Genomic DNA, 64,226 nt, shown 5'->3' on the forward strand with positions numbered 1-64,226 from the left:
TCAAATGGAAAAAGGTAATGAAAAAATTAAGGAGAAAAGGAGATAAATAAAATATTCTATTGGTTAATAAAAAGGATAAAATATGTAAAAGTGGTTAATAGATAGTATGATAGATAAAGAATTCTGTTAAATTATTTTGTTTTTAATTTTAAATATGTATCAATAAATAGAATAAAAGTAATATAAATTCAATTATATACATATATATATATATATATATATATATATTATAGTAAAATATTTTGGATATCATGAAAAATTCATAGGTATAGTTCTTGAACTTATTTTTGTAAAGTAAATTTGTAGTAGTTATTTGTTACTAAAGTCATCAAATATTTATTTTTAATTTTAATTAAACTAATAAATATTAATATTATTAAATTTAACATTTTATTTTAGATTTAAACTCCGAACTCCACTCTTATAAAACTTAATAATAGTAATATTTATTATATTTTTAAAATAAAAAAAAAAAGTCATTTAATATTTGTCTTAGGTGTTCTCTAAATAAAAATAAATTATCCATTTTATTATGATTTCTTGTTCTGAAAAATGGGAAAATCTACTTTAAACCTAGATACACATTGATCAGGCCCTAGGACGGCTTTAAGTATCAAAAGTAGACGTTAGGCATTGTTCCATCAACGTTTTGTGTACAAGTTCATCAATCACTATCAAGTTGAAGGATTTCCATTTGGTGCGGTAATTGTGAGATGCAATTATTGCATCTTAACTGGTTAATCAAAATTGAATGGTGGAGATTTTAGTTAATTTTATTATTATAAAATTTAAATTATTTGATTTTAAATTAATAGATAAATCATATATTGAATAACTTTTTTATTTGAAAGGTGTCGAACACTAAATATAATTATCTCTTATAATAAAAATTCAAATTTTATTTCCTATGAGAGTTTATCTTCTTCGAAACTTAACCGGACTCAATTACGTTTGTCTATTATTTACCTAGTATTTTATTAAGTCATTTTGTTAATTACAAAGTGAGTTAGTGTCATTGATTGCTTTTCAATGTTTACTAGACCAAATTTGATCCCTCATTACATCAAAATATATGATCTGGAAAGATAATTTTCTTTAAAGACCTGTTCCGAATCGCTCCAACCACACAAGAGAATAAATATCACATGGTTGAAGAAGCATAAACCTAAAATAATTTGCAATCAAATTACCAAACGACTTTTTAATAATTTGAATGCAAGGCAAAACCAAGGGACAAAGTTTGCTATATCTTGGACGCTTTATTGCCCTAAAGTACCTTTACAAAAACAGTAGTATGACATAATTAATTTAACTTTCCTCATAGTACTGCTAGAGAGAGAAAACAACCTGTTTGTTGCAGCCTGCCACTTGTTCAAAACAAGTACTTTCTTCAATAAAATTAAACATATTGACAACTAAATAAAAGAATAAATAGTCTTAGCAAATAAGTTTTTTTTTTTGGTTAGTTCATATAAGTTTTTTTTTGTATAATTTTTGGATTTGTACATATTGTTGTTAATTTTTTTGTCCTTGCTTTTCTGTTTTAATTTCTGCAAAATTGATTTTTATTGAAATTAGTCTTTATAATTCTTTATACTTCTAATAATCTAATAATTGAAGTACTAAAATCAAATCAAATCAAATATTAATATATATATTTCTATGACTCATTCTAATAAAAATCAATTTTATAAATTTATGGAAACTAAAAAATCACATATCCGCTTAAACCAGTCATATATAGTAAATAAATAAATAACTTGAAAGTAGACTAAAATAGAGTAAACATTTCCATGCAAAGAACTTATGTTCACTTCTATTTCCTTCAACCAAAAGCCAAACCAACAAAATAAATATTACTTACACTAGCAAATTACAAATTTACATTAAATTAGAAAGGACCAATATTTGTACCTCAACTAATCAAAAAGTGATGTTGGCCTTAAATTGAAACCATATACACAGCATATTACTACTAGTATTTGTTAGTTATAACTATGATATATGTCAGAACTACAGCAGTTGACAAAGTCTTCGAGCCACTAAACAGATCATAATCATATTGCTTGTTTGTACTGTTTGTATATCTTGGAGCAATAGGCAGCTGAAAGCAACTATTCAAGCAAACATAACTGCCACACAAATCTTCACCACATTTCCATGTTTTAACCCTTTTTGTACAAATGGCCAATAATAAAAGCATGACCACTCTTAGCATTTTGATTGATCTGAGTGAGAACTTGAGCCACCAACTCTTGAATATTCACCATTCATCTTAGCAAACAAGAGGATTTTTGCAAAGGTCCCCCATGGTCCCACAACATATCAAAATAATATCTCCTAGGACCCTTTTTAAGTTTTTCAACACATGACTTTGCACCTCTTTTAGGGGCCAGCAGATTCTTTCTTGTGTAACAAAAGCCAATTCATATTTGGCATCAAGACAAGCTAAAATTTGGCCATTAGCCAATTTTCCTGCAGGGTTATTACAGTCAGCCACATCTGGACTGACTAATAAAGATTAGATGGTTTAAATTACAATGCCAATCTTGGATTTTTAAAAACCTAAATACCGAACTTCAAATATGAGCTGTCTAATCTTGATCGTATGGTTTAGATGTGGATGACTATGCGATGTCATGGGGTTATAGCCACACACAGCCCAAATCCAGGTTTTTGCATTACATTACAACCACAACGGTATCACCATCTGTCATGAACCTCAATAATCTGAAAGGGAAGCCCAATTTCTTCAGTGTTCTACTGCTCATGGTTTTGACCTCAAACTGCTTTGTTAACATCACTCTCAAAGCTTCCAAAAACATTGCAGCATGTATTTTTCTAAAGAACAATGTCCAACAGAGCAATGAACTTCGATGCTATTTTCCCACCTAGGAAAAGTCGCTTCATTTCAAACGGGTACAGGTAGCCCATAATTGTGGAATGATTTTATCCTACCATCCCAGCCCGCAGTCACAATGACCATACCCCACGCATGAGCGCGTGCAGTACTCTTGCACGAAGATTTCAACATCTTGTATTCGGACCTATGCAGCAATGATGTTTTTTTCGTCTTGGAGCTCGAAACAGGAAGCTTTTCCTCGGGCCAGGTTGCAGATCCCTTGGGAAAAGACTCCAAGAAAAACTCTTGGCCCAAAGAGAAAGAAGCAGGTGGATTAGGGTGTAATTGTATAACTGGAGGTGATTTTTTATCCAAGACATTCAATTGTTCGTTTACAGTAATTTGAGATTTCAAACCATGCCAAGGTACTGCAACGGATGCATTTGAGAAAAACCGCTCACAAGACCTAATCTTCTTAGATTTCACTGGATAAGGCTCTTCCTGATTAATGTTCCATAGATATACATTAGAGTCCTCGCCAGCCGATAAAATATGTTTCCCGTCCGAAGTAAACGATGCACACCTTGGGCTTCCTGTGTAAAGACCTGAAAATAAAATATAAAGAACCTTGGTCACAAAACATAAACCGAAATATTAAATTTGAATTAGAGACTCCTGAACCAATAACAAGAATAATAAATAGAATGAGGCTACTGAAGCGATAACAAGAATAATAGCTAATGATGTAAGAATTTAACACAAAGGGACATACTTTTGTACTTGCAAATTACATTAAGCCCATCAAGGATTCTGACTTGTGAATCAGCACAGGTAACCATGACTTTGTTAGAATCTTGAGGAAGAAACTGAAATAAATAACATTATCAGTTGATCACCAAGAAAATTGCAAAAATATAGATAATCACAAAATGTAACTAAGCACAAGAAGCAAGAGAAAAAGACCTGAAAGCCTGTAATCCCTCTGCCAGGAAGTTTCTTTTTACCAATTAAGCATAGTTGGGAATCTAACTGCAAGTGATTCTCTGGTTCAAGAAAAAATGAAAACCGAAAGAGTTAAGGACCTCGTTCAAGTCTAAAGAGTTTATAGTAAGAGAAATCAATTTCATCGTTAATCCTAAGAAAAGTGCAATTACAATGACCATCAACCATTGTTGGTTGTCAAAACAAACAATCAACCACTGGTTGAATGCATCCCTAAAATGCCACTTTTCACAAAGAAAAATCAGAAAACAAGCATCTTGCAGAATGTGTCCACCAAACCCATATTGTTATACCCCTCACAAACCATAACAAAATAACGATTTGAAATCAATACCCCATGAAATTACTGGGAAATCCAATGAATGTCCTCTAACTTGTTTAGCTAGAGGAAAATAAAACATGCAGATATATATGAATAAAGATTATACCTGATATTTTATAAAACCGACAATCTCCTGACAAAGAGCCAACAATCCCTCCCTGTTATGCAACAGATTAATCAGCATATGAAATCATTTCCACTAAAGTATTTGTTTAAATAGAATTGAAATTGCTTAGAGAAAAAATAATACCTGTGCATCAGGCCGATAACATACTGCAGTTACTATATCTCTAACATCAGTCCAATCAACAACTTGGCAATCAGGAATTGACCATATGCGCACTTTTCCGTCTATGGATCCACTAATGAAATAATCATCATCGACGGGATTGAATTGTATGCTCGTCACTGTACAACACCATCAAATACAAATAAATTGTGAGACAAAATGTGGTGATCAAGCAAATTAGGATAACAGCTGACGAAGCCTAAAAAGCCGATTAGAAATGCAACAAGGCTCACCATAATTACTGTGTGAAAACACTTTCAAGCAATGTTCATGATTCACTTGCCAGAGTCGGACGGTTTTGTCAACTGATGATGAAAGAAGACACTGCACTCAACAAGAAGATGAAAAAATCAGTTAACTTTCCAAAAACCTTCATCGATCTATATCATTAACTAACTTAGTCGATAACATTTACTCACATTCTTCTTTGACCAAGAGAGATCCAAAACTTCACTCCTATGCCCACGGAACTCGTGCAATGGTTTTTCCAACAACCGGAAGATCTTAGGCGGGAAAACAACACAAGCTGAATCTAATGTTTTTCTCATGCTCTTCAGTTTGCTAAGTTTTTCCTTATCCATAAACAATGGTGTCAATTGAGATTTATCACTCACCGTAAAGTAAACACAAGAGGGATCAATTTCTGGAATGTGAATTTCATTACATCTATCCTCCTCAACCACTTGCCACACACAAACAACCCCATCTTCACCACCAGTGGCAAGATACTGTCCATCAGGACTGAATTTCATAGTCAAAATCGAACCTTTGTGCGCTTGGATATCTTGCCTCAAGTAAAGAGACGAAAGTTCTTTCATTTTCTTCCTACATTGACGAACCTTAACTTCCTGAAGCCTACACCCTGAGATTCCAAATCTCCCTTCTTCTCTCCCATCCTCACCACCTTCCACTTGGCTATCAACCATACACGTCATCGATCGCAACCTACTAAACCAACCCTTTCTCAACCTATTCATCGTTCGAGTAATCACATCACCATCTGTATCCTCACTCTCCCTACCTAGCAATCCTTCATAAGGAGGCACCATAGAGACATTCACAGAATCCTCATATTCCTTAGCAACCACCAACTGTTTTGGACTGTCTTCATCCCCATCATCCTCCACTCTTTTCTCCAAATTATCATCTTGACATGTCAAGTTATTATTATCCACAAAACCAAACTCATCTGAAGAGTTCAAACTGTTGCAACGAGACATTGAAAACCTACTTGAACTGAATTCCTCTTCAGAGCCACAACAATCTTTTACACTATCCATAATCTCTTCCTTCTCAACATCTAATAAAATTTCATGAGCAATTTCATCTACACTCAATCCCATGCTATTCATAAACTTCCTCCTACGCTCTCCCACACTCCTTGGACTCCGAATCCACAGTTCGTAATCAAAACCAACACAAACCCCTTTATCACCATCATCAACGGAATTTGCATCAGCAATGGACAAAATATCTTCTTGAGCATCAAAAAACGGAGAATCCTCGTCTGCACTGAAACTACCCATGATTCTTTGAGTTCAACCCATGAAACCCCGTTTTAAAGGAAGACAACAGTTTAATCTCTAGGAATGCGTCAAAATCCAATTTTTCTCTTCAAACGAAGGCACCGAGATCATGAACTATACATAAAACAAAAATAGCACGAAAACCAATATCAGCAAATATAAACATTTTAGTATTTTATTTATTTACTAAACTATAAACTAAAAAAAGCACACAACAAAGAAAATAATAATAATTTAATAAAAAGAAAACAGAAACCGAGAGATTGAATCCATCCAACATAGATCCCAATCCATAAGCATATACATGAAAGGAAGAAGCATTCGACAATTTATTTATTTATTTAGAAGGAAAATACGAAAACGGTAGAAAGAAAAAGAAGAAGCGTGAAGAGAAAAGAGGGAAAATGAAGTATTGGAAGAAGAGAAGTTTGATAGGGAAAAAGAAAAAGATGTGATGAAGTGTGATAAGTAACTTACACGGAGTGTGTGGATGATGAGAAGATGGTGTGTGCACAGAGCATATGATGGTGTTGTTAGTTGGGAGAAGGAGAAGAAGAAGAATACAGAGTGAAGTTTAGAAGAAGTGTATATATATGGGTGCGTGTGAATTTACTGTAGAGAGAAAAGGAAGAGAAACCGGTTGGTTTTGAATGGAATGGAATGGAATAATAATAAATAAATAAATAAAAAAGGAAAAAAGGAGGTAGACTCACTGTGGTAAAATGTAAAAGTAGAGGAAAGGGAAAAGAAGAGCAGTTTGTCTCTGTGTGTGCAGTGCAGGCTTGTGTCGTGTGCGCGCCCCTTCTCTTCTAACACTTCGCTTTTTTTATTCTTCCTTTGCATTTTTATAACAATCATTAATAGCATTAGCACCAACGATCATAATTAAATTTAATTTTATATATTCATAAATTTAATCTCTTCAATTTCTAAACTAACAACTTAGCTTGAAAATTGAATAAGTTCCAAAGTAATTTCATTTGGTTTTACTCATTTTTTTAAATATATTACAGTTTTAAATATATCAAGAGACTAGACCATTAAATATATAATTCGTCTAATGGATTTTGATGAAAGTTTATTATGAAATTTTTCTTTTTTAATTTAAGAGATTACTTGTTGATTTGATTATTTGAGAGATTTATTATTCAACTCTTACGATTTACAATAACTTAAAAGATGATTTATTAAAAAACAATAGAATAAAGGGCAACAGCGAATTATTAATTTTTTTAGTTTATTACACATATATCCATATATCATAAAAATAATATACACCGATAATATGTGTATATTAAATTTTGTATTATTTTATTAATAATTAAAGGAAAAGAAAAGAGAAACTCAAGATAAAATTAAAGATGATCTATTCGAATATGATTCTCTTAAAACATACTTATAGTTTGTTTGGAGTGGTTCTATGTTTTTTATTTTTGTTTTCAAAATAACTTTGAGTTCTGATAAAGTATTGTTAAAGATAGTTTTCTACTAATATCCAAAATCACAAATAAATTTATAATTATGATTTTTGTATTAACTCTAGTATGACACTGTTGAATATAATCTATAGTCAACTTTTGTGAACAACCACCTCTTTGACTATCGCTTAATCCATAGCATTCAACTAGTCTAACGATTTGCTACCACATAATCAAATTTACTTTGTCCATACAAATTTCAATATTTTTCCTCTTTTTACTCTAAATCTCTCTCATTGTTTCTTTCTTCATTTTTTTTTTCTTTATTCTTTCTTCCAATTTTTCATCTCCTCGGTCAAAACAAAATAATCACTAACCAAAATAATAATAATCTGGCATCTTCACATCTTATTCTTCTTTTTCTTATAAATCTTATCTTTTTAATCTTCTTTCTATCTTACTCACTCTAAACTATCTTACTCACTCTTATCTTTTTATCTTGATTTAATTGTAATTTTAATTATTTTATTTTCACCAAATCATAAAATTAGTCAATTTATTTTAAAAGTTGACAGTTTTAGTTATTCTTTCATATTTTTTAACTAAAAAAAACGATTTAAAATATTTTAAATGACGTGGCATACAATTTTATTATATAAATCATATAAATGTATTAATTATTAATATATCATTGATTAAATTACAAAATTGAATAATCTCTGAAGTTAAAAGTTAAATTTTTGTAAAGTTTTAGTGCAATTTCACAGATGTTAATATTTTATTTCATCGTATCAATTGTTATATTATTTAAAATATGTCATATCATTATTTTTTATTTAAAATTTTATAATATTAAAACTGTCATATTTTAAAATAAAATATTCGATTTCATGAATATATAAAAATAAAATAAAACTAAATATTTGAGATTCAATGTTTTTCTTTCAAATACTCTTTTGTATAAGGTGATAGGTACCCTACACACTCACACACACAGACATATATATATATATATATAGATAGATAGATAGAGAGAGATAAATAAATGTTATTTAAACACAATTTTAAACACAAATACAAACACATATATTGTACACTATATATACTTAAGTACATATACATACTTAAAAGGACATTTTAATCATTTTAATAATTTTATACTCTCTCTTCCTTAATACACTTCTATTACTCTCTCTTCATTAATTAATAATTAAATTAAAAAAAAAAGCCACACATTCTCTCTCTTTCTTTTCATCTTCATCGATCTTCTTCCTCTCACATTCTCTCTTGTCTTTATACCTTCTAGATCAATCATCTAACTCTTGTGTTGACCTAGATTATGTTTTTCACCTGTATTTCTTACACATTACTCTCTAAATCTACACTTCTTAGATTTTTATTTTATTTTAGTTTTTTTTTTTTGTTATTTTGTTAGTTGTTTACTCTTGCTGTTTTTGGCTCATACACGGTTTTTTGGGTTTTTTTTTATATTTCTTTTTCTGGTTAATAGTGTAAACATTATTGGTTAATAAAGTACCATAGATGATTAATACATTATTTTTGTCTAAAAATTAGGATTGTGAATTGTTAATCCATGTTAATTATTTATGTCTAAACATTAAGTTTCATCACTGTTATTGTTATTGGTAGGTCTAACACATTTCATATTTTGTTATTAATGGTGTGCTAATTATGGGTATTTCTTGAGTTTTTCTAGTTAATAATGTAAATATTATTGGTTAGTGACGTAACATATAAATAGTGGTTAATGAATTATTTATGTCTAGGAAGAAGGAGAAATTATGGAGGAAATAAAAAATGAATTTGTGATGTTTATTTTTGTTATTAATGATGTTCTAATTATGGGTCTTTCTGAGTATAAATATTATTGGTTAATGACGTTGGTTAATGAATTATTTATGTACAAAGGAATAGGAGAAATTATGAAAGAAATGAAGAATGAGAAATTACGAAAGAAAGGAAACATGAACGAGGTTAATTTTTGTAGAGGAAGACAAAAAAAAAAGTAAAAAAAAAGATAAATAAAAGAAGGAAAAATTAAAAAAAAAATTAAACAAAGAGAAATTATTTAGAAACTACATATATATAATTCATGCCCCATTGTTTTTGAATTCTGACCGGTAAAGTCAAAAGTTCGTTCTATGTTGCTGATCAACGTTGTTCCAATGCGGAAATGAATCCTAAATATAAATATTGGAAATTGGTCAACAATCACACAATCACATACGACTCACTTTTGTTGATTTAGTTTCTTTTATAAAGAGGGACAAATGTCATATTATGGGTATATAGTTAACAACTAAACACTTGAAAGTACTTTCAATTTACGTAGTTAACTATTTAAAGTATATTGTTATTCAGTAAAATAAAATTTATTAACTACTTATTTATTTAAGATAGTTATAAAATTATAGAAGTACATAGATATCTCATTAATCATTTAAAATATTTTATTAGTTATTAATAACTTAAAATATTTTAATTTATAACCTTTAAAAATAAAATATTCTAAAGGCCGTTTGATACACAAAATATGATATAGATAAGATAAGATAATTATAATTAGTATTGTAATTATATTCATTAAAAAATTCACGAGATATTTGAAATACACACTATTAATAATATATATATATTTTTTAACTAACTAATTCGTTAAATATAGTCTTCTAACTAATTAATAATTGACTAATATAAATCTTGGGTATGATTTATACATAAATTTATAATTAATATATTATAATGCACTTCAAAAATTTAAGCAAAGGTCATTATTCAGGAGACATACTAAAATGAATACATATTTCTCTTGCAACAGTAGTAAATTAAAAATCATGTTTTAGCTAATAGACTAATTAAAATTATTTGTCATGTGTACGTTATTTATATATTAAACTATAATTATTGTATTATAATTGATTAATGAAATGACATTTTTAACTAACATACAAAAATAATATTTATCACGTGTATAATTTATATTATATTGAAATATATATTATAATGTATTATATATATTTTTAAATATCTAAAAAATATCCAAGAGATACATTATTAATGAAATACTAATATTTTCTTTTAATTAATTTATCAATAATAAATATTTATCACATATATGATTTATACAGCAAATTATTATTGTGATATTATAATTTGTTGATTATAGTGAGAGACAAGTTTAAGCTATCAAATATATGAAATAGAGGGAGTGCTTTGTTCTTCTTTAGTTTCACACTGAATATCTCTTTAATAAAAATAATTATTTTAAAATAAATGTCATTTTTCATTTTCAATGTAACTTAATTAATTTTTTCAATAATACCCTTCAATTATTACTCCATGTAAAAAATATTAAAGGAGATCCGTTTTGATAAAAAAAATTGTATGAGTATTGCGTGCATAACTTTTTTAATTCTTAACAAATATTTTTAAGTTCACGTGCTTGTCATACCCTAAAAGAAATTAAGAAATACTAATAAGTACTTTATGACACAAAATAACGACAAGATACTTGTTAAGAAATAAAAAATAAAAAAATTATAAGTTAGCATGAAGAAAAGAAATAATTCATGGGTGCTGCTTAATGAAGTCGGATTAGGGGGCTTCTTGTCTCCTATAAAACCATACAAAACCATGAAAGTCAAAAGAAGATGCCAACCATTGCTTACATTTAATCCAACACTATACTTTCGATTGATCATTAATTCTTTTGCCACCGTTGTTATAAGCCCTGCAATAGCGTTTATTACTAGCCTAGCCACCACCTCAATTTTATAACTTCAAAATGTTTGGTATCTGTCTTATTATTGTGCTTGAATAAAGTGTAAAAAAGCAAGTTTAATTATGACAGGAGCTTGACAAGGAGTAGTACTCAAAAAGAGAGATTACAAAGGGAGCGATAAAATGTATTTTATTATATCGACATCCTAGTTGAAAAACCAACAAAATGTATCAACTATTTGTCTAAAGAGTTGGTACTCCCTTCGGTTTCATACACAAGGAAAAAACATTATGAGTAAAAAAAAAGTTTTATATTGAGAGGATAAATTTAAAATTTTAATGAATTAAAAATACAATTTTTAATATTTTTTAGTTGAGTATTTTCATATTTGATTTTTTAAAAGATCCTTATTAGTATTTATTATAAAAAGAAATATTTCAATTTTTTTTTAAGAAAAGCAATGTTTAAGTTTTTCAAAGCAATAAAAATAAAATAATTGAAGAGTCTAACTTGTCCCTCACAAAAAAAAAATTAACTTCGTATCAATTAAATATAAATAAATTCAAGATAAAAATAATAAAAATTAAATATAAATCAATAAATTGAATTTTCTAGTACTAAAGTTATATATATATAAGTGCACGTTACAGTTTCACACTTGTCATTTTGCTCATATAAATAAAATACTTTATCTGTGTTTTTGCCATTCAAATAATCTAATCAATTTTCAAATGCAATTAGTTTATTCTTTTATAATAAAAAAAGTTGTGCTGCAGTATGTCATTCTACAACTGTACAACTTCAATAATTAATATTAAAATAGTATATAAAAACATGAATGTGCCTCGTCAAATAAATATGATGCATCAAGTACTCTAACTTATTTTGTAATTTGAGAGTTTGACTACAATCAATACTCATACTCATACTTTTGGTTTAAATTTAACTCATTAACTAAAACACAATTTAAGTACATTTGTATCGGACATTAAACACACTTAACTCTCAATTTGATGAGTTTGGAGGGGAACTTTTTTTAAGCGAGGAGAAAGAAAAAATGGATAATTTTTTCAGCTTATTTGAAAGAGTTGTTTTATATAGAATAATACGATAATATGTATGTTCTTTTTATATATATATTTAAAGTGTTATAACAACATAAAAATAAATAGAATAACTACCTAAATATTTCTTTAATATATTTTTTGAGTTCCATCAAATTAGAGAAATTTGCTCATTATGAAGGAAAAAAAATCATTCAAAGCCCTCTTTTTCTTTCATTTTCTCCTTTCTTTTTCTAAATCCCTCGACTACCTCCCTTCAAAATCTCAAATAGGTGTTAGTATTTATTGTCTTTAATTATAAGTATCAATTGATTTTGTTTACATATATTAAAAAAGTAGGTAGTAAATTTAATTTATTAATTTTATATGTTGATATTTCTAAAATATTATATATATATAACTTCAACTTTTAAAATAAAGTAGTAGCACTAATAATAAGTATTTTTATAAAAATAATAATAAATATATCTAATAATTTAAAAAAACTTATATTTAGAGATAATTTTGTTTTAAATGTTTTTATATATATATATATATATATATATATATATATATTTAAGGACATATAAAATGTGTTAGTGATTATTAATATGTTACGAGTGATCGAAAAAAACTTTCAATCTATTTATCACTTTATTTGTACCAACTATATATGCCCTATCAAAATACACTACATACTTTAATACTTTATTAATTTATAGGCGAAGATGACAAATTATAGGTGTTTGTGGAAATTGAAATCAGATACTACTACAATGAAAGTTGAAATCAAACATGGAAAATAATTATGAATCCTTATAGTGTTGAAAGAATATGCACTTCTATAAATGTTAAATGTTGGCACTTGTTAAGAAACTTAAAATTAGAAGTTTTATGTTTTTAAATTTGAAAATAAGTTAAAAACACAAACCCCAAATACATTTTCAATATAAAATTTATATATTTAATTCCTTAATAAGCGTCATTGAGCACTTATCAACATTTGCCTACTCTTTATCAAATCATACCACATTTGTTACAATTTTGGTACTTAAAAATGACTTTGTTTTTTGCTTTAGAAATTATATTTTCTCTTTAAATTTACAATTAATGCAATATATACCTTTTTGCCAAAATCACCAAATTGTTGGTCAAATATTTAAATTTAGTTCAAAATTACAACAAATATAATAATAAAATAAAAATTTTGATTTTAAAATGAAAATAATACTTTTGTGACAGTAATAAAATAAACAAAAAATACAATTAAATGAAAATAGAAAATATTTTTAGGACCGTCTTGTAAAAATATTGTCCTTTTCAAATATTTTGTTCTTTTCAAACCTAAGTTTTATCTAGGTGTTGAGGGCATTGCTCTATCCACATGGCATGTGATATTGGCTTATATAATTTATTATCATTGGAAAGAGATTCAGCAATTGCACTAACGAACGGTCCGTTTGATTGATTGAGGAGAAATAAAGAAAAGAGAGAATAATTTTCTTTTGTTTGGAATACAATTGAAACAGAGAAGAGAGATTGAAAAATCATGTAGCCCATCATTTTGTTTTTGCTTTCTTCCCAAAGTAGCGAATAAATGGGTGAAAACGATCTTTTAATTTTGTTGTTCCATAATAACCCTTTCAATCAGTTTTTATATTCTCAATATTCTACAACTTGCAATAATAGTTTTGGAACTATCTAACATGCATGAATAAATAAGCTGAAGAATTTATATATTGCTAGTGGATGAATGACGAGAAAAAATAAAAGTAAAGAGTACATATTGAAGGATGTTTTAATTTCTTTTATCAAACAAAGAATTAAAGATGTGCAAGTGGAGGAGGAGAGATGCTGATGATTAGAGATTTCTTTTAATATTTTTTTCTTAATTTTCTTCCATTTGATTTTCTTATTAAATTAAAAAAAAGTTGCGTTATTTTGTTATTGTTCTTAAAATTGAATGTAAAATAATAACAACAACGATAATATTCATCATTATTTAAATTTACTTTTTAATTAAAATTATAAGAAAATTGAACTAAGCTATTTGATAAAAAAAATAATAAATTAATTATATTTAATTAAGGGCATTTTAGTACTTCTAAAAATGATCACCACTTCATTATTTAAATTTATTTTTTAAAAATTAGTTCAATCGATTAAAATTATAAGAAAATTGAACTAAAAGCTATTTGATAAAAAAGTTAATAAATTAATTTTAAAAAAAAATTTAATTAAGGGCGTTTTAGTACTTCTAATCTTTTTATCTCTTTTCAATTTTTATTCGCAACCAAACACACCATAAAACATTTCCTCCATATCACCATCATAATTCCATTGTCTTTTAAATCTGTTGTATACTTCGTCCGGTATTATTATAAATAAAAACATACATTTTTATAAATATTAACAAAATATAATTAAATATAATTATTTTTTTAGATTTTATGTAAAATAAAAAATAAAAAATATATTATAAATAGTATTAAATAGGTTAAATTACATTCGTGGTCCCTTAACTTAATTTCAGGTAACATTTTAGTATTTTATCTTTTTTTTTCCCGATTTAGTATTTTATTCCTAACAATATCAAATAAAATATGAAAATATGAGTTTATTTGAAGATTTGCGTTACGAATTTGTATTATATTGAAGAATATAATTAATTTTATGAGTTTTCATTGAATTTTTTTTGAAACTTTGTATAAAAAAGGATAACATTGTAGAAATTTTAAAACATAAAATATCGAATTTTCACTTAAAATTAAAATAAAGGACCAAATCGAAAAAAAAAAAAGATAAAAGACTAAAACGTTACCTGAAATTAAGTTAAGGGAGCACATATGTAATTTAGCCTATTAAATAATAAAAAATATAGTTAATATTTATTTACAATAATAATTATTAAAATTTGAGATTTTTTTATTGAAAGGAAACAAAGTAGTGGATGGGCAAGAGGAGTTCGAACATCCTTTGGTTGTCATTATTTTGCACGGGGGTCCATCAAATTAATGTGGCATTACAATTTAGGAATTTGGTTTTCTTTGAAGAATCTTAAATTAATATTTTGCCTTCAAGCCCCATTGACAAATCAAGGGATGGGCAAGCGTGGGCTCTAATGCCACCCCCATATGTGAATTTTTTAAAAGTGGTTGACCGATAAACTATCAAGTAAATGATCTTATTATACTTATAGTTTTGACACAATTGCTTCTAGAGTACCAAATCGAAAAAAATAAATACATAAATAAAATATCGAAATGGTATATAAAATTAAATTAAGAAATTATAAAAATTATTATGTTTAAAAAAAATTATAATTGTAAAAATCCAAAATATATTTATTATATTGATTTTATTCGCTAATAATAAAGATGTGAGTAGGGTTGTGTAAAATATATCGTTAATTTAAAATTTATAAATTGAATTGTACTGCAACAACAAAATCACACTAATTAAATGGTTCACGAATTGAACCATGTATTTAAAACAATCAAGTTAACCAAACTTAATTCGAAAATCACTTTAAAAATTTAACTTTTTTTTTAACTTCAACTAAGATTTTTTTTCTTTTAGAAATTTCTTGAAATTTATTTTTCTAAAAAAAAAAAGAAACTTTTTTTCAAAAAAATAAATAAAATATTTTAAATCATTTTTTCTTCTAAAATTTTTGAGAAAAAAATTGAAAATATTTTTTCGAAAAATATTCGAAATGTTTTTTTGTCGATAAATGTTATATATCTATTTTTTTCGAAAAATATCGAAAAAGTAAAAAAAAATTGTCAAAAGAATTTTGAAAATTTTTTATCGATAAAATTTGGATATCTATTTTTTTAAAAAATAAATTAAAATTAATTTTTCAAAAAAACTAGTTTGAATATGATTTTAACTAAAACCATGTTCAAAATATTAAATTGGTTTGATTCAGTATAATACCAACTAAGAATTGCATAGAACTTGATTCAAATATAGTTTTTAAAAACGGAATCATACCATTAATCTGATTTAATTTAGTTCAATTTCTATACCATGAATACTTCTAGATGTGAGACTCATACATAGGGATGAAAATAGGTTATGCCGTCCGTCAGAGGCTTATAGCGTGGCCTACTTATGGCCTGACCTATTTAATAAAAAGGCTAGACTCAAGCTATTTTTAAAGCTTATTTATTTAAATAGGTCGTGCTTAGGCTTATAAAAAATGCTATTATGCCTGACAGATCGACCTATATATATTTAATTATTTATTAATGTTATTTTTTATTATTATATTAATAATATTATTTCCTATTTTAAATTATATCAATTAGGCAATCAGTAGTCATTCATCACAAGTAGTCATTCCATATTCGGTATCCGTTCTGTATTTGGTAGTCGTTCCATATTCGGTAGTCATTAAATTAGTCGTTCCATATTTGTTTGAGAGGTAATAATGGGTGCGTTTGTTTCAAAAAAAAAAATATATTCTTTGAAACCAAGAATTATATTTTAGAGTTTAAAGAATGTTTGTTTCAGATTTTTTTAAAAATATTTTGTTAGAAAAATTATTTTTTATTTAATATATATAGATATGTATATTGATATATAGAGAACATCATGTGATATGAATAGAGTATTTAAATATTTTAATATGAATTAAACTTTTAAATAGGCTTTCAGGACATACCAGACTTTTAAAAAGGTCAGACCAGACAAAAAAAAAAAGTCTATGATAGGCTGTAGGTCAGACTCAAACCTAAAAAATTAATCGTAGGCCAGACTCAGGCCTTTCAAAGCCTGGTTGGCTTGACCTATTCCCACCCCTACTCATACACTAGATAATTAGTTATATTTCATGAAATAATAAAAAATATCAAATAATTATTTTTTAAAAATAAATCATTGTTGACTAACATTTTATGTTTTCTCTACCACACCAATCTACTTATGATATAAATTTTTTTAAAAAAAATAGATTTTTTATTTATTTATAAAGTAACGATGTCCTGGTATCTTTTAAAAATTGATCATTCTTATAAGTCTTGTTCCCAAATAAGTAGATGTGTGGAATTTTTTTACTACAAAAATAATCATATATAATTTAAAAACTCAAGACACTCATTAATTAAGTGAAAAAATATGAGTCTTAGTTGAAGAAACACGTTTTATCTTTATGTTCAAGTTTAATTTTGTTTCTATTATAGTTTTTCTTTAAAGTCTTACTTTTCTATGACTTGCAATGTATTAATTTCTTAATTGTTTTTTCTCTTTAGTAAAAAAAAATATGATTTTTCTCATCGCTCTTGTTTTTATTAAGTTTATGATTATTTTCAAGGCACTTAAAAGAGTTGCCAATTTGGTTAGCAGGGTTGTACATTTTAGGTTGGTTTGGGCTTAGTAATTACGAACCTCAGAATAATCGAGCAATTTTGGCTCAGGTTGGTTGACTCATTAACCATAGTGAACCACTTTTTTATGCAATTTTTTGAAATTTAAATATCTTACTCGTTAAAAAATAGGCTTAACATAACATAATCAAACCCGATGCGTGTTAGGCTGAGTTGAATTACTAAATTTGTGTTCCAACGAAATGATTAGTTGACCCAACCCGATTCAATTTTTAATTGACCCTTTTATACGACGATTAGATTCGTGCTTATATAAATAAATAAATAAACAAAATTAGATCTGTGTATTAGTGTATGGTACTCCATTATTTTTTATTTGAAGAAAAGTATTCCGATTTTATATATAAAAGAAGTACCATCAATAAAAAATTATTTATTTTTATATCACAATAATTAACTTATTTATAAAAAAAAACTGTTCCAAAATACCTATTGAATTTTTAATTAATGTAATTTTTTAATTGTATTCTTTAATTAATATATTTATCCTATAATATATTTTATTATAAATTTATGATATTAAAAATATTAATGCACTAATATTTAATAAAATAATATTTTTCTTTTATTTATATATTTTTAATATATATATATAAAATAATTAAATAATTCAATTATTTTAAATAAAAGAGTAATGTATATGATCCAAAATATGAATAAATACATAATATTTGTTCCCTAATAAAAACAGAAATGAAAAGTTGTTAAAGAAACATTCGATGATTCGCGAATCATTGCATTAACGGCCTATAAATGGAGGGTACTCGTTTTCAAGAAAAAGATGATGATCTTCCATACTCAAACTCATGGACGAGACATGTGGACGGCGTGACGACCCTCACACACACACGATACATACTTCCACTCTCTCGTCTTAAACTTTTCATAATTATTATATATAATATCTTTTAAATATTATTATATTTTATATTTATAATAATAAAAAATTTATTAAAAATTTAATAAAATTATTTATTATTTATTTAAAAATTATTATATGTTTTAATACGTACGTGAAAATCTTAAACTAGGCTAATTTTAATACGAGAGGAATATTTTATTTTTTCTCAACTCAAGGTGTTTATGTTTGACTTTCCGTGACAGCAAAATGGGCAATGGTTGGTTGCACAGGCAATCTATTAGATTTAGAATTTAGAAAACACGTTGTTGCCTCTTTACCATACTTCACAGCAAGTTAGGACCTCTAATTCTCTTTATTTTGTAACATACTACTAAATAAATAAACTTATCGAATTCGGACAATATATTTTTCACCCTACTTTTTAAGTTAGTCTACTCCACTTTTTTTAAACGTTTGTCTATTCTATTTAACTAATTGAAAAATGAAATGATAAATAATACTTTTAAAAAAAAATATTGATTTTTACAACCATTAACTTATTTTCATGCTACAATTCAAGTAAACTTAGAGTTATTTTTCTACAACAATTAATTAATTAATCTAATTAACATGTCTGAGTAATATTGTATCTAATTGATCTCTCTATTTTATTTTTTCAGAAATCCAGAAAATCTCCACCAAGTAATAAAATTTGAAAGTTTGGCTACCAAATCCTCTGGTTATGATAACTCAAATTAGTCGGCAAGATCATTTATTTAGTGCTGGTCTTTGAAGTCAACAAGTTGAACTGTTGAAGTGTAATTATTACTTTTTGTTTGATTAACTTCAAATGTACAGAATTTTAATTGACAAAAACCTCATACGATATAAGTTTTAAGTAATAAGTATATGTCATGCTATCAAGGAGATATTTATCAAAAAATAAAAAATAAAACAAATTATTAAAATAAGTTATTTAAAAAAATAAAATTAAATACACATATTTCAACATTCATTTTTTTCTATTGTTTAACAAATATCTTAAAATACTAGTTAATATTTCTCAATAAATATAAGTACACGTTAAATTATAAGTTTAATTTATATTTAGGGAGGGGGAGGGGTGCATCAAACAAGTTCTTGTATTGGACAAAACTTTACCAAAGTTACCTAGAAGACCATATCTTAATACACATGATATTAATTATAATTTAAGACTATTTACAATATGTGTGCCAAAAAGGAATATAAATATTGTCGGAAAGAATTATTAAAAGACATAAAACAATAAACTCAAGAATATAAATTAATATTTCTCTTGGAAGTCCAACTCTAAGTTATTTAATCCGTCCAATTTTTTTTTAATATATTTTGTTTAAATTTTAAAATGTATCAAAAATTTTAAATTTAAATATATTTTTGGTCTTTGTAAATATAAGTTTATATTTATTTGGTTATCGTAATTTTTTGTTTTGTTTACATATCTGTAATATCAAAAAAATAATTTTTTGTCCTTAACATTAAGTGGACGTTACAAAAACGTTAATTGACAAAGAAAAATAATTTTTAATCCTTGTAAATGTAACAGTTTTCAATTTTAATCCCTGAAAATATTAGGGACAAATATTTAGCATTGATCAATAAAAACTAATATGGGGCAAATATTTAGCACTAATATACCAAAATATTAGGGACAAGTATTAATCAACGATAAATTTTTAAAAATTACGAGATAAATGTTTATCGCTAATATATATATATATAAATACGGGACACATATTTTTTATTGATACATAAAAAAAAACACACGATAAATATATAATATTAATAAATATAACAAAAACACATAACAAATGATACATATTTATTTTTTATATCTTCTTATTATTAAAATCATACATAAGATAAATATTATCATTAAAAATTACGTAAAATTAATGTCTTTTTAATATCATATACATAAAAATCAGAACAATTATAATACATTTAATATAAAAACACTATGTAAACCACCATTTTAGTCATTGAAAGTATATGACACTATCATTTTAGCCCTTGATTCAACAAAAAATTAAAATTAGTCTTCGAATCATCAAAATGCCAATCAGTTTACTACCTAAAAGTTTAATCGTCATTAACTATTTTGACCTTAAATTGTATCTTTAAGATACTTTTGTGATAGTAAGTTATATTTTTCATGGATTATTTTGATAATTCGAACATTTATTTGGCTTTTTTGTTAAGTCAAGGATCCAAATGATAGTGTTTAATTATTTTAACTTTCGAAAATTTTCTTATTAGTGTTTAATTATTTTAAATTTTGAAATTTGTTTTGAGAATTGTGTATTCAACCTAAAATTTATTTTTAAATTTTTAACATGATCCATCAGGATATTTGTTAGCAAGACTCTAATTTTGATCACTATTTGGTTAACTTATTTTTGTAGCACTTGAACTTATATCATAAATTATCAAAGAACATTGTTTTAGCTGCACCAAAAAGTATCACATAATTTGATAATTGAAACTAATGATAGTTTATAAACTAATTTCACACTCCTTAAACCAACAAAATATCTTTTCACAAAGGAAAAAATTCACAAAGACTCACAACAGACAAAAAAGCGGACAATCAATCCATCGAAAACATAGTACTATAGACTTGATGACGGAACAATTGGAACATTGGCATCATCTATGGAGACAAATCCATGAGGGTTTGCCAAACAATGACATACTCTTTAGTCTTAACTAGATATTAATTTCTCTGATATACCAAAAACTTCTACATTGTTTAATGATTGAAATACTTCGAGAAATTAACGAAAATTAACGACCGACCTAAAGTGAGAAATACTTCGAAAACATGATATTGTAGATTTGATAAGTATGAACGAATGTAATACATATCAAATAAATTCTTAATGTTGCGAGAAATGAGATTTACACATGTACCAACTAATTAAAGTTTACTCTATTGAGATTAAAAAAAAAAAACCTTATAATTATGTTCATAACAACGTCGATAGAAAAGTAAAGCATTTGGGGATTTCCTCAAAATCACACAATCTATAAAAAAGGGAAGATAAAGTACAGCACATGCGTAGCATTGCGAAAATTAAAAGACTTATCATTTCAAGCTCCAAGCGAATAGAAATAGAAAGAAAGAAAATGTGGAGTACTAGCTAGTACTAGATATATATAGAAAAATACAAGTGAGAAATTTTTCCTTCTATGAAGAGATAATATTGAAACATGTGTAATGCTATTGACACTCACAACAGTGTGAATCCAAAAGTACGGGGAGAAAATGAATATCATTAAATCAATATTACATTGACAATTAATATAAATAATTGATTTTGTAATCTCATTTTATAATTGTAAATTTTTTCAATTAATATTATATAATTAATGATTAACATATTTTAGTTTAATAGATAAAATATTAATATTATTAAATTGAATATTTTGTCTCAAATTTAAATATAAAATATTACAATTATTACAAGTTTTCTAATAATATTTACCATGCCATATAAAAAAAAATTAATAATTGATAGTATCTTAAAATGAGAGTGTGGGAATGAAGAAGAGTTAATTTTGAGCAAAGAAGCGGGTATGGCATGAAGTGTAGGGATGGTTATGGTTGTGGGTCTATCCACGATAGTTAGTTGGTTCCAACGGTGTGACTACCCCACTCCCCCATTTTAAGCAGCATGTCATTTTACACTTATACTTTTCTCATCACAAACTCTTCATTAGATTATCATGTTTGTTTGCCTCCTTTGCATCATATAAATGAAAAATTATACCAGCTTCCCTATAAATGGTAAGCATGATAACCTCACTTTACAACACAACATAAAAATACACCAAATATGGGTATTATTCTGATAGAAAAAGAGGTATTATTCAGAACATTATTCTTAAAATCTCCTCGTTCTAATTGGTTTAGTTGAAGTAGATATACATAGCTTCATATATGAAAGTACTCTAGCATGTCAGAGAAATTTTCATAATTATTGAATAATTGAAAAGGTTTAATTTTAACTATATCTATTTTTTTTTAAAGTTATATAATAGTTTCCTCCGATCATTATTATAAGAAAAAAATAACTATTTTCATAGTTATTAGAAAATATAATTAAATAAAATCAAATTTCTAAATTTCATGTAAAATATAATTTAAATTTACTAAATTATTAATTTAAATATCAAATATTTAACTATCAACATTAACTATTTTTTGTTAAAGTCAATATATATTAAAAATATTAACATTAAATTAGTCAAAAATAATTAATTTTTACTTATATTAGTGATCATTAAGATTTAAAATCACCTTTTTACGTGTAATGATGACCAAAAAGAGTACAGGTAAGTGTGTTTTTTTGCTTTTTCTTTTACTAAACATATGAGTGGATCTCACCACATATATATACATTGAGTCCTTAATATTGAATAAGTCATTTGATATTCTCTTCTCAAATAAATAACATTCCTTGCAAATCCTAAGTTTGTATAACTTACTCCCTATGTTTCTATTTATTGAAAAAGTATGTATTTTGTCTAAATTTTGGATTCACTTTTTCTTATAAATAAGAAAAGAAGAAGTACTATATAATAAGTTATCAAATTAATTTAAAACTCTATTTCATAAAATATAAGTTAGTTAATAACTGAAAAGTTAGTTAATAATTGAAAAATTAGTTGATAGTTGATAACTTATAATTTATAGCTGAAAAGTTAATTAATTGAAATTAAAATGTTTGATAAATTTGATTTTTAATAATATAAAATGACATAAGAGAACATAATTGTTTAATTTAAAATAATAAAAAATGTGATATTTTTATACGACCTCTCTTAGACATTGTTTTACTCAATTTTCCTTTTTCTAATCAATTTTCCTACTTTATTTTATTTTTATGGTAGAAACCTCAAACAAATACAACAAAACTTTGAAATAAAAATTAGAACAACGTCATTCATTTACTTTTTTTGTGTTATATCATTTAGTTTTTATTTATTACAATTCAAACATAAATTTGAAGAGTTCTTTAAAAGTTTAGCAAGCTCTATATGTATAAATAATAATCGTAAAAACAATGCAATTCATTTACGGTAAACAATTTGGTATAAAAAATAAATTTAATTTTATCACGATAAATTAGAAGATGGAGAAATAATAATAAATATGACAATGCATATCTTAATCAATTTATTGTAAGACGAATAACATGATTTTTTGTGTTTTGAGTTATTTTGACAAAGAATTAAATAAATTGAATACAATTTTGTTAACCAATAAGAAGATATACATGAAGACCTGAACTAGTGGATGATGGAGATGAGTAGTTATTATGTATTACATAAAAATAAAATAAAAATAGTTATATACCGAAGAAAATGAAAAAAACTATAAACTTAAACGTTACTTGAAATAGCATTCCAAATAACTTATAACTTGGTCAGGAAAACTTATTTACCAAACATATTTATTTAATCCAACAAACATATCAACTAGTTTAATAAGCTATAATCTACTAATCAAGTTTATTAGAATTACCAAACCAATATTGTGATTATTGACGTCAGTTTCACAAATCCAGTAATTATGGGGTCCAACCTACAGTTTGGAGGGGTCAAAAAGTTTTATAGTCAAATATACCACACAAAAATAAAGCTCTCAAAACAAACAAAAACCCCAAAAAATTTGTGAGCTTAGTGGGACAACGCACTAATTTTTTTTTTTTTTTTAAAAAAAGTTAATATTATTTAAAATAACAATGATTTTTTTCTCGAGATTTTGGATTTTTTCCTCAAAATTTGTTGATAAAAAAGTTTAAGTTTTTTTGATAAAAAATTATTTTTATATTTTTTTATTTGTTTCTTAAAAAATTTCCAAAAAAAAATAATTTCAAAAATAAAATATCAATTAATAAAACATTAGATTTATTAACTCCCTAGCTTGTATCTATAAAAAAGAATTGATCAATGTTTTAAAAAATTATTTTAATAAGATATCCTAACGGGATTTTTTAAAGAGAACTTATTAAAAGCTCTAATTGTGATAGTTATTGGTTTACTACTATTTACTATCCAATTAAAAACAAATTTTGTACATTTATTATTTTTCTGCAAATTGAAGGCCTTGGCATGTATAATTTTTGTCATACAGTGGGCTTTTTATCCAACAGAACTGAAATTGGTAGAGCGAAAACAATATCCAAAAGGTTGGGGTGCTAACAACAATATGATAAAATCGATAAAAGTAATATATATAAATAAAAAAACAAAAAACAATTGATCCGTTGGTAGCATCGGATCGGGATATTGAACCCGACGTGAATCGAACACGCAACCTTCTGATCTGGAGTCAGACGCGCTACCATTGCGCCACGGATCCTCAGATGTTGTAGTCTTCTTGCAAAACGCATACCACTATCACACGCCTTCATTTTGTTGATTGGGTCAGAAGTCCAATTGACAGTCATCAACATTAGATTGGTTTGAACTTTGATACAAAAAATTTAAGTAGACCGACTAAATAGGCAAGGATAAAATTAGACAAACATGCGATGATAATTAAGTTATAAATTATACTGAAATTACGAAGCAGAACTTGTTAATAGTTAGTTTATCTTTGGTTGTATTTTTGCAATTTCAAAATATAAAGTATTACTCTCCTAGAGAAATAATTTTCTCAAATTAATTAGAAGTGCCAAAATTCGATCTCAAAAAAAATAAATAACAATCATTTATTAAAATTTTACTCTGGAAGATTAGGGGTCATTTTTTCTTTAGAAACAAGAGGTGAAGACAATAATTAAAAAGACAAACTCATTTGCTTGCGAACTATGTTAATTAAAAACAAAAGTTATCTATGCTCATATGCTGGATCCAAATGTCTAGCCGGTAAATCTATGGGTTTAGTGCCAAGCCCAATCCCAAGTTAATTTTGCCCATTCCATTGCAGGTTATATCTTTGAATCTTTTTGGAATAATTGGAGTAGAAAATTCATGTCCTATATTGAAGTTATAAAATCAAAATTAAAGTTGTTTGATAATTTGTTTTTGGTTTTTGTAATTTATAGTTTTTTTATTTGTTTTTTTATCTCCATAATTATGTTAGTTTTATTTTTTTTATCTATGCTACATGACAATTAACTATTGACGGTTGGTGAGACATTAATGATGTGACAACATAGATGATGACGTGACACTAATGATTTGATAACTTACTACTGTATGATATCAAAATATAAAATAACATGTCATGTTACATTATCTAATTTATATCAACATTTTGTCATATCTGACGTCTAAAGAAAAAAAATGAAAAAAAAAATCAATTTATTGAGAAGAAAGAAAAATAAAAATCAACTTTCAAAAACAATACCAACACATATTAATAAAAGTTGTACCGTAATTTTTTTTAAGCAAGATATTATTAGTCATTAAGATGAACATCCTTAGTACAAAGGTGTATGACGATAAAGCCAACTTTCTTATTGCGTGTTATATGCTTGTGTTGTTTACATTATAAACCCAATACCATAATGCAGTTTATTGACGCTTCCAAGTTGAGTGACTAATTTTTACTTCACAAGGTATGTGCACTTAAGTGATGATGGTGACCTCTATTGTTCTCCACTAAAGAAAAATGTCGTTTTCGCTTCTATATATTTATTATTGAGTAGTGATAATAATACATCAAGAGGAATGTATTGAATTCAAATTTCTAAAGAATTTAAATGATTATTTGGGTATCAGAAAATTTATTGGTATTTAATTAAGATTTTTAAAAGATAGAAAATGATTTTTGAAATATTCAATTAATTTTTTTTTGAGAGGACAACAAAATTTGACAGTATTCAATTGAGAAAGTTTACAATTTTAAAAAGTCACATGGAATTCAAAAATATTATAATCTTGATGAATTGTTTATTAAATTGGATTTCAGTAGACCTTGTGGAACTTTTTAGAGATGATTTATCATTAAAAAGTCTTTATTCAAAACACCAGATTCTCATTTTCTTTTATTTCTTTTTATGTTTTTCCTCTTTTATGTGTAAATATACCTCTCATCTTTTTCATTATTTTCCACCATTTTGAAATTCTTTTATACTTTAATATCTCTCTCATGTCTCCAATACTCTCCTCCTCTTGTACAACCACACAAGTGAGATTTTTGTTTTTCAATTCTTCTTATTTCTATAGGAATATTTAGTTATAATTTTTATTTGTCAGTTGTCGAGTTAACATCCAAAAAAACAAAACATTTTTTCATCTCTTAAAAATTGCATCAATTTTAAGTTTCACTTTGAGACGTACAGTTAATATTCAATATATTATATATCATGATGATAATTCTTAGAATAAAAATGAATAGTTAATCTAATTTGTATATTATGCAATTGAGATGATAACAATGAAAATGTTTCACACAAAGTTTTTTTTTACTAAAAGAAATAATATTCATTAATTCAAATTGTAGAATATATCGATAGAATTCAAATTTGCAAAAAACAAAAAAGATAAATCTGATATTAAACTCACAACATCCAAGTTAGTAGCATAAAATAGCAACATAACATAAAACTGCAACACGTCTACAAATATGACAAAATTCAAGTGTTCGGAATATATGTAATTCTGAATTTGAAACGTTAATGACACCAAAATCATTGATTGAAATTTGTAATATATCAAAATTACTTTTACAATTTCGACCAAAATGAACATCGCACCAAGATAGAAAATTAAAAAGTATCATACTAAGATGGGAAAACCAATAACTATCACACACATACGAAAAATCAAAATAACTATAAAAAAAAAATTAAATTTATGTAGAAGTCATTTATTTAGATAAAATAAAAGGAAAAAACAATTTGGATTAGTGATTCTAAATCAAAAAATGGTCTCAAACCACATTTCTATAATTCAGGAAAAATAATAGAAAATAGGGTTTTTTATTTGGATAGGCGATAAGGATGTTGCATATAAAAATAACGATCATCAAAATAAAAAAATTTAATCTCTCCATACATCGGTGAAAATTATGTTGATAGAACAACGATGGTTGGCATAATTTTAAGTATACGGAATTGAATTTTTTGAGAATAATTTGAATCTTTACAAATAAAAAAGTTTGTATTAAGAATATTGTGTTTGAGAGTGTGTTGTTGTCATTTCTTTTCAATTGATGCTTAAAATTCATTGAGCCTAGACATGACAATGGGACGGGGCAGAGGCGAGTTTTGCCTTCCAACCCTCGCACATGACTAGGTAGAAAACACCTGCACTCGCCTCAGTTTCTTATCGGGTGTAAAATTTAGGCGTTCATTCTCGTCCACGACGGGATTGAGTTTATTTGTTTGCATCCATTCATATATATAAAATAATAAATTTAAAAGTCATTAATTATAATTAATATAATAAAATAGTTATTATTATACAATAATAAAATAAATAATAATAAAATCATATTTTATATAAAAAGAATATTATAATTTGTAATATTTTAAAAATATAATATTAAATATGTACATTTATATAAAATCTAAAAATGACAACAATATTACTAACGGGACGGGTTCAAGTGCAGATGCAGAGTGTATATCAACACCTTAAACCCGTTTCCGTCCGAGTTTTAATTTTGAAAAAAAACCCACACCTAATCAAAGTGGGTTTTCTCCGTCCAAATTGAGACGAGTTTGTGTGGGTACCTACAGGTACAATTTTATTTTCATTTCTAATTGATTTATTTGAAATCTTATAAATCAATGAAATATTTTCAAATCATGTAAATAATCTTTTAAAATCTTACAAAGTCTTTTAAAATGCACAAGATCTTTTTATGCAATAATTATCTTTTAAAATTCTAATTTAATATATTCCTAACACCGGTCCTTAACACACTCTTAGTGATTAGTTAAAATTTGTGTGGAGATCATATTATTGAAAAATAATTCCACTAAGTAAATAGCAAAGACTCTTAATTTTAAGTTCATTTGTTATTTTTTTTTTTTTTTGCATTAACTGTTTCACTAAGAGTTTTTATTTATTTGTGATATGGATTTCAAAAATATATCAGAATCTAAAAAATTTCTAAAAATTGCTTGGCTCCAACATTTTAAAAAAATATCTGATAAATAACCACAAAATAACACTAATTTTTCTTAAAAATATCTAAATTATTAATATTGAGATAATTGATTATATAATCGTAAGCAAATGGATCATTACTAGAACTCAAGTACATTTCATCCAAATATAGAGATGAAAGAAGAGTGTTAAATATTTCAATATGAAAGAGATGGACATGTTTTCTCTTCCCTCCAACGTGAATTAAGATGTACACATATATATAAAAAAACATTAATTTTGTATGGTTTGAAAAGTAGACTTAAAAAATATTAGTGTTTTTAGTAATAAGAGCATAGAAAATATGTTCCCTGATATAAAATATAATGATGTTGTTGTAATAATAATGTATCTATTTTACTTACCCATTAAGGTAGGAGATCACACTATTTGTGGCCCTACACCTGTTGCTATGTATTCTGCTGAGTAGGCCCTTCAATTTGCTTTCAATGGATTAAAGCTGTACGCAAAAGCTGGAAAATCCTAAAAAAATGTTACTGGCCTCGCATGTGTTGCTTGTTTGTACTATTGATTTTTTTTGTTATATCTCAAAAAATCATTATAAATGTGAGTGCGCTTTGTTGGACAAAATGGTCCTATTAATTATTCCTTAACTGAATCATCGAAAGCTCAGTTGATGGAAGATGAACCATTGCCACTTGACACTGCCATTGTTATTTTAGTTTCATGTGACTGAATCAATGCATTCAGAGGCTGCCCAATTTTTTAGTGTGCTCTTCTTCCATTTCTTCTATTGATTTGTCTTTCATTCATTCAACTTTAAATTCTATTGTTATTCAATTTATAAGAGTCAATTTTCTTTTCTTTAAATGCTATGAATAAGATATCTCATGTTGTGTGCAAATAATTTTTTTATTATTATTTCTTTTAAAGATAAAAAAAATTATGTAAAAGTATGTCCCAATTAAAACAGTAAAACTTAATGGAACCTCCTATTGTACGGAATCGGGGGGCAAAAGAACCGGCCTAAACGGAATTGATGGGAGATATATAATTATCCTTAGGAAAACAGTGTTTAAAAGTGACCACGAGTTTGACTTAAAAATAAAGGTTGCTGAATGCTCAGAATTTATCATGTATTTACAAGTATACATTATTTTATTTATATATAATTTGAGTTTGAGACCTACTAATTTCATTTATATGCAAGCTAAATAACTATCTTAATTCCCGGGAGAGCCAATTACTTGTCACACTTTAGGTATACAATAAACAAAGTTGAGTTGGGCCATTCTAAATCACGTTGCTTTGATATAATTGGCATTGCAATTAAATAATTAGTGAAGGATTTGTTGCTAGGAAAAGCACTATATACGAGTCAAGAAAGGAGTGGACAAGTAAAAAGCCTACTAATTTCAAAAGTTTATTATATAATAAAGGCATGGTAGATTTTGCATAACTTTTTTGTCCCAAATGATTCATAAGAAGTGTGTCTCTCTTTTTTTTTCACTGAGTAACTTAATTAGTTTTTATTAATCTGCTTAGTGGGTTCCACCTAATGCAAAAGATAGTGATGAGGACCCATTGAATAATGCCTCTTTGTGATTGAGCTTAACGGCCGTAAAATTATTGTGCTTCTTTTGAGAGGGAAATTTAATCCGGATCCTAGACTATGCATAAGATTGTTTTCCCTTTTCATAATGAAAGAAAATGACTCCAACGTAATTTGCAACAAAAATTGACAGGGACTTCTTAACGAAATGGGAAATTGGAATTTGGAAACATGACTCATCAACATTTTGATGATGCGTGAAGTATGACTAAATTTTTTAGATTAGATGTTAAAGTGGATCATCGTCTACATATTCATAGTTTTAAAGACGTTGAACGAAGACGTCGTATTAAACTCATTCGTATGATAATTTTTAATTTAATGTGATAATTTATTGGATTCTCTTTATGGTTTAAACGTGATATCAAAATTAATAGTTATATGAAGTGATCGACTTTTTATATTGAAACTCTTCTTGACAATAATTTTTTATTTGAAAAATAGATCTCATAAACTAATGAAGAAACTAATAAATCAAAAATTAATGTAATCATTTATTACTCTAATTTTTTATTTGAATCTTCACCCAATATAATCATTTATTATTCTACTTCTGACTCAACACATTCTTATGAATCAAAAACTAATGAAAAACATCTCATAAATAAGTGCATATGTAAAAAGGGATAACCAAAGATGAACCCAATCCAAAATTTTACCACATCGTAATTCTATACAATTGATTTAATCGTGGAAGACTAGACTCATGTATAATTCATCTAATTCTTATTTATCCTAATTATTGGTTCTATTTTTTACTTTTAACTTTATCATACTTTTATTATGAACATATGGTACTCAAGTTGGAACTTATGTTAGTTTAATTAGTAAACTTATAGTAAATTACTAATATCGCTAGAGTCATCATATTTGGATTTTAATACATAATAAAATTTTAAAATACTCAAATTTTCACATTAACTATTTAGGGTCGTAGCTAAGCTGTATTTGGCAAAAAGTAACGTATAATATAAACTCATTGATAACTTTCTAAAATAAAACATAAATTAGTTGATAGTTGATAAGTTGATAATGAATGACACATAAACAATTTGATTCTCTTTAATATCATTAGACTCATATCTCATATTCAAGGTCTCGAGCTATATCTCCATGCTTAATAAAAACATGGTTGGACGAGGGGACAATAATGTTAGTCAATCAATTTTCTTGATAAATAATTATCATTGGTGAAGCCGACACTGATTACACACTTATGAGATTATAACAAACAAAAAAAAACTCAAACTCTATTATTTCGTTCAAGTTAGCAAAGTAGTTGGGGTTTCAAGTGGTGTTTGATAATGATTGACGTAGCTACTCGTGTAGTTTTTTGAGGTTAATGCAAAGAGGATGAGTATTTGAAGAGTGTTTTTGAACTCTTTAATTAATTTGCTTCTATTTTGGTTATTTAAAATGAAAGACACAAAAAGATATTTCAAAGTAAAGTAATTTCTATGGAGTAAATATTAGAGAAAACTCAACTATTATATTCTGGTTGAAGTCAAAACTCAAGGGCTTTAATTATTCAATCTCTCAATTGTTGGCTAACACACTAGCTTGCAAATATGGTTTTAAAGATAAATTTTGTTTTGGTATTTCAATAGTGTTGTGGAAAAATTGCTCTCTTCATCCCTACTTGATATATTATTGGCTAAATTACACCAACGGTTCCTTAACTTAATTTCAGGTAACGTTTTAGTTCTTTATCTTTTTTTTTCGAGTTGGTCTTTTATTTTAATTTTAAGTGACAATTTGATATTTTATATTTTAAAATATCAACAATGTTATCCTTTGTTTTACAAAAATTCAAAAAAACCATCAAAATTTTCAACCAAAACCCATAAAACTAATAATCATCTTCAATATAATGCAAATTTAATCAAATCCATAACTCAAATATTCAAATAAACTCATATTTTCATCTCCAACAACATCAAGTAAAGAATAAAAATATGAGTTTATTTTAAGATTTAAGTTCTGAATTTGATTAAATTTGTATTTTATTGAAGATGATAATGAATTTTATAGGTTTTTTTTGAAAATTTTGATTGTTTTTTTGAATTTTTGTAAAAAAAAGGACAACACACATTTTAAAACATAAAATATCAAATTGTCACTTAAAACTAAAATAAAGGACCAACTCGAAAAAAAAAAAAAATTAAAATGTTACCTGAAATTAAGTTAAGGGACTATTGATGTAATTTAACCTATATTATTTTAGATATATAATATTGAGTGATTGTAATTAGTGAATGAATTGAATTTAAAAGTGTGTGTATTTTTCATTTATGCACGTTTTGTGCTTGTGGACGTTAAATTGAATTAAACTTTCGCTTTGGTTTTTTCTTTTTAACAAAAAATATCACAATAATATAACCTACTTCAATATATGTATTCCCAAGCAATTACTTAATATATTATTCAAATCTCACACATAATAAAATAATCACTTATACTCTTCTGAACTAAATTGAAATCACATTACTCTAAATGATCCCAAAAAATTAAAATGTTTCTTAACTCTTTACAAGTATTTATATTTGTAGGTGAGATAATGACTCTCATTCAAGTATTCTCCATTCTTTTTATGTAGTTTCACTTTTATAGTTTCTACTATTACATGCTCTTCTTTTGACTTTTTCTCCAAATTTGTAAATGTTCTTTTTTTTTTTTTTTTTTTTTTTTTTTAATAAAGTACAATTGATTGTATTTTTATAATTGTTTTTAATTGAAGTCAAAATTTAGAGTTTTTAACTATACGGTCAATTTTAAAGTTAAAATCTATTGTTCAATTTATTTTTTATTTAAATATGTTCAAATAAATCACATTTAATTCACTTTTAGTTGAATTGTTTTTTCAAAATTAATTCATTCAAAATTAATTCTAATCAAAACAAACTAAAAAGTTAACTAAGTCTTCATAAGTAAACTGGGGTTAAGACTGAATATATTTTATGGTGTGTACTAATGCACAAATACAATATATGATATCGAATATATCATTTGTAAGAAGGAACCATGCACGATTCATAGTTTAATTTACTTTCATTCTAAATTTAATTTTTGCTTTTATATTGTGTTGTACATAAATTTAATTTAACGTACATATGGTTGAATTCCTCTTTATAGAACTATGTCGAAACTTGATATTCAATGTTGTAGTATTTGTAGAAGTAGAGAAATACTTATATACATAATATTTGAACACAAACTGATTAACATATTCACATAAATAAATACAAAATAAAAGAAAAAAATGATAATTAAAATATTCTTTTTGTTCAAATCTATTTCGTTCATTCGATAATTGATCGAACAATCCAAACATAAAGCCAACAAAATTTAAAATTTAAAATTTAGACCGTTTAATCTTAATCGAACGATCAAAATCGTGTGACTGTATACAGTTATAACAATATGTTATGAATGCACACAATAAAAAATCTTCATATAATCCTTTAAAATACCTATTTGATAGTCATTTTTCTCATCATTTTGCAATATAAAATTTAAAGAATCATCATGAATTAGGTATAAAGTTTTATTTTAAAAGATAACAAATATAGGAAAAGGATGGCACCTAAATTCGAGTTAAGAAAAACCTAATTATATCATATCATTATATCTATGCCACCTTAAAAGGAATGAGTAGCAACATGAACATACAATATGTCTAATTCAAGCTCCATCATACTCTATTAAACCAACTCTTTGTGTGTTTAGTTGTGTAATGATATTGCATAGCATCTTATCTCCATACAATTTTTTTACTACAGAAGAAAAGGCTACTCGTTAATGCTAATTCATTCATTTTTATTTGTTATTTTTTAAGTTCTTTATAGATATAAATGAAATTAATAATTTGTTATTTTTTATAAATGTATTTATTTTTTTCTTATAATGTTATTAACTATTTATTATTTTATTTCACTTTTTTTTTAACTTTGTAATAAATAATTAAGAATAATTTTGTAATGCCAATAATTAATATTACTTTGAAATAACAAATAAAAAAATTATAAATCAAATACACTTAAAAATGAATGGAGTGAATAATTAATATTGAATTTCCATTATAAAATTTATGTCGTAGATTTTAGATAAAAAAATCATTAACAAATCGAATTAGAGAAGATCACCAAACTAAAATCTCATTATTACTCTCTCATTAAATCGAACAAAACTCTAATATTATTTATAAAATAATCTAAAATATAAAAACAATAACGAATCGATACTTTAAAATAAAAAAAAAAATTTATCACTATATCTTCATATTATGATTCAACTCATATATTTAAAATTTTATTTATTCATTATAAGAGTAACTACACCCACTTAAATCAAACAACTTTTTTAACATTCCTACACATACAACTGAACTACATCTTTAGAGACATCTTTATAGAGTAAGTTTCCAAAATACAAAAAATACTAATTATTTTTTCAAGAAAAAAAAAAAAAAGAGTAATAAGTGAAAATAGTTGATGAGATAGAATAGTATAAGGAAAAAGGCATTTCTCCTTCTCTGATCTTAACCGACTAAAATTCCACTATGCTTCTACAAAAAGACACCAAAGAAGAATATTATTGACTTGTGCAAAATACTTTATTTATCAACACAAGTAGGCTTCATGTCATATACACAAATTTCAAGTACGTGTCATCACATCATATAGTAATTACAATACTATAAAATTACTAAAATACCCCTTCATGCGTAATATAGTATCCACTACTACTACTCTGCTATATTCCATTCCACAACTCTCAAAAGCTTTATTATGCACTTTGCTTTTCACTCTCCTCTAGAAAAGTGCCTGTTTTTCTTTCTCTGAAGAAGACTCCTTTTTTCTTCTTAAATCCATGGACACATCTCAGTGGGCACAGGTAAACACACACACATACCTTTTTCTGTTTTTCTTTCCTTCTTTTAATCATGAAAAAATATCTCTGCTATAAGATTTCTGATTATCAACCACAATAAATTTATTTTTGATTATTTTGTTTGTTCTAAGGGAAGTTTTCACTTTTTCCTTTACACTACTTTTTCTGATCCTCCACTAAAAATTCAATTTTTTTGTTCTTCTCTTAATTTTTAAAGATCTTTTTCTAACTTCACCTTTCTAAAGAACCCAAAGAAAGAAAGTTGAAAAATTTGTTTGTATTATTTCCATAGCTGCACTTGAAACAATTATCCCTCAAACTATATATATAACCACCTTCTAATTTTTTTTTTCTTTCTTTTTGTTTGTTTCCCATTTTTTTTTAAAGAAGTAAGGACCCTAAGAAAAAAAGTTAATAAATTTGATTTTGTTTTTTGCAGGGGATAGGAGTGGTTAAACAAATGGAAAATCCTTGTTCAAAAGAAGCACCTATGTTAGAAAGAAGAGCAAGGCCACAAAAGGATCAAGCTTTGAACTGTCCAAGGTGCAATTCAACCAACACAAAATTTTGCTATTACAATAACTATAGTCTCTCTCAACCAAGGTACTTTTGCAAAACTTGTAGAAGGTATTGGACTGAAGGTGGTTCTTTAAGAAATGTTCCTGTTGGTGGTGGTTCAAGAAAAAACAAAAGATCAACTCCATCATCACCATCACCATCATCCTCACAAATTCCATCTTCAACAATAACTAAAAATATTATTCTCAATAATCATGATTTAGCCTCACAAAATAATAATACTAATTTCCCTCATTCAGCTTCTCAAAACCCTAAGATCCATCAAGGTCAAGATCTTAACCTAGCTTATCCACCACCACAAGAAGATTACAACACTTTATCTAAATTCATTGAACTTCCTTATGAACAAGATAAACCTAATACTACTACTACTACTAATAATAATAATAATAATAATTCTTCATCATCACCATCTTCTCATTTGTCAGCTATGGAGCTTTTGAAAACTGGTATTGTAAATTCTTCATCATCATCAAGGGGTTTGAATTCAACAAATTTTATGATGCCTATGAGTATATCAGAGAGTAGTGCTGCTGCTGCTGCAATGTATAATTCAACAGGGTTTGCTAATTTGCAAGATTTTAAACCTGGTCTTAACTTCAGTGTTGTTGAAGGGTTTGAAAATGGTTATGGTGGTTTAGAAGGGATTGAAGAAAGTGGTTCTGGTGCAAGGATGTTGTTTCCTGTTGAAGAGATGAAGCAACAAGTTCCAAGTAGTGATCATGAGTTTGATGAGCAGAATAATATTAATACTAGAAATCAAGGTGATTCAAGTGGGTTTTGGAATGGTATGTTAGGTGGAGGATCATGGTAGTACTAGTAGATAGTAGATATTGAACAAACAAAAAAAAGGGTTGGTGCATGCTTTAGTTTAGACCCTTTTTATCTTTTGGTAATTAATGTTCTGGGAGAATGGATGTTTGAACTTTTGAAGTTTGGAGTGATCATGATCAAAACCACTAACATAATAGGGTAAATAGGTTATTAATTGCTTTTGTTTATTGTTTCTTTAATTAATTATTTGTCATATTTATTTTTCTTTATTATTATTATTATGGTATTTAGTAAGCACTAGTTTTGATTGAAAAATGAGTTTTAGAATTTTGATTGAAAGGAATGAGATGAAGTGAGTGAGATATAAAAATGCATTATTATTATTATTATGTGTTGGGAGAAGAAAGAAGAAAGTGGGTTTTGGAATGATGGGTGTCAAATCCTTTACAGCGAAAGTGGTCTCCTCACACACTCACTAATCACTATATATCTTTTGTAGCAAAGTGTCAGATCCTAAAACAGTGCCGCCATGCTCCTTCTTCTTCTTCTTCTTCTTCTTCATTCACTTTTTCTTTTTCATTAAGCTACCGAATAGGATCGTTCTGTTAACTCTTCACGTCACACTCACACTTACACTATTAGTATCACCTTTCTATTAATTCATTCATTAATGTCCATCTAACTCTCCCTTTTTAACTGTCTAACATTATATTAAATTACTTTTATTGTCATAACATTATATTATATCAAATTATTTATATTCATTAATTATTTATAAATTGTTAATTAAATTAAAAATATAAAAATTAAAGTTAAAAAGTTAATTTTTTATGATATATTAAATGTTATATTATTTAAAATACTATATATAATTAATTTTAGTTAAAAAATAAGAAAAATAAAATTGTTGATTTTTTAATTATAAGACTAATTTTATGAATGAGAAAAAATAATAGAAGTAAAATTGCAATTAGTGAAATTGAAATTTTAAAAATAGTATATTGATGAATAATTTGTTTTGTAAAAAAATTGTTGTTAATGAGAGATGATGAATATAACTCTAAATTTTTATATTAGGATGATGTCGATTAGTATTCAAATTTTAAATATTTTTTAAATAAAATGAACCACTTGTTAAGTGTTCAATAACAGAATTTGCCCTATTTAATTATAGCATTAGTAAAGCATGTTTATTCTCTATCGACATAAAAATTATTATTGACGTGGTTAACATTTTTTTAAAATATAAAGTTAGTGAATATGAACTTATTCTATACTGGTAAAGAAATGAACTTACATTAATTATTATTATTATTATTATTATTATTATTATTATTATTATTATTATTATTATTATTATTATTATTATTATTATTATTATTATTATTATCTCCATTAATAACTTATTACTTTATCGTTTTCTAATTCATTTATGTCTCTCAATCTCATATCATTTATGGGGTGCATTTATAAAGTAATTTATAATTTATTTATTTTATACAACATTAATTACATTTCATAATTTGTGTGTGTGAAATAATTAAAGTGGCATATAATTTATAATGAAACTTTTAGTTTAATTAGTGGTTTTAAAAGATATATATAATTAACGTTAAAACTCTAAATCTTTATACCTAAATAGTAAATAAACAAAAACGATTGTCTAAAAATTGCTTCTAGCAAAAACTCAAGTTCTAAGTTAAAATATAATATCTGAATTAAATTTATAAAAAATAATACAGCTTATGTTACAAATTAACATTTTTAAAGTATGAATTATTAAGTCGAATATAAAACCAAATATGCGAGTCTATGGGTCGGAGTAAAAAACCTAATAGCATTGCTTATTCAATTTATTCGGTCATGTGTACCAAATTTTCTCTGGTTCCCATGTCTTTGATGACCTCACTATATTTCCATTTGGTTGTTGAAGGTTTCATTCAATTTTCTCCATTTTTGTAAAGATTATTATTTCACTTTGTATATCCCTCACATGGGCTTCTTTTTCCTTTTTCTTATATTGAAAGCCTAAGAAGCTGGAGCTTGACTCTGGTCTCCTTTTTTTTTTTTCTGGTGGGAGAGGGGTCCTACAAACATTCCTATTGGTAACCGTGCAAGAATCATATCCTCCACACCATTTCCTCTTCCAACAAAATTAGTTTCTTTTTAATTAATATCTTTTATATAAAAATTAGAATAATTATTAAAAGAAAACATAGACAACAATATACTCTTATTAGTTAAGTATCGATATTTTCTTTTTTTACATCTCCTAATTTATATAAAGAAATGATTAATTTTATTATTTATTTTTAAATTTTACATGGGAATTTTGAAGAATACATAAGGTATGTAATTTTGATACTTTTAATACATGAATCAGATATAATATAAAAAATAAAATTGGATGTTGAAAATTTTATCTTTGCAATGATATCGTATTAAAAAATTAAATCTATTTTAAATTAGCGATAATAAATCAAAATAATTTGATTTGAACTTTTAAAATAAATATAAAATCACTTATGTCTATAACATATGATTTGTCTAAAATATTTGTTTGTATCATAAATTTATCAGTTAATTAACTATTGTTAATTCAACTATCTATTTAAAAATTAATCAACTTTCTTTTCAAATTTAGCTTGGCTTATGTCTTTACTACATAAGAATTTTTTGTGTAAACTTTAATTTTGAGATGTCATACTTTGATAATGTCATTTATAACATGTTAACAATGTCATTTATAATTTAATTTTAATTTAACATTTTTGCAAAACACGTAAACAAAAAAAAAATATATATATTTCAGTAATTATTAGTTCAATTAACTATTTAAAATAATATATTATAATTGTTTATATAAGATATCGCTATTAGTACTTAAAATAATAAAAAAAATCAAATATCATACTTAATTGATAAAATAAAATAAACACATAAAAATAATTAGTTAAAATAAATGATTTATTTATATAAAATGGTAAATAAAAAAACGCAAAAGAGTGGTTTAAAAAACAATAATAAATCACCTATCTTCAATATTTATATATAATTTTAAAGTAATCAAACTTTACAGCTCCGCATCATGGGGACATTCTTGCCAACGTTTATACGATCCACTCCATAAAGCACCCACTACAGTATATTAATTGAAATAAATTAAAGTGATTTTTCGGTAGGAGAATATCATGTAGTACTATACTTAAAATCATTCATTCAATTGCATTTCCGCGGTACAATAGATCTTGAATTAAATTATCGAAAAACGAGTCATCACCAAAGGAAAAATTCTCATTCCTTGTGACCAAATAGCATAGAGAGAATTGATGTATGTAGAATGTAGACATTAGATATAAAAAAAATTAACCTTCTTTTAACCTATAGCTTCACTCCAATCATGACCTTTTATTTTTACATACATTAGAGTTTCTACGTACTAGACAGGCTCTAACATCAAGGACATAAAGGGTAATTATTCATGTAGCTGCGGGACCATATATGTGCAAACAGATTATCATTCGTTTTTCTAGCGGAATCATGTTAAGAAATGTGCACCATTGGAATCCACTCTACGCAAATTGTTTGGCTACATATGGAAACAATTTTAAGTCAAGACACCACGACGAATGGGCTACGTACCTACATACTTCACATAAATTTTCTTGTTGGAATTAATCTCTACCATAAATATTCATTATTATTACGTCTAATGTTTCCCGAATTAATTCTATGAAAGATGCTTCTGAAGTTTTATTTATGTTACGCAGATTCACGATGTTGCGTCACATATATATATTTTGATCCTAAACAATTGCATCTAGTTTATATATACCGTCGCATTTATGGTCACCTATGACAACTTAATTCGCAATTTGAAGGTATCCTTTTGAATCCACCTCGACATTAACACATAATTATTACAAGATCCTTAATATTGATCTATCGACGCCCTTAACGTCGAGTATGTGCGTCGTATTCGGTTGTTCCGACAATTAATCTGTGAAATCAGAATATTAATACTAATCTCAAATAGAAAGAATTCCAAAAATAATTATGATAAAATATTAATTTATAATGTTAAGATGTTGTGATTTATTGATATCACAAATTCAATTTATTTGACATTGATTGATTTATTAGTTAAGTGCTAGTAGGAAATCCTTGAGAAAATGGAGGAAAACTCAAAAGTAAGTTATTTTAGAGGTACCGTTTTCAATTGTTTCTACCGGTAAGATATCTGTCACTTAGACAGAAAACAATCGCATTTTTGTAATGCGATGGTCATCGGGAACTTAGTGATGTCTAAGTCGTGTTCATTTTTTGAATTTATTTTATTATTAATAAATGAAAAAATTATTGAAAAGTATTTATTTAATATGTATTTGAATAATATTATTAGTATTAAAAAATATTTGAATCTTAATTTACTTATTTATTAAATTTTAGTTTTTACTGGAATCAAACTTGAGAAAGAGATCATACGAACAAAAATATATATTCGATCTATGTAAATACCATAACATACATGTATATACCAAAACAAAAACATTAATTTGTATCTAAAATATAGACTAACAATAGAAGAATTGTGGAGGAGAGAGTAATCCGAGAATTACATCAACAATGTTGTGTTTGATAAATTTTGTTGATGTGTTGTGTTTGATGAATTTGTTGATGTGTTTTGACATTACTAAGAAATTTTTGTTTTTTAACTTGAATATTTACTCATTTTTGTAAAAAAATAGTTAGTAATTTGAAATTTTATATGAGTGATAAATATTTGTCTGTGGAGTTAGTGAATGGTTGCACTATTAATCACTCTACTTATTATTTCAAAAATTTTTAAACTTCTGTATGTTACTCTTAATGTGTTTGAGAGGCTTATCTTATTTCAATCAAAATCTTTATTAGTTAATTGATAAGGAGTATATCAATGAAGATCAACTTGCTTTGGAGTTTAAGGGAAAACAAAGTACCTATTTGTTTGTTACCAATTACAATAGAAGGAGAGTGAAAGTTGTCTTTTATGTCAACTTTAAGAGGCATAATTTTCTCTCTTTACGTTCAAAATGTATGTCATTTATTGCTGAATAGAAAAAGTGACATTGCGTGTCACCTACTTGATACATTTGAGTGTTCTTTCACAATTTTAATTTAATCTCGAATTGTTCATGTCACCTACTTAACACATTTGAGGGTTCTTTCACAATTTTAATTTAATCTCGAATTGTTCGTCATATCTTTTACATGTGTTTTCTTCCTCTTATCTTCCCCTCAAATTACCTGAACCTTCGAGAGCAAGGAGGGAAATGAGAAAAGAATACTTAGACATTCTAGGCTTCTGCTACAAAACATGCTGTGATTATTAAGCAGCGTATGTTTGTTCACAAAGGAAAGGAAAGCTGAACTTCAAAAGTACACACCATTCATGAAGGAAATGGGAGCATCGACAGCTAAAATTCAAAATATTGAAGCTCTGCCAACATGTCAGTCCCAGACATAAAAATCCACTAAAGACGGGTTGCAACCTGCATAATGAGGGAAGCTGGAGCAAAACTTTTCATGTCAGCAATGTTCATATTCCAAAAGAGAAATCCATAAGTTGGTATAGTTTGGACCAGATATTGTTCTTTGATGATTTCATTCAACCTTGAAATCCATAGACCAGAAAATGAATACACGATTTTATTAACAAGGTATAAACAGTTTATATTACAATTTCACTTCTGGTAACAACATGAAGAAACATAATGAAGTTGGATAAGCAATGACAAATTTTTAAATGGGTAAAAGTGAGTACTTCCTGTACATAGGCACATCCCAAAGCATGAATAAATCTACATCATAACTGGAATGAATGGATTGGGGATCAGAGTTGCAGAAGGGAATGCTACCAGTTCTCCTTAACAATTTTCGACTTTTCGAGGATGAATTTTCCTTCCTTGTACTTCTGAGATGCCTCGTAAGCTCTTTCGTATTTCCAACCCAGCACTTCCCGGCAATCACCGCAGTAAACATCAGCAACAGTGTGGAGACCAGTCAAGAGATGCCTGTCTTCTTTTGGTCCAGTGACAACATTCATTGCATGGGAAAACAGAAAGGCTCGGCCATTTTTCCCCTAGTTAGAACATTTGTGAAACAAATATCAGTAAACGATCTAGCCAAACTTTTAATGAGATAAAATCATAAAACTAAAATGCAAGTATCAAGAATAACAACAGAAGAAGACTTTAATTGGAACAAACTTGAAGTCCAAATGAGAACAATGATCCCGTAGGAATGTTTATGCCTACCAAACACATAGTAAGGATTGAAATACTGCCAATCTTTGTGATATTTGGCTGCTATGTCAGTAAAACTACGGGTTATCTAAGAAAGAAAAAATAAATAAAAAAGATGTTAAAGGTTGAAAATCTTAATCACTTTTTGGACTCATCTCATCTGTTTCACTTCCCACCACTTTTGAAATGCCTTTTTCAACCAAAAGTATCCTCACAAATATGATAATTATGCATCTAAAATCACTGTGACAGTTACTGCCAAGAAGCATCTATGGCGACCGTTGCTTAATTTCTGTATAGGTAAATAATTGATAGAAAACAGTGTTTTCAGCACAAACAGCCTAATCTAACAGAATTGCTTTCTCATATCCTTCATTGTTTCTCAATTTTCAATTCTCATTCTCAATATGATCCATATACAAGTATGGCCTGCACGATCAGTGCATTCTTCTATAAATATAGTTGCCTTAATTATGATATTTACAACAAAACATATGCTATGAATCCCTAAATACAAGAGTTACATTACTAGAGATAAAAATATTTGCATGATATGCAGATATCACAATATATGCATGATATTATCGCAAGATATCAACCTTAGAGTCTCACTCAACCACTTTTTCCACAAACACAAACTATCTCATATATCTTCTAATAAAGGAAAAAGGAAAAAGAAAAAAAAAAGCAACTTCTTCCTTCTTCAAATTCGAACAAATTGCCTGAAATTCATTATAGAGTATGATCCATAACTCATCTAATCTAGTCTAACTGTAATTGCAATTGCAAATGCAAAGCATGAGGTCTAATTGTTATCATCTCCTGAAAATCAACCCTAAAGTTCTCTAAAAGTGAAATAAAACAAAAAGCAGAAAATGGAATATGCAGTTGCAGAAGGAGAGGTCCTGAAAATCAGCCAGAAAAGTATTTAAAACAGAGAGAGCAAAGAAAGGAAAAAGATGATTTACCTGAAAAGCCTTGGAAATGATGTCATCATGAAGTGAGACATGGTTTCTACAATTACAGCAACAATACAAACGGGGCCCTATTATCATTTCCTCCATGAATTGAAGATTGAGAAAACGTGCTTGATTCGATAGAGCTTGAAAAGAAGAAAAATAAAGGTGATGAAAAGATGAATGATATAGAGAGAGTTAACGTGCAAGAGTAAACACGCTACAATTAATTCATCACAAAGATGAATCAAGATTCTGAAAATAAAATATATGTATCTTATTCTTATCTAATCTCATCGGATAAAGACAGGGCCGCTTTATAAAAAGAGTTAAATACTCACTCTACTGTTCACATAAAATAAGTTACTGTAAATAGATAAACGACTAAATAGGAAGTAAATAAATATAATATGATTTAAGATATACTGGTAGAAATATGCCGGAACAGAAATAAAACGTTTTATTAGTATGAAAAAGAAAAGTAGAGAGAGTGGAGGTCGATGATCATCTCAGCCGTAAAAACCTAATTTCGATTTGTCTAGAATAAAACATAGGAGAAAACTTAGCAAGTTGTGTATAATGTTAGATGACTCACACACCTGGGTTTCAGCGTGGGCTCTGTTTTTGTTCAGTAATTGAAAGTGGAACTCGTCTTCAATATTTGTACCACCCGCTGCTAATACTTGAGAATTTTAGGTAGGTAGCCGATCAATTTTCTTCATTTTTTGGTCATTGTTATTTACTTGTAGGTGTGGTTAATATGGAAACTTCACGCGCTCCCAAACGGAATGTGACTACGCGCGTAATAACCGAAACTGAGACGGTGTAAAAACGACGTAATCTCGGTGCTTTAATTTAGAACGCCGCTGCTGATTCTCACACTCTCGTTAGGGTGTATTTGGTGGAAGGGGAGGAGAGTGGAGAGGATTAAATATTTTTAAAAAGTATGTATGATTTATACTTTAAGACGACGTAAAGATAAAATTCCTTGTTTGATTCAATGGAAGAGAGGAGTTGAGAACAAAATTTATGAGGGGAGGATAGAAAATAAATAATAAGTAAATACATGTTTGGTTAAAGAGATATATTAATAAAGAGTAAAAAAAGTTATTCTTACAAAACTTTGTTTTATGTCTTGATAAAAAAATTATATTAAAACTTATCATTTCCCTTTTTTTATTCAAACATAACTCAATTTCATCTCCCTCTCATTTCTTTCCCTCCGATAAAAACACACCTTTAATGACAATTCTTATTGGTATTATCAAATGGAAACCAACACTTTAAAATAATTGCTTCCACCAAAAATATATTCTTAATTTTAAAATTAGTATAAATAGATGATAAGGATGTGAAAAAATTATCAAAATCATCTAAAATTCACATATGATATATTTTTTGTGTTCCTTTCATTTAAAGTGATTTTGAATTATGAATAAAATTAAATCATTTCATAATATTTATAAAATCATTTTAAGATTAGTTTATAATCTTATAGTATATCAATATTATTATTGAAATTTATTTTATTTGTTGAAACTCTAGCGTATTTTTTTCTTCTTCTCATATTTCTGAACCAAGTCTAACAAATCTCCTCTAAATTTATTAAAAATTATAATCAAATTGGAGGAATATACATTTTTTTTATATTCTCTTTCCTCCTTTATTTTACCTATGTCTTCTCACTCACTCTAAACTCCCAAAAGAATCCTAAATGTACACATGAATATTGAGGAATATTCATGTGTTGATCTTTTTCAATAGTTGAAGAATATTAATTTGGAGACACCCATTCGTGATCATCGTAACAACTATATCCATATAATAAAAAAGCAAGACGTTTATTTTGTTTTTAGACTGTAATAAAAATCACAATTAAATAAACACATTTACAAAAAATAATCTTCTCAATAAATTTAATAATACAACTTCTCGTTTGAAGTCGGTTATAGATTGTACTTTTTGTTCGTATTATCATTCTTTTTTATGTATAAAACCATTGAAAACTCATAAAAATATTTTCGAACACATGACATTTTGTATGTAATTATGCATAATAGAATCAAATTACCAATAAGTCACTGCTATTTTATCGTTGATATATGTTTTTAATATATATCAATTTTAGTTCTCTAAATATATAAATTTTTATTTTATTTTCTTTAAAAAAATTATCTACATTTTTATTATTTTAAATTTTATATTATTAATTTTAGTATTTGTTTTTAACAAAATTCAAGCTGTATGTTTCAAACGATTTTTTTTATAATATATCGTTGATAAGAATTTAAAATATCATTAGTTTAATAATTTAATCTTAAATTTTGATTAATTTATTTATATCTTCGAATTAAAGATTAAATTGCTAAATTAAAGATTAATTAGTTAATAATATTTTAAAGTCTTAACAATAACATGTCATAAAAAAATAAATCAATTAGAACATGCAATGTGAATTTTTGTACAAAAACCAAAACTAAAATTGATAACCAAAAATTTAAAAGAACCAAAGTTCATATAAATTTTATAAATAAATTAAAATTAAAAATTAATATATTTAGAGAGGCTAAAAATATATTTAACTCATATGTACAATACTTAAATTTTATTTAAATGTACTAAACCACGATGTTGTTTTCAAAAAAAAAAAAAATGAGTATAGCACATTAAGAGCATATTTTAACTAAAAAATATATAACTTTTGTATTATAAATAACAATTTAAAAAAAAAATTGAACATTAAAATATTGAAATTTTATAAAGATTAAAAACATGTTTAACTCTCTAAAAAATTAAAGATATTTTTTTATTAACAAACTTTAAATACATGTGATACACTTTTTAAATTAATTTATTTGAATAAATATATAATAAATTGTTCGTGTTAAAAGATAATGATCTGCGATGATTTAAATAATAGTAATAATATATATATATATATATATATATATATATATATATATATATATATATATATAAACAATATCAATGATGGATTTCATTAATCTAACTGTTAAATTAATATTTTTTATTGTGTAGATTAACTTTACAAATTTTTATAAATATTTTAAAATTATTTGATATTTTATTAAATGATTTTAAATAAACATATAATAAATTTTTAAAAAATATAAGTAAATATTGATGATTATATTACATAATTATAAATTTTAAATTTATATAAAATTTTATGTGGTTAATCATTAATATATTATATCAATAATAAATAATTTAATTAATAAAATCTATTATTTATTATAAATTATTAATCGAAATAACCTATCACATATTTTACTTCTAGGGGTAATCCACTTTGATTTCCTTCAATAAAATTATAGTTCTACACTAGTGTAATCTATTCACTATATATAATATAATGATGTAGAATTATTAACATTTATAAAATTGTAATAAAATATTATAGAAACTTAACCTTCAACTTTAAAAATATTTTATAACATATTGAATAATTAATGAATTTATGTGATTCTATATCATATAATTGTATGTCATGTCATTTAAAATATGTCAAATTGTTATTTTATTAGTTCAAAAATACGAAGGAGATTAAAAGTGTTGACTTTAAAAATAGGGGGAACAGTTATGTAAAATAGTAATAATAAATGGACCAAAACTATAAATAAATCTTAAAAAATATACTAAATAATTTAACTATAAATCTTACTTTCAATGTGAACTTATTTTATAATAATATTCAATTTAGGGTTAACTATTCGTGCAATATTATTAAAACAGAAAATTACATTTACCTCTCATGATATCTCCTTAAATGACATTAACACCTCTTATACTTTTGAAAAATAATTCACCTCCCCTATATTCACTAAAAAAACACATGTTTTCTATTACTCTTTCAATTTTATCTGTCGTTTGTCAAAAAGAAATATTAAAATATGCACTCTCATTGTATTATTAAGAACATAATCATACCTTATAAAATTACAAATATCATATGTATCATACATTTATAAAAAAAATTAATTATATCATATAATAAATAACATAAATAAATGCAAGTGTGACAACAAATATTTAATGTCACTTAAAATATTCTGAGGGATGTAAATGCAATTGTTCATTATTAAAATGGGGTATAGTGTATATATATATTTGCACTTTCTCAAGATCTCTAGTTGGAAGTAAAAGTGAAAAAATAATTTTTTACTTTTATATTTGATCTTAGAAAAAAGTAAAATAAATATAGGAGAGAAGGTAGACGAAGACAAATCGAGTTCATACTTCTTCACACACGAAGCAGGAAGTTGTGTTGTGTGGCGTTTTGTTGAGTTGAGGAAACGTCTCACAGAGTTCAACGAACACACCAACCGTATCCATAATCCGATTCACTCTCAAACTCATCTCCTACTTCATCATACTCTCTCACTAATACTGTCATGTCCGACGCTTATTGGAGATACGCCGAACCCCATCCAGCCCCCTCTTCAATCGCCGGCAAACGCTCCCGTTCCGATTTCGGTATGCAATTTCTTCCATTTCTACCCTCTTTAGGCATTTACCTTTCAATTTAGGGTTTCTACTTCCCCTATTCAACATTAGGTTTTCTTATCGAAATTTATATCCAACATGGTCACACGGACAATTTTAACCGTAAACCACTCCTCATTTTGTTTTACCTGAACCGTTATGAGGATTGATTAAGAAGATTATTTTCTATGATTTTTTCTTTTTGAAACGATTTACAATGCGTTTCCCTTGTTATTTGTGGGGTTCTGCTGAGGTATAAAGAATAAATTCGTCTGTATGCCTTTTACTATGGCTGGCCATTTTTGGATGATCATTGGGATGCTTAATTTTGTAATGTGATATTTTGTTTCTGTTTAATAGGTTTTACTTATTGAATAAAATTATTGCCTTTAAGTTATTACAAATTGCAATCATATTTTCTTGACGCATTCCTCAACTTTAACAGCATGCCTCGGGCACCTTGTTTCTGGCTTTTCACAACTTCTAACCTCTACCTGTTTTATCATTTCAAATCTAACCAATAACCATAGAATGCATTGGCTGGCAATTGAATAAAGACTAGTCTGACATCTTTATGATATGTACTTCATTGCTCTCTGCCATTATCTATAAAAGGTAGTCTATAAGTATTAACTGCACACCATTAATTCATAATCAATGAGTAGGAAAAGTGAAACAGTTCTTATCTATGTAAAACAGTGGTGGGCATCGACCTAGTATATTTCTCTGTAGTATAGTTTACATGCTTCATAACTATTAAATAAACAAATAAGATCTGATGTACGCAATCTATTGGTTTGTTTAATTTTGAAAATGATTTCTTTATTTTTGTTTTTTATCTCCAAAGTTTTATTTTCATTTTTATTGTATTACATTCTAAGATATATATTTGGTTTGAAAATTTGAAAACTGCTTAAAATATCAAATTTTCAAGAAATGAAAACCATGGAGAGCATTTGATTAATATATTTGGTCCGATCGTGAAACCTTTTTAGTGGATATGTGGTAATCAAACTGTTCTGAAGATCTCAAATTTGATTCATGTGATATACTGAATTTGAGCCCGACGACAAGTTCTAAATCAGTAGATCACCAGTCAGATTGATAGTGATATAATTGGTATCACGCCACATCGTTCACTCTGTTGGAGTTAACAGTCAAGCTTTGGTAGCTATTGTTAATGTTTAGCAAAAATAAGGGTATCTTTATGCTGCTAACTATACATTTCTTATTATTTATTTCCACCTTTAAAGAAATTGTCCTATGTAATGCCACCGGAAATCATTCATCACATCTCATGATTGAACATCAATACAAAATTAAATTGAAAAGCTATATATGTGCTGAATTGCTAGTTATCATTAGTCATAACTTATTTGCATTGATGATTACATAAGAACTTGACAGACTTAGAAGTTAAAACTAAAAATTGAATCCAGGGCAAAAAAGTGTTGACAATCCTCTACTGATTTGCAAGAGTTTTCTATAAATGACTTTCCCCATTTATTTACCAAACTTACCATCATATACAGCCCTAAGCCAGGATCTGACAAATTTTCTGGTGAAACTGTCTCATTTGGAGATATATAATTTAACAACGAATAGCAAAGACAGACAGTTTCAAATTCAAAATTGTGATATTGCTAGGCTTATAACTCGATATATTAATTTACATTCATCACACAAATGATTCCTTTCTCCCTTGCTCTTGTCTTTCTCTTCTCATTAATTTCAATATTGCTTAATTTTGAAGATGTCTCCGGCGTTCATAACTTGCCCAGTTACTTTCCCCCTGATGATGATAGAGGAAGGCTCCAAGTAATTAGAGATACTGAATCCCTTGATGCATCCTATGAGCGTTACCTCCGTAGTGCGGTATTAATTATTTTTTCTGTTCTTAAATGACCAGTTATCTATTACTTGTTTTCTACGGCCCTATTTGGCACGATGAAGGCCACTATGATCTATTTATTTTATCTTGCTTTTGCTATGTATATGGATACGAATAAGATACAACATTGATTAAGTGGGTTTTTAATCGTTAGGCTCATTCTCAAAACATTTGCATTAAATTCTGTTTTAGCTACAAAGTTTTCACTGGAAGATTGCAAAGGCTTACGGAAAAATTGAAATGCGCTTTTTTTTAAGGTTTTAGAAAAATTGAGGGATTACTATGTCCTATTATTACATTTTAGCACACGATTTTAAATTCTACCTTGTTCTGAAATACCATCCATTCACTCTGAGCATGTGATGGGATAACTTATGTAACGAGACTGGATACCTGTCCAATCTAAGTTCGTCACAGGACAAATATGGCATGTAAAAATGCCTATATGTTTTAGGCTAACTTATCGTACATGTTTCAGCAAGTTTCATCTTATGGTCCGGGACAATCTACTAGAACCATTGATGGGAGAGTTCCCAGTCATTCTATTGATGATTCACATGTCGCAAATATTGGGGGAGTAGACCGAAGAACAGATGCAAAAGACAGAATCCTGGAATTAAGTAGTAGAAGGTCTGAGCATTCTCTTCCTCCAGGTGCTACCAATACGCTATTCGTGGAGGGTTTACCTTCCAACTGCACCAGACGGGAAGTAGCTCGTATCCTTTATCCGGTTCTCCTTAGTCTATTGTTTTTCACTGTCGATTCCTCTTCCTTAACACAGTGGTACAGATATTTTTCGTCCTTTTGTTGGCTACAAAGAAGTTAGACTTGTCAGCAAGGAACCAAGACAAGTAAGTTTAATTAAAAAGTATTAAAAAATATATTATTTGATTTGGTGGATTTTTGACTGGGATTACATGCAGCCTGGCGGTGATCCACTACTGCTTTGTTTTGTCGATTTTTTAAGTCCGGCCCATGCAGCTACTGCCATGGATGCATTGCATGGTAATGTCTCCTTTTCTTTTATTCTTGTGATGACAACCTCTTCCTTTATTTTTTTGCCAAGGCAGTGTGTTCAATTTCTTTTTACCCTTATGAGCTGATGATTATAGAGAAATTACTGTAGAATATTTTTTTCCTGGTATGTCCTGTACATAGAGTGGGCAATAACAATGTGTATTTGAGTGATTTAAATTAATCTTCCTCACGTGGCAGTGCATCAGGAGTGTGGAACTGTTCCTAGACCTAGATAACTGATAACCGATGCATGATTGGATTTTGGTAACAAGTAAAACTGACTGTATGATGATGCTGTAGAGCTGGGTATAGTTAATGTAACCGGTTCCTTGAAAGTGCGCAGCGCAAATTATATAAACTTTATAAAGAAATCACTGCAGCAATATTAGGCAAGCATCTGGATAAGAGTGGGGGAGTACTACTTTGTAGTGTTCGAAATAAACTAAAAAAAACAGCATTGCGTTTTACCTTGTGTGATATGTTTAAACTTGTGCAGTATATTTTCTTATATCTATCTCAACTTTATTTTCTGGGGGAGAGGGGAAGGGGCTTGACTTATATGAAAGTGGCATGGCACTCTAGTTTGAAATTTGAAAGCTTGGCAGTTGGCTTTTGTAAAACACAAATGTCACGACAATGAAATTCATCTATTCCTCACCAACTTTGCCATGCTCAATGATAAAGCTAACTCCTATATTTTATTATTTCTGGTTAAACTATGAATGCCATCCATTTTGATATATCCATGTTATGGAAGGTATTCTCTTCCTGATCTGAGTTATTGGCCTTTCTGACCAACCAAGATTGCTTTGTTTTGCTGTTCCAAAAAAACACTCTCTTTGTTTTGGAGACTGTCGTAATCCAACTAATGCCAGCATAGCCTCCCTTTCATGTCAAAGTATGCTTTACTGCGGCATAGATTCTTAAACTATAGTAGGACATATTCTTCAAGTATTCTTAGTTTCACCGGATGCCTTAACAGTCTTAACAATGGGGAGTGGAGAATCGCTAAAAATCACTCTCCTTTCTTCCTCTTCCTTCTCTTAAGTAGCTAGTTTAACCCCTTTCGTATCAAGTGAAGGATTCGATTTTTCGCCTATGTTGGATATTGGGTTTGAACATTTGCAGATGTATTTCAGGTTTATTATGTTTTAAGCTGAGGTAAGGTATATCACACGTATTATAGCATCTGCCTGCTGCCACCCTCTTTCGCCGTCCAGAATGTGATTAGTTTTTCATCGTAAAACAATGAACCTTAATTTTGCAGGTTACAAATTTGATGAGCTTGACCGCAACTCGGTCAATTTACGGTTCCAATTCGCTCGCTACCCTGGTGCGAGGTCAGGTGGCGGGCATCGTGGCAAGCGTTGAATTATGCAATCCGCAGGTGATTAATGCTGTCATTTCGACTCGCTCACGCTGTTATTAATGGTTATTGGGTGCTGAGTTAAAGCTTCAATATGAATGGTTAATCGTGCTTAATCGTGAAACGACAATTCTATGTAGGATTCGCCCATATTGGGGAGGTTGTGTTTATGAGAGGCAAGAGACTGACCTTGCTGTCGAGAATTACAATTGCTTTCGTTAGGATCATGTTGAACCTTTTGATATTCATCTGTTAGGGGCGCTCGCTAGAGATTCAGACTGTGCACTTGTTCTAGAGAATTGTCTAACTTATTTAATATAAATTTCTATGAATTGTCTTGTTTGGTTCAAGTTTGCTTCTTAAAGGTGTTTTACTGCCCTTGCGAATATTTGGAATAAGAAGCATGCTTTCCATGCATGTTTCTTTCTTGTTAATCTATTAGATATTTAATATTATTTATATATTTCCAAGTTGGTAGATGACTATTAATCGTGGCTAATCATACAAATAATGGATCGCTAGTACTTGCTTTGTCCTAAAACCTTACCAGCAAATTTTCCCTCATCTATGTTCTTTAATTTTATTATAGTTTGTAGTCAATTTGAAATCTTTGCATATTTGCTTTCCTAATGAAGATTCAGATTTGTTAGCAAATGAAGGGTAAGACTGCATTCAATATATATATATATATACACATAATTGGTCTGATCTTTTTTGGATTCCACCATAGGGGTAGCTTTAAAATATCAGGTTATTCTTTTCCTTTCCAATAAAATTTTCTATCCATTATTGAATACATATATCAGGTAATGGAATATAAATTTTGATCCCTGATTCCCGTGTTCCAAGTTGTGAGTTGTGTTGGTTGAAGATGAAATATAAGAGAAGTCACTGGAGGTTATTCTCGATCTGTTATGATAATGCTGTGTGTAATGAATGACTAGACTAGCTAATAATTATTCATAATACTCGTACTAAATTTATCAGATCGGTGTTAGTTATTCCATGAGACTGCAGTTCAATTCGAGTTATCAATTTGAAGAGTACTATTTGTAATATATTGAAGGATGGTGCTTGTGGTATGAAGGCAACGATCTTCGAATTTGATCTATAGTTTGCACTAAAGCAACTAACTGCTCATTCAGTTGTTTCCTGCATGAAGCTTTCTGAAGTTGCACTGCCATTCACTAGGTTTGGGAGTCCTAGGTTTTGCCATGTGCGCAGTCCAAATTGTTTTTTCTAGTGTTTCGGAATTAATAATGGTTTCTCTAGTTGTCTTATATCCTGTTCGGTTTGACAATTAGATTTGCAATCTCACGGCCCACCATGAATTTCTTTAGCTAGAAACTTGAGAGTTTGCTGAACTCACGATATGTGTGTGACTTTCAAATTTTCTAAACAACACTTTTGTTATTCTGTTGGAGTGGGCTTAGGGGAAAAAGAAAGAAAAGAAACCCAACTCATAATGAATATGTTGCGGGAGGTGCTTTGTTTATTTTTAGAATGATTGTTTCTGCGGTTGTGGGTTCAGTTGAAGCTTACTGTTGTAGCTTTAACTTCAACTCACGGTGGAATCGTGGAAATAGTAGTTATTCACTTCCTCGTTTTTTACTAGTTGTCCCGATCTATATATAGTAATCTATATATTGACTAGTAGTTCTGACCTAATATAGTTTCCGAGTTTGAAATAAATGCGTTATGTATAATATTGTGTGCATGATAACCTCTGAAGAAAATAAAATAACCTGGAACCCTGGATAAAAACAGTTCTAGTGGAATGCTGCAATGTCTTCTTTTCTGCCAACAGTAGGGGATAGACTAAAGAGCCCACATAAAGCAAGTTTGGGCTCGTGCTTTAGAACTAAGACATTCTCTATTTCTCACCTCTATTATTTTTCATTAACAAAGTTTTGAGAATACAAAATATAATAATGTGATATTGTGTGCTTAAATATTTTATACACTATAAACACTTTAAAATTATAGTAATGGAGATGATAAATGTGGAGAGAAAGTATGGAGGATATTACCTCGAATTTATATGAAAAGGAATTGAGTTAGGATTTTCATTTCCCACTCTTCATTTATTTTATTTCTATAGTTTTGTGTGTATATTTGTGCACATTTTTTAAACATGACATAAATTACATAATTATTGACTTTATATATACAAATATAGCATTTGTACTTTCCATTTCTTTATAGAAATGGTGCTATGTTAATTCCAACGTCGAATTAAATTATTCTATTTCTATTCAATATATGGTGTATCAGACAAGTTAAAACTATTCATTGTGCAGCCAAAAAAAAAACTAACCACAGAAAACAGTGTCAGCCGAATCCCCAAGTAACGTAAGTACCTATAAAGCTATAGGCAGGAGACCATCTTGTATAAATAAACCATATTCTTAACTAGCCCATTTCTATGTTACTTTTATTTTGAAAGAAATGCAAGTGAGTAGAATTTTAAAAAAATTAAACAAATAAATTGAAATGGGATAAATTAATTGATTTGAAGATCAATTAATTCGAAGATTATTGTTCAATTACTATAATAATTTTGAGGATTAGAACACTTATTCATTCATTGATTTGCACATGGATCTGATCTATATGTTACAATATGTTTGCTTTATAAATATGTAAAAATAAATATGCCGATTCCTCTTTCTCAACTTTGCTTTACTCATCTCTTCCTTCTTCGTTATTCATCAGTTAGAGGTGGATCGGTGTTATTTTTTTTGCCTTGTGATGACCTATTTGCATCGTTTTTTCATTTATCTAAATAATAAGTTTCACATAGATCTAAGTTTTTTCTACATTTACTCATGAATTCATCGTCAGAGTATGATATTTTGTGTGTTATTTTGATGTGATATTGTTTGGTTTTTTTGTCTTGTTATATTGTATGTTTGTTTCAGATTGATAGTTTCAGATTGATATATCAACTTCAATTGATTACATATTTAGTCAGTGGACTTAGTTGCCATGCTACAAATTTAAAGTCACAAGTATTTCAATTACTTTGATTTTGTCATGTTTGTAAATATTTTGTTGTTTTATAATTGTGAGTTTGTTCACTATTTCATCTTTGTCAATTTTAAAAACAATGAATTTGTATTTTTTATTTATTGATATCCTACTAATTTGAATGAATGAATATTTGTGTTAGTTAAAAAAATTATAACATATATGAATGATATAATATATGAGGAGTGATACAAACATATTATGATATAATTGATAGATAACTCAGTCCTTTAGCATGTATCATAAGTTTGATCTATAACAAGTGTCTTTCGAAGATTATTTGTTAGGAAATTTTCACCTTTAAATAAATTATTGTATTTTAAAGGATTGATCTTTGAAAAATCACAAAAAATAAATGAGGAGCTTTAAACCAACAAACTTATGATCCTTTTCAAAAAACACCCTTTTACTAATTAATTAAAATTAAAATATTATATTAATTGTAAATATAAAAATTTATATCAATATTTAATAATTTTTGTAGATTTGATTTTTATTGGTACAATTAGAGATAAATGAATGTAAATATTTTTGTAAGTGATTGTGAAATCACAGTCTTCCTACATAGAGGGAGCACATCATAGAGTGAGCACTATCCCTCGTCCTATAATTTTTTTTGTTACCACATGATTTAATAAGTATAAATTGTAGCTCCTATATTTTTCATATTAAAATTATGAATGGTTCTTTGTGTTTCTTGTAGTACTGATTTTTATTTTTGCACACGTAAGTTAATAAAGAAATAAAATATCACCTGTGTTTGAATTGGATTAGAATAAAATAAATAAAATTCATGTGCGTTTGAAAGTTGTGTGGCGTTTTTGGGAATTAATTTTGTAATGTGATCACGATATTCCCAGTCCCTTCTCGGGTACATTATCGTTTTTTTGCCGGCTAGCAGCAATAACTCACCGCTACGCACCAACAAGTAGCAGTACGTACTACTTGTTTATTCGGTGGTACCAAAAGGTGACTTACCAATGCATCATGTATCAATTTATTTTTTACGGCTACCAACCATATTGCTGGAGTATATTCTACTAGTATCTTATACTAATGATTAACAAAATGTTTAAACACATTTATAAAAATTTGCTCAACTAATAAAAGAAAATATTGTTAGGTTAAATATTATATCATTCAATTCATTAATATCAATTATCATGTTTTTATAGTTTGATGTATGTGATATGATAAAAATATATTAATATATAATGTTGTATAGAAATATGATAAAATAATAAAAAGATAAATATTATTATATCAGGTATTTAATACACACATATATTTGATATACATTTTATCATGACATAATATAATATATATTATATTTAAATAATAAAACTATCATTATAAAATATTATATATTACTTTTTTAAAAAATTAACTTAATATATTTAAATATTATAAATAACAAAAAATACTAAAAAGTAAATAAGTAGTGAAATCAATTTATATTTAAAACTATTTATTGATACTACTAAATAAACAATTTAATTTTTTATTTATTTAAATTATGAGTAACCAAATATTTCTATTTTATTTGTTAGAATGTAAATATAGATTTGATAAATATTATATGTAAATGAAAAAAATATCCATTTAAACAAATATTAATTTTAAAATTTCAATTAATTTTCATATTTTATAATTTTGTATATTAATTATTCAATTATATAAAAAGACAAAACTACCTTTGAGATAAATCATAATTATTTTTTAAATTGATTATTAATATTTTATTTTTAAATTTAATATCAAATTCTAATAATTATTTTATATTTATATTTAATTAGATTTACCTTTTTATATTTTATATTATATTTTGTAAATTATTTTTATAATTATATTTATATTTTATATTTTAAATTATATTTATACGAATAATTGAGTATTAATGTTATTATCATATATCATTGGTTTCTATCCCAACTCATTCAAGATAGAGATTTCAACTAGATAAATATTATATGATAGAGTTTTCGATGAACTTATCATATCTTATTTGTTTATCGAACACTCAACTTAGAAGGATATAATATCTTATTTCTATTTTGTCTCTTATTATATCCATCAAAAGAACCATAAATATTTTCTCTTTATAATACTTTAATGACTTTTTTTTTTATAACAAAAAATGTCATTAACATCTAAATTTCTCAAATAATCAATAACTAAATAAAATATATGATCTATAATTTCAACACATGCTCGATCAGTGGCATATCTTGCACAAAATATTAGGGGGAGCGATAAATATTAAATAAAATTTTATAATTGAAATTCATAAAAGTATTTTATCAAAAATTTAATATAACATCAATACAAAATAAAAATATAATATGTGAAAAGAGACATTTACAAATTAACTAAAATAATATAATATGTGATTTTTTTTTTAACTAAAACAATTCACAATTAACAAATAATATCACACTACATCATATATATATCATCTGTTAACATATAAAAGTTTATTATAGTCTATTAATAGGTAGTAGGTGTGTTGCTAATCAGGATATTAAAGTTTGTCTCTTCGATATTAGTCAATTTATCATTCGAATTAGGTAGTTTATCCATATAGAGAACTCGTTGTATAATTTTATTCTATTTTATCAATATAAATTCTAATAAATGTTTACTTCGTTTCCCGTTTATCTCTTCAATCGCGTAATTTCTAATATGATATCAGCGACTTGGTTGTGATTTAAGAACCATTGAATAATCTACGTTACATTGTGGTAAAAATAAAAAGAAGATTATTTGCTGACAAAAACTATTAATATTTATTTTTTACTCTATTTATAGAGAAAAAAAAATTACTTAAGTAGGAAAGGGAAAAGAGTAAGAACCTGAAAAATACAAAAAGCAAATTTGTATAGTATGAAGATAAAGACTAAAAAACGACGTTGTGGATTGACCGCCAAAAATAGTTATATTTTATGAAAAAATCAAATGTTAAATTTTAATTTTAAATAAGTTATTTATTGTTATCATTCGAACAGAGTAAAGAAATTCTAATTAGAAAATTAAATAGTATTCTTTAGTTATACAGAGATAAATATATTTTGTTTAATCGTCAGATGTTCTTATTTTGGTCCAATAAAAAAATGAAATGGACCTAACCCATTGAATCATAACCAGTGAGAGCAAAAGTTCAAGAGGAGAGGGGGAGAGCAAAGTTCAAGAGGAAAGGGGGAGAGCAATCCGAGGTGAGAAATGAGAGACACAAGGAAGAGTAATAGATGAGAAAAGAAATGGAGAGGTAATGTGAGTTTCTCAATACCCTAAAAATTTGAATATATTTTAGTAACTTATTATTATTTATTAAAAAAAATAAAAAAATTTAAAGAATGTCGTAGCATCTACCCACTCTTGAGAAGATCGGTCAGAGTGCTCTACATAATCAACATGCACTTTCATTACTTGGTGTTCATCTCCTTTGAGTATTGCATATTTTCATAGTTTTTACATATTATAAAGTCAAAATAATTTGTATATGTATGGTATCTCATTTTTACTTTCACATAATGCTATTTATCCTTTATGTTGTATACGGAGCCTTAATTTATTTTAATAAAATATGTTTATATAAAAATAAGTCTTATTACTTGTATAAAATTTTACAATAAGACAAGCATTTTGACAAAATTCCTATAGAATTGTTATAAAATTAGAAAAGTTTGTAAACTGTTAATATTATTTTTAGGTTTAAGTATATTTATTTTTGTTGCTTCTTCTTCTTCTTTTACAATCAAATTTTACTCTTACATTTTTGAACTTTTTCGTATACTCTTCTAAAATCCCTTAATCTTCACGCAAAAAAGAAAAAATCTCATTTAGAGCCAATTTTAAAATTCATCATTATCCAACAAGTATCCACCAGACGAAGAAAAAGATTATGGTAAAGATAAACTTGAATTTGAATACGATGATGAATTTTAAATGGATGAAGATGTTGGTGACGGTGATGGAAATTATGATGAGGCCATGAAGAAGAATGCGCGGTTTATATTTTTTAGGGAAGAAAATTGAAATATTTGAGATTAATTTTAGGTTAAAAAATATTATAATTTAATTATATTTGAATTTTTTATTAAAAAATAATTACTTTTTAACACTGTACAATTTTTGTAACAAAAATTGATTAAAATGGTTATTTTATAATAAAATTATATCCAAACAACTTACGAGAGACTAAGATTAAAAAAAATTATAATTGCAAGAATCAACGACGTATTTAAATCCAAATTAAATCACAATAGTCTGATGAAACGTCATCTATGAGTAAGTTTGTATTCTAAATTTAACTATATATATATATATATATATATAACTAAGTTTCTTTTATCCACTTGTTATATCTCCAATGTCTTATTTCGTTAGTTAATACGAACTTGAAAATGACGGTGCGTGGTTGACAACACGCGAACACGAGCAAATTAGGAGTGACATATAAGGGATCTTCTCGCAGTAGAAGAACACATAGAGTTATTAGTAATTTTTTTTGGTGGTGAAATGGTTTCAAGAAAAAGGGAAATAGTTATGATTGGATTGATAATGATTTTAATTTTTAATTAAAATAAAAAAATTAAGAAAATAATTTATTAAATTTAAGAAAAAGAAATTGAAAAGATAAATGTTCTGATACAAAATATTAGTTCAATTTTATATGTAATATATAGATGTTGATTAAGAGAAAAGTAATATATTTATTGGTTAAAAAATTAAGAATGTAGATACACTCTTCTCTTTTAAAATTATTGTATAAGTTGTCCAAAAATAAACATAAAAGAACAAAATGAGTATTATATAAAAAAATAAATCAACAAAATTATATTTAACCCTTAGCAAAAATGCAAGTGTAGCTTTTGGTTTTAACTGAAATTGCTTAGTATTTTTTTCTCCCGATCGGGAATTTTTTTATAAAAAATAAACAGAATAGAAAATGTTAATATGAATGGATAACATACTTAAGAAAATACGTTATCATCTACATACTTTTTTGATGTATTTTGCTCTATAAAAGGAACACATTAGTACTAAATTCAAAAACACAGAAAAAATCAATAAAAAGAGGAGAATCACATAACAGAAAAGAAGCAAGTAGAGAGAAAAGTGATTCTGATATTCCGTCCGGTGAAAGGTAACACACTCTTGCATTACTTTATAATAATAATATTCATAATATAGTTGAGTGGAATATTCTAATTTCGAATATTAAATTGTGAATAATGAATCCATGATTATGGCATTATAATTTATATGTGTTCTTTTTTTTGTTTTATTCAGTTGTCAAAACATAGAAGTTTTTTTTTGGAGTTTTCTTACTCTTTTCACTGATTAAACTAATCAACTCTCTTTTTCTTTTTTTTCCATCACAAGCCGTTATTCTTTTTGTTTCTACGTAACTGTTTTTGGATCGGATTTGTAAAAAATTTGTTTTATCAAAATTGAAGTATGAAGTAGTATTTTTTATTTTATTTTTTTACTTTCATATTTTGAATTCGATAATGAGATTGACGTGAGCTTAATTCAAATTCTAATTTATGAACTGCTACTTCATTTTTTTAATGTGTATATATATATATTCAAATTCAAGTTCTTGGAGTTCACCAGTAGAGTCCATGATGATATGAGTTTTCAGTTTTACGTTTAGGTTAAAATGCAATTAAATTGTGGTTAAATGCTTAACAAAAAAAGAGGATTCTGGTTACGCGATTCAATTAGTTTTTACAGCTGTTATTTGATTCTTAAGTTTTTTTTAGGTACATTGGAATTTGAATTCTCTACCTTTATAGTTTGGTAGAGTAATTTTTGTGGTATAATGGAAGAAAGATTAATTTTAGAAAGGTGAGAGAAAATAAATGCAGAGAGAAATAGAAAGAAGGGTAGGAATATCAAAGATAAACAATCCTTAATTGATTTTTTATATTCTTATTATGATGCAATTCTTAGTCTGACAAATCCGAAATCCGAAATTGAATATTTGTTTTAAGTATTTATTTATTTCCCTAAAAGGTCAAATTCGTTATTTTTGGGCCGTTTTAATGTGTATATTCAATTTGAGATTATGGTTTTTCAAGCAAATTTGTACTATGGCGTTACGACTAAGTTTCCGATCTCCACCTGCATAATTGGTTAAACAAATTTGATAGCGTCTCCCATAACTTTTATTTCTCTTTGGTGATTTCAAGCTACAAAAGGTCATTAAAGAATTCACAAAGAAGATACTTCAAAAATAAAAATAAAATTATATAATTGAAAAATAATTTAAATTTTTAGTCATTGGGCAAGAGGAAAAAAATAAAGGCATTCTAGAGAATTTGACAACTTTAAGAGGGAGTTATTGTTGAATAGTATATAAAAATTTGAGCTATGTGTATCGGTGTTGTTTGGATAAACGCAACAAACAAGTCACAACCATACACTCCATAGTAAAGACAACATAGCTGAATTCATGGTTATTTGTTTCTCCACCGAAATATAGAAATGCTTCATAGTGTCTTTTTGTGTTTGATGCTTCATACTGTCTCTTTTTTTATTTGCGTGTATGCATAAGATTTAACTTTCATATATGTTGCTTATTAATTTGATTTGATGGTTTTGTTTTTTTTTTGCAAAGGTAGGAATAGGATATCTTTGCCATGGGTTCAATGTTTGAGATTGAAACAACCAAGAGTGTCTCAGATGAACTGAATGAGAATGAAGAGTGTCCTGTCAAACAAGTGGAACTCACCGTTCCAAAAACTGATGACCCAACATTGCCTGCTGTCACATTCAGAATGTGGGTTCTTGGGGTTCTTTCTTGTGTGCTTCTGTCCTTTGTGAATCAATTCTTTTGGTACAGAACACAGCCTTTGAGTGTCACCTCAATTTCTGCTCAGATTGCTGTTGTTCCACTTGGTCATTTCATGGCAAGGACTTTGCCAACTCGTGTATTTTTCAAAGATACACTGTTTGAATTCTCATTGAATAGAGGACCATTCAATATCAAGGAGCATGTTCTCATAACTATCTTTGCTAATGCTGGTGCTGGAACTGTTTATGCTACTCATATTTTGAGTGCAGTGAAACTCATGTACAGAAGGGAACTCGGTTTCCTTCCTGCCTTACTACTCATGCTCACCACTCAGGTTCTCTTCTATCTATCTTTAAAATTCTATACTTTTTCTAATTTATTTTCTTGCCAAAATGCTAGTTGACTTGAACAATTATAAGTTGTGATTCAAGTAAATTACAAGGTCCACTTTTTTACCAGTTGAATTCAGTTTGCTTGGCAAACAAATGATTATTGATATTTGACAACAATTGTGTTATTTGGACACACAATTTCTGACATCATATCTATAATAATGAATGTGGACGCTAAATCTAATGAGAGATAAAAATTAGGGTCATATTTAACACGTGCCCTAAGGGCATGTTAAAGATACTAAAAGTAGAAAGTTTTTATTGAATAAAGTAATATTTGAACTTTCAAATTGTTGAAAACACGAGTTTTAAAACAGATTTTTTACCTATGAACCATTATATTTGCCTTTGGGGTACATGTTAACATTTTCCTAAAAATAATATAAAAGTCGGAAAACACAGTGTCAAATTTTGTGTCTAAGAAACATTTATGTTTTGATAGTGGTTAACTTAAGAGAAGTATAACATAGAATATTGTCTTATGCTTTTTTATTCAATTTTAGGTGCTGGGATTTGGTTGGGCAGGACTGTTCAGAAAATTTCTTGTGGAGCCTGCGGAAATGTGGTGGCCTTCAAATCTGGTGCAGGTCTCATTATTCAGGTCAATTTTATTGAATTAATGTGTTCTTTAGTAGCATTAACTTATTTAAAAAATGAAATTATTCTAAAGTTAGTATATATTATTAATGCAGTGCTCTGCATGAGAAAGGAAGAAGACCAAAAGGAGCAACATCCCGCACTCAGTTTTTTGTCCTTGTTTTGATCTCTGGAATGGCATACTATGTTCTTCCAGGCTACATGTTTACAATGCTGACAACTATCTCTTGGACCTGCTGGCTAGCTCCAAACTCTATCTTAGTCCAACAAATTGGTTCTGGTATGAGAGGTCTTGGGGTTGCTTCAGTTGGAATTGATTGGTCTACAATTTCATCTTATCTTGGAAGTCCACTAGCCAGCCCATGGTTTGCCACTGCCAATATTACTGTTGGATTCATTCTCGTTATGTATGTGATCACACCAATTGCATACTGGTTTAACATGTACAATGCCAAGAATTTTCCAATATTTTCAAGTAAGCTTTTCACGGGAGATGGTTCGGTGTATAACATTTCCACCATTGTCAGCTCCGAATTCCATCTTGATCGGGATGCTTATGGGAAGAATGGGTCTGTTCATCTCAGCACATTCTTTGCAGTGACTTACGGCCTTGGATTCGCCGCACTTTCTGCTACTGTTGTACATGTTATTCTCTTTCACGGAAGGTACTATGAATATCTGCATACTCCTCCTCACCATGTTCAAATTTTGTCTGAAAAGTCTTGCAAGATTTTACTAATTTCATTTACACTTACACCATATGCACTATGCAGGGAAATATGGAGGCAAAGTAAAAGTGCCTTTGGAGAGAATAAAAAAATTGACATACACACAAGACTTATGAGGAGATACAAGTCAGTCCCCAATTGGTGGTTTCACGTCATTCTAGTGACGAACATAGCTCTTATTATTTTCATCTGTGAGTACTACAAGGAATCACTTCAGTTGCCTTGGTGGGGTGTATTACTAGCTTGTACTATTGCCATTTTCTTCACTCTT

The 64,226-nt window shown here is 27.2% G+C and overlaps 5 protein-coding genes and 1 non-coding gene across 13 annotated transcripts in view; 3 read left to right on the forward strand and 3 right to left on the reverse strand.

Moving 5' to 3' along the window:
- Positions 1-1,768: 1,768 nt before the first annotated feature.
- Positions 1,769-6,616, reverse strand: LOC101493225 (uncharacterized). Its single transcript, XM_004502629.4, has 8 exons — positions 6,459-6,616; positions 4,875-6,095; positions 4,689-4,779; positions 4,417-4,574; positions 4,273-4,324; positions 3,806-3,885; positions 3,615-3,708; positions 1,769-3,447 (listed from the first exon to the last, which is right to left on the reverse strand). Exons 2-8 carry the CDS (start codon positions 5,979-5,981, stop codon positions 2,912-2,914), a joined length of 2,118 nt encoding a protein of 705 aa, XP_004502686.1. The 5' UTR covers positions 5,982-6,095; positions 6,459-6,616; the 3' UTR covers positions 1,769-2,911.
- Positions 6,617-24,755: 18,139 nt separating this feature from the next.
- On the reverse strand, positions 24,756-24,827 carry TRNAW-CCA (transfer RNA tryptophan (anticodon CCA)). The gene has a single exon. It is a non-coding gene; the product is annotated as a tRNA-Trp (tRNA).
- A 10,050-nt stretch (positions 24,828-34,877) lies between these two features.
- On the forward strand, positions 34,878-36,655 carry LOC101493540 (dof zinc finger protein 1-like). 2 transcript variants are annotated; one of them, XM_004502631.4, is made up of 3 exons: positions 34,878-35,036; positions 35,473-35,576; positions 35,658-36,655. In XM_004502631.4, exons 1-3 carry the CDS (start codon positions 35,013-35,015, stop codon positions 36,424-36,426), a joined length of 897 nt encoding a protein of 298 aa, XP_004502688.1. In that variant the 5' UTR covers positions 34,878-35,012; the 3' UTR covers positions 36,427-36,655. The 2 variants fall into 2 exon arrangements, with proteins under 2 accessions (XP_004502688.1, XP_004502687.1); XM_004502630.4 differs by having other exon boundaries at positions 35,473-36,655.
- A 5,396-nt stretch (positions 36,656-42,051) lies between these two features.
- LOC101494076 (protein yippee-like At4g27745) lies at positions 42,052-44,530 on the reverse strand. 2 transcript variants are annotated; one of them, XM_004502633.4, is made up of 3 exons: positions 44,226-44,530; positions 43,639-43,772; positions 42,052-42,507 (listed from the first exon to the last, which is right to left on the reverse strand). In XM_004502633.4, exons 2-3 carry the CDS (start codon positions 43,732-43,734, stop codon positions 42,280-42,282), a joined length of 324 nt encoding a protein of 107 aa, XP_004502690.1. In that variant the 5' UTR covers positions 43,735-43,772; positions 44,226-44,530; the 3' UTR covers positions 42,052-42,279. The 2 variants fall into 2 exon arrangements, with proteins under 2 accessions (XP_004502690.1, XP_004502689.1); XM_004502632.4 differs by lacking the exon at positions 44,226-44,530 and having other exon boundaries at positions 43,639-44,138.
- Positions 44,531-47,868: 3,338 nt separating this feature from the next.
- On the forward strand, positions 47,869-55,633 carry LOC101494600 (RNA-binding protein 2-like). 6 transcript variants are annotated; one of them, XR_012163252.1, is made up of 7 exons: positions 47,870-48,123; positions 49,886-50,007; positions 50,502-50,739; positions 50,813-50,874; positions 50,947-51,028; positions 53,213-53,303; positions 53,394-55,633. XR_012163252.1 is itself a non-coding variant. In XM_004502635.4 (7 exons), exons 1-6 carry the CDS (start codon positions 48,042-48,044, stop codon positions 52,409-52,411), a joined length of 690 nt encoding a protein of 229 aa, XP_004502692.1. In that variant the 5' UTR covers positions 47,870-48,041; the 3' UTR covers positions 52,412-52,427; positions 52,547-52,867. The 6 variants fall into 6 exon arrangements, 5 of the variants coding, with proteins under 5 accessions (XP_004502693.1, XP_004502692.1, XP_073225176.1 ...); XM_004502635.4 differs by lacking the exons at positions 53,213-53,303; positions 53,394-55,633 and adding exons at positions 52,308-52,427; positions 52,547-52,867; XM_004502636.3 differs by lacking the exons at positions 53,213-53,303; positions 53,394-55,633 and adding an exon at positions 51,239-51,716 and having other exon boundaries at positions 47,869-48,123.
- A 6,272-nt stretch (positions 55,634-61,905) lies between these two features.
- The window catches only part of LOC101495349 (oligopeptide transporter 6-like), a 3,960-nt gene continuing 1,639 nt past the window's right edge, over positions 61,906-64,226 (forward strand). The window contains exons 1-4 of the mRNA XM_073368187.1: positions 61,906-62,572; positions 63,134-63,231; positions 63,323-63,892; positions 64,001-64,222. Of these exons, the coding sequence (XP_073224288.1) occupies positions 62,084-62,572; positions 63,134-63,231; positions 63,323-63,892; positions 64,001-64,222 (1,379 nt within the window). The 5' untranslated portion in view covers positions 61,906-62,083. The remainder of the gene's footprint in view (positions 62,573-63,133; positions 63,232-63,322; positions 63,893-64,000; positions 64,223-64,226) is intronic.

The sequence above is a fragment of the Cicer arietinum genome, chromosome 5 (genome assembly GCF_000331145.2).
Source record: "Cicer arietinum cultivar CDC Frontier isolate Library 1 chromosome 5, Cicar.CDCFrontier_v2.0, whole genome shotgun sequence".
NCBI lineage: Eukaryota > Viridiplantae > Streptophyta > Magnoliopsida > Fabales > Fabaceae > Cicer > Cicer arietinum.

What these genes read in the sequence shown, in the direction of transcription:
- LOC101494600 (XM_004502634.4), top strand. Translation starts at nt 48,042, where the DNA reads ATGTCCGACGCTTATTGGAGATACGCCGAACCCCATCCAGCCCCCTCT. An exon ending in AGCGTTACCTCCGTAGTGCG is followed by an intron (nt 50,008 to 50,501) that starts GTATTAATTATT and finishes TACATGTTTCAG; the next exon opens with CAAGTTTCATCTTATGGTCC. An exon ending in CACCAGACGGGAAGTAGCTC is followed by an intron (nt 50,740 to 50,812) that starts GTATCCTTTATC and finishes ACAGTGGTACAG; the next exon opens with ATATTTTTCGTCCTTTTGTT.
- LOC101494076 (XM_004502633.4), bottom strand. Translation starts at nt 43,734, where the DNA reads ATGGAGGAAATGATAATAGGGCCCCGTTTGTATTGTTGCTGTAATTGT. An exon ending in TCATTTCCAAGGCTTTTCAG is followed by an intron (nt 42,508 to 43,638) that starts GTAAATCATCTT and finishes TGTTCTAACTAG; the next exon opens with GGGAAAAATGGCCGAGCCTT.
- LOC101493540 (XM_004502630.4), top strand. Translation starts at nt 35,013, where the DNA reads ATGGACACATCTCAGTGGGCACAG. An exon ending in ACACATCTCAGTGGGCACAG is followed by an intron (nt 35,037 to 35,472) that starts GTAAACACACAC and finishes TGTTTTTTGCAG; the next exon opens with GGGATAGGAGTGGTTAAACA.
- LOC101493225 (XM_004502629.4), bottom strand. Translation starts at nt 5,981, where the DNA reads ATGGGTAGTTTCAGTGCAGACGAGGATTCTCCGTTTTTTGATGCTCAA. An exon ending in TCTCTTGGTCAAAGAAGAAT is followed by an intron (nt 4,780 to 4,874) that starts GTGAGTAAATGT and finishes TGTTGAGTGCAG; the next exon opens with TGTCTTCTTTCATCATCAGT. An exon ending in GAGGGATTACAGGCTTTCAG is followed by an intron (nt 3,709 to 3,805) that starts GTCTTTTTCTCT and finishes TATTTATTTCAG; the next exon opens with TTTCTTCCTCAAGATTCTAA.